This window comes from Rhipicephalus sanguineus, chromosome 11, assembly GCF_013339695.2.
Source record: "Rhipicephalus sanguineus isolate Rsan-2018 chromosome 11, BIME_Rsan_1.4, whole genome shotgun sequence".
NCBI classification, from domain to species: Eukaryota; Metazoa; Arthropoda; class Arachnida; order Ixodida; family Ixodidae; genus Rhipicephalus; species Rhipicephalus sanguineus.
In genome coordinates this window covers 153,365-216,366 of record NC_051186.1, presented here as the reverse complement: position 1 = coordinate 216,366, position 63,002 = coordinate 153,365, and the positions used below count along the sequence as shown (strand labels likewise).

At 44.6% G+C, this 63,002-nt stretch overlaps 1 protein-coding gene across 2 annotated transcripts; it reads left to right on the top strand.

The window, feature by feature from the left end:
* Window positions 1-5,309: 5,309 nt before the first annotated feature.
* LOC119373509 (bone sialoprotein 2-like) lies at window positions 5,310-31,011 on the top strand. 2 transcript variants are annotated; one of them, XM_037643555.2, is made up of 7 exons: window positions 5,310-5,436; window positions 8,484-8,573; window positions 14,855-14,968; window positions 16,574-16,634; window positions 18,810-18,995; window positions 30,626-30,680; window positions 30,838-31,011. In XM_037643555.2, the coding sequence occupies exons 2-6, from the start codon at window positions 8,493-8,495 to the stop codon at window positions 30,664-30,666; spliced, it is 483 nt and encodes a 160-aa protein (XP_037499483.1). In that variant the 5' UTR covers window positions 5,310-5,436; window positions 8,484-8,492; the 3' UTR covers window positions 30,667-30,680; window positions 30,838-31,011. The 2 variants fall into 2 exon arrangements, with proteins under 2 accessions (XP_037499483.1, XP_037499484.1); XM_037643556.2 differs by lacking the exon at window positions 30,838-31,011 and having other exon boundaries at window positions 30,626-30,685.
* Window positions 31,012-63,002: the final 31,991 nt, after the last annotated feature.

Genomic DNA, 63,002 nt, shown 5'->3' with positions numbered 1-63,002 from the left:
CAGTGATGGCATCGTATTCCAAAACGCATGTGATTGAGAATTTTGCTTAATTGACAGAAGTCATTGACTTATTTTTCAGATATGTGCAATTATGATGTAGGTTTACGTTAAAATGCGGCCACGGCGGCCACATTTCAATGGGGGCAAAAGGCAAAGAACACTATGGTCGGATGCACGTTAAAGAACCCCAGTTGATTGAAATTAATCCGTATCCCACACTACGGCGTTGCCTCATAATCATATGGTGGTTTCGACACGTCAAACTCCAGCAATTATAAGTTATCGTACTTTCACGCATGCGCTGTCCAGTGGTATCACGTTTGCTAAAATGTTGTAAAAATTAACTTTCATGCTTCTTTATATTGCTTGTAAGTGCTGTTAAAACTAAGAACGCGTGCTCTTGCCAATAGGTAACGCCGAAAAAAATTGAATTATTTGTACAGTCTAAGGTGTTCATTAAGCAAGACTGTTTTGTGAAGCGGGACTTACTGTATTTATGACAAGCATCGTGCGCAAACGTATACAAACAACACGAGACACCTAAGTATGCGGCGCATCGCGCACACGCCGAGCCTATAAAAAAGGGAAAAAACGCCACACACGTTACTCATCACATAGAACAAAAACAATGAACGTCACTCGTACGTGTGTGCTCGCATCAATCCTAGGTACAAGTAATTGCACGCGACTGGCCGAGATCGTAGCACTGGATAATCTGGTCTGAGACTGCCGAGCGAGCGCGAAAAAGCATCCGCTCTCCGCCGCACGGAATCACGATGTAACTCGGCGTGCGCATGCGCGCGCGCTCAAGTACCGTGGTTGAGGAGAAACGTTTCTCCCTTGGCGCTTGCCGCAAGAGGGCGCGACGAGTAAATCGTCCGCAAAGGAGAAAGTCGCTGCTCCGAAGGAGGAACGGAGCCCGTTGCTCCATTCTCGCTCCCTTTTTTTTTAGAGTGTACACTTGCAAAAACACGTGCATCCACCTCGAACACTTGACTCAAAGCCAAAATATGCAGCATGGAACTACTCGTCGGCTGTTTCTCATGAACCGTTTCCCCGAGCCATGGGATCTGCCATTTTATCTTTTTTTTTTGCTAAAGCCGCTAATATTACTTGGTGCCCGACGCGGCAAAACAAAATCAATTTTACTGGTGTACGCGGTTCATTGTGTCTATTTTAGTGTTGTAACACAAATATTTTTCCTAATATAGTCTGTGCCACATAGATGTGTATATTCCCATTTGACTGTAACAAGTATAACACTGGCGCCGCCTACAATTGGACGTATTATCCCATGCCCACGAGCCGTAGCATGAAATGCCATCTTCGAATTAAAGTCGTGACCACCTGGAGCCTAGTCTCTGCGATAATTGGATGATGAGGCCACCGGCACCGCGGTGCACAGGGTGTGCGATTTGATGATGTCAAAAATTGTGAGCTGAGGGACCAGCGGCACCTGATGACGGTTCAAAAAAGTACCAGGAGCGCCTAGCGATCACGCACGCAAGCGATCACGCCTTTCGAGGGACGCAGCCCCCGATCCCTATCTGTGGCATCCCTTCATGATCCTTATTAAAGTCAGGCTGTTCGTTTCATCTCTGCTTTAAGAGCAATGGCTGGCAGGCCTCGCCTCCGGGTGTCGTTATCGCATGTGCCCTTCGTGTGACGGAGAAGGCCGGCTCGTTTTATCTCCGCTTCAGCCGCGTTCGTCGCCAGCGCTGGGAGCTTTCTATGCGAGTAGATAGAATTATAGATAGATAGATAGATAGATAGATATATAGATAGATAGATAGATAGATAGATAGATAGAAGATAGATAGATAGTAGAGTAGATAGATAGATAGATAGATAGATAGATTCAATAAAACTTCTTGTCGGGCTAGTTGATGTTGTATCCCAGACGTCATATTTTTTAGCGCAAACAGGAAGAAAAAGAACGACCTGGCTGAGATGAGGAGTAGAAGAGAAGACAGTGCACAGGGATAGATAGATAGATAGATAGATAGATAGATAGATAGATAGATATAGATATATAGATAGATAGATAATAGATAGATAGATGATAGATAGATAGATAGATATACAGACGATAGATAGATAGATAGATAGATAGATAGATAGATAATAGATAGATAGATAGATAGTAGATAGATAGATAGATAGATAGATAGATGTAAGATAGATAGATAGATAGATAGATAGATAGATAGATAGATAGATAGATGTTTTTGTTTCATGAACAATACAGGTAGAACATAAAACGTGCGGAGGACATCATCAGTCCGGACTTTATGCGGAATTGACGTCGACGACGACGGCAACGTCGACGGAAATAGCCTTCGAGAGGTCCTTCTAATTGCTTTCGCAACAAGACATTGCCCTAGAATGCTACGACTAGCTCCTTACCCTAGTCTGCACCTTTATGCACTTCACCTCTCCGGTTGCGCTGAAACTCTCCTGGCTTAAGCTGTGGTGATACGCGCCATATAGAACACATGCTCTGTCGATGTCCCACGTTATAGGCGGACAAGTACGTCGCTCAATACACAGTGGAGCTCGTTGATGTTAAGACAGATTCACTACAACACTGGGTTGTCCAGAGAAACCCACGGCGATTTGGCTGGGCCTTTCCTTCCCCACGCGTGAGCGGCTGGCGACGCTGGCATAGATCAGCATTTCTTAGATACACTCCTCATGGGAAGTGTATCTAATACATACAATTATATTAACACGAAAGTGTTAATATACCTTCACTGACGTATTTCCGTCACGGATATGACGTCGTAAAGTATACACTAATAGATCACAAAGAAAAACTAGAAGAAAACGTTTGATCGCCGGGTATCGAGCCCACGACCACTCGCTCCGCAGCGCGTGGCACGAAACGACTCGGCCACACAGCCTACGTTGTTCAGGGTACTAACGGTGAACTGTTTATATACACCATTTAGCGCTGGCGGTACGCAGAGCTCGGATGAACTTGTTTTCGTTATAACCAGCGAGATGGTGCGAAGGGCGCGAAATGCGCAATTTAAAGTCCTCGCCCTGCTCGCTGCGATGGACGTGTGCCCCCACCTGCACTTTGCACTACTGGGCGTTGTCGCCCGTGCGCGCACGCTTATCTCGTGATGGGGACGTTTTGTACTTGTGCTTTCACCGCAAGTTTACGTTGAAGCCACAGAGTGCACGAAGGTCAATTCGCTCGCTGCAGCGGCCGCTTTTGCTGAAGGATCCCGCTGCTCAAACAGAAAGTTATAACTGTGACAGTTAGTTGACGCTCGTACTGTGTGTATTCTATTCGTGCGTCCTTTGTGCTTGAGCAGCGCGCTACAAGTCACCAGCTGCTTGCCGTCGTTGACGTGACATTCCAGTTTGTTGTTATCGCATTCGTTGCTTCGCCGTTGCGGCGAAACAATGTACAATAAACGCTCAACTACCTGTGTGAAGACACGTTTAAATTTCGTGTTATACCGATTCCTATGAGGAGGGATCAGCGATGCTTTTTTCAGTTTGTTTTGTTGTTTAAATGTTCTTCAGTTATCGCTCAGAAATTGATGAGTCGCGAATGGCACTTCAGCCAATGTCGCTTGCACTGTCAAGTGTAGTCGAGAAACTGGACTCAGCAACTTTCCCTGTTCAACAATTTCTGGTTATTTCAAAATTCATATTCGTATTGTCTTGTTCTTTGTTTTAATTGTTACTGAGTTGCTTTCTCAGAAATGATAATGACGCAAAGAAGTGCGTAAAGCAGAGCAAATCGCCAGCTTATCAAATAACATTCTGAGCAATGGAGTGTGTTTTGAGTCATCTATGATTGTGTCTTTTCTCGTGATCTATTTATCCAGAGGAGGTGCGTTAGTGCATGGCCTAAATTGTATCCTCTGATGGGAATTAAGTGAAGAAAAGCACGAAAGCGTGACAAACGAACATCATAATTGTGTGGCTGATATTAACAATATAAATGTAGTAAAATGCATGATACAAATACCTAAACGGTAGAGAACACAGTGACAGTGACACAATCAAGCCGTGATGAACGAAAACGACTCACATTTCATTTACCTCGCGTATTAGTTGTAAATTTGTGGTTTTATTTGGTGACCCAAATTTGCAAGTTCTGGCGGTGTTTTATTCATTCTCTTTCAGCCATCCCCATATGAGCATAAATAACGCTTTCATAAAACATTCACATGGTATTGTTCACGTGTCTCTGTGTTTTACCTCCAACTCTTTGTTAGCGTCTTCGCTGTGACCTCACGATGATATATAACTAATATTCCACCGAATCACCCTACTCATTCATCTTAGCGATCGAAAGCTGCAGTACTCCAGGGTATTGTTGGTAGGCTGAAAATCATCTAAAGGACAAATTTATAAGCTAAAATACATATTTAGAAATTATTCAGTAAAAGTGAGTACAGAACGAAAACGACACATCCACAAAAAATTTAAAGAAATTGTAGGCTGAAAAGCAGTGAGAACATTTTCGTAATTTTTACAACTGCATGCTGATTTCCATAATAAAGGAAGTTTTCCTAGACTATGTCCTGCATGAAAGGAACAACTCAGGGCCGGTGATAAAGCTGGACGCGATGTTTTGAAATACAAGTTTGTTCACTGCACCAAACAAGTATTTTACAAAAACGTAAAATTCTAAGAAGCTATGTTTCATATAACTATGAGTATTAGAATATTAATGAGAACTAACATACAATAATGCCAAGGAAAGTATGGGAGATGTTATGTGTATTAATTGGAATATAAATGTGAAGGAACTGAAGTGGACGAAAAGATAACTTTCCTTGGCATTATTGTATGTTAGTTCTCATTAATATTGTGTGTAACAAAGAAAAACGAGCCCTTGAAAGCCATCTTCTTTCCTTTATGAATATTAGAAGCGCCACGAAAATTTCACGAAGAAGGTTCTTAAACAATGCATTACGTGCTTCCATCATATTTTCGAAATTTAGTTTATGTGTGCAATTTCACGCCTACATTTTGTAAATTTTATTGGTTTATGTTCTACTTTAAAAAGAATGCGCAATTTCGTTTTTGCACTCGTTACAGGCGTCGTAGCCTGAAACAGTAAAACGGTTAAATGTAACGGTTTTCGTTGCTAACCCGTGCATAGACATTCTTATTATGCATACCTGGAGGAAACATCTGTCATGTGCAGCTGAATCTAGAACAGCTCCGATTTGCACCTGGCTTTAGCTTTCCAAAGCTAACAAGATGCCCATTTGCCATGAGAGAAAAAAGTTCTGACGTAACTAGCCAGTAAAAATGATTAAAAAAAAAAACAAGTCTACATAAAGGCTCGATCGAAAGAGAGACTGTTCACATTGAAAGGGGTTTTGCTAAAGGAAACTTCAGATATGAAGCTGTTACTTTATGCAGCCGTGTTCTGTTTTTTGATCTCCCTGGTTACGGCAGGAGGTAAGTGCTAATATTTTTCAAAACAAGCTCATTATTTGTAAAGTTACGTGCATGTCGTGCGATATCCGAGTACATAGGAGTTGACATATTTCAAACATATAGGGATTCTATTATGTTCATTATTATACTTGCGGGTGTGATTTCAAATGTACGACGTAACTTTTGGTCGGAAGAATATCAATACCTGGAGAAACATCACGGTTATAGAAAATTTTGTAACTTCCGAACGTTAGTATTTCCCGCAGTAGCACCAGCTGCGCCTCTGATACAATTATTGCTATATGCCACTGTTCCATTGTTGAAACTTCAGGTGGAACATTTACACGGAGCTCAGAGGTCGCAATACTTGTAGTGGCATGCTAAGGTTGAGATATTATACCGACATTATTGCCCCGGAGAAAAAAAACGGCTCGCTCTCCTGTAACAGAGATTAACCTAGATGTAAGCATGAACTATCTACTGGCAATGCAGATTGCTGGGAGGTTATACTAGGCGTAATCTTGTGCACGTTTGCAGGAGCACACCCAAGCACACTACACCACGCACTCATCTACATCCACGTCATTGTTTACTGCCACTGGCCAAGATGATATTGGGCTTTGCTTAGCGTCTGTGGTCGATGCAGCAACGACGCGGCATGCGGCTATTTCTCGCCACGCTGCGTGGCGCCATGTCTGACAGAATGCGGTAACTTGTGCCGCGTAACCACCGTCTACAAGACTACCTCTGGGAGCGTTCCGTTTGATCTCCCACTTCTGGCGTCCAAAAGAGCATAGGCCAGGCGGTGGCATTTAACACAGCAAGTGTATGATGCCCTATAAGCCTTTGGAGTGTCCCTATTTTAAATCATAACAAATGTTTCAGAGTAAAAAGAAGTAATATGTAACAACTATTGGAGTTTTATATCCTAAAACAACGATGTGATTATGAGGGACGCTAGAGTGGAGGCTTCGGAAATTTCGACCAACTCGGGCTCCTTAACGTGCAGCTAAATCTAACTTCGCTGGTCTGTAACATTTCACCGCTATCAAAATGCGGCCGAGCGCACAAATTAAACCCTAAGTGATAGCGTGAACAATCACTTGGAACTGTGACGCAATATATTTGTAACTGGTTTGGAACGCTGCGGGGGTTTGTAATTCGGTCCTGTACGAATTGTTGACTGCCATATACCGCACGTTTTTAACCTTTAGGCTGATTGTCCACATGCCTCGATTCCGTGTTGCAGTGATGCCTCGTGATCTCGTCTGAGTACACGTATGTTCTTGTTGAGATACCGCATGCCTCATTTGAAGTGCCCGGATAACGGCGTTAGCATTTTGCTCAAAACCACTTGAAGGCTTCCGACAACGAGAACTGAAAGAATTTCGTGCTTAGAACTGTCGCTCAAGAAAGATAGAAGCTAGTGTATTTTCTTCTGTAAATACCGAAGTATGTCCTCCGATTCGCCCTCCAGCCTACGCAAAAACTACTCCGGGAGCCTTTTGTTGTCACATCGTTAAGTAAGCTTTAAGAGAGTGCCTGGAAACGTAAACTTGTGATGTCGTTTCTAGAATAGTTTATCGATAAATTTACACAAATTTTTCTCCCTAAGTAGAAATTTATTGAGGCTTAACATGGCCCGCGCAAGAAGTATGCTTTCTGACGGGTCGTCATTAGTCCCAAAGCATGCCTTCATTATAAAAGTGACCACTACGCAGTTTAAGCTGACTAAACAGCGTGAGTTCCTGAATGAGAATGAGCCAGTACGATTTAACCGTGATGACAACCACCTAACTTAAGCAATAAATTACTAGGCGACGTCATTTTCTTCCTCCTACACAAGACAGCGCTATTAATAGAAGCTATTAATAGAAACGACAGCTATATGATAACGATTTCCTGGTTTAAAACACATGTGTATTACAGTTATCGCCTTTTATATCTTTTCTAACTGTGGCCACTTATTTTTCCACTCTGTGATTTCACGCGCACTAGACGAGGGCTCTTCGGAAAGAAGGAAAAAACAGATTCTGGAAAGACTGCACAAAACGCGCTATAAATTTCGCAATACAGGTATTGATGGAAGAATGTCTCAAGGAAAGCATTTTTGCAACCATTTTGATGTTGTAGAGACAATCGATTTGAAAGATGTGCTTGACAAAGATTAAAGAGCATTGTGCTCATATACTACGTATCACATATACTTTCGTGCTTGTCGACAATCTTTCAAGGCGTCAGCGCGCAGATTATGCGTGTAATACAAGTAGGAACAGCTGCAATGTAAGATTGACGGCTGCTAAGTATATTCTGAAAATGTGTGGTCTCGGTCTAGCTGGGTATTAGAGAGCTTTATGGTAGGGACCGCGAAACTTATGCTGTCCATACCAGAAACGACTTTGTATTCCCGGAATACATATATACGTAAAGACGTGGTGGTATGAATGAAGTCCCCGCTTTGTGCGCTTGTTTGCTGGTGTAAAAAAAGCATTGGCTGAAAAATAAAATACGCCAGGAATTTGTATTATTATGAACATACATACATACATACATATATATATATATATATATATATATATATATATATATATATATATATATATATATATATATATATATATATATATATATATATATATGTGAACGCGTGTAATATTTGAGTTGTGAGGCTGGACAACATAGAGGTGACAAGACTAATGCCATACCCGCTACCTTATCTATGGTAAGTAGTGTTTTAATTAGTAAGGAATATCACGAGTAAAAGTAAAGACAACACCACGCAATGAAAGCTGTCGAAACAGCGAAGTGCTCTCGTGCCAACTTCAGCTGGTACTCGCGACGAGCGGCCACTGCGCAAAGATATTACACCCAGTGTCTCATACATAATAATTCCCTCTATGAAACTGTACTAGCAGTTTTTCAAGAGATCTCTGTTTGGAATAAAAGGTTGCGCCAAAGCAACAGGACTGACAACCATGCTCCTGTTTCCTGTGAGCATATATTTTCTTTCAATACTTTTCGAAAACGTTCTTTATTGAAAGGACCTCCTCATTTTATGGTTCGCATAGAGGAAGAAGATGGGGGTGAAGAGGAAGCCGCCCCTAATGGGAATGAGACTGAGACGGCTCCCCGTGGGCCAAAGGTGGACGGACAGAAAGGTGAGGCCTTGGAATACTCACTTTCATTGCATCCGTTAGCGGGAGCGTTATGCCTGCTGTCGCCAAAACAGCAGACATTTTCTGGCTAACTTACATCAGAAAAATCAGTGTACGATATTTAACGGCAGTAAGTGTGGTAATGTGGGCGTATATGCGTAGTAGATGAGACATGCAGAGTCACTACCAAAACAGGCAGAATCACTGCCAATACTAAGGCAGAGTCACAACTCACTGCCAATATCGATAGGACTGTTAAAGTAGCTGAGGAGTTTTACAGATATCTGTACAGTAGCCGGGACAACGAGGACGAGAATATGAGTAGTAATAGGCCATCGGAAAGGACACCCCACCAGTAACGACATGAGGAATAAAGAAAGCCTTAGAGGGAATGCGAAGAGCGAAAGCCACTGGTGAGGCTCAGGTAACATCATGTTTGTTAAAGAACGGCGAGAAATTGTGTTAGAAAAACTGGCCATCCTGTATACGAAGTGACTTTTGAGGGTGAGTGTACCAGATTCTTGGAAGAATGCTAATATTATCTTAATCCAGAAGAAAGGAGACGTGAACAACTTGAGAAATTACAGGCCAATCTGCTTATTTTCCGTTGGCTACAAGCTATTTACGAAGTTAATAGCTAATAAAATTAAGACATTAGAATTCAATCAACCAAAGGACAAAGGAAGATTTTGTACAGGCTAATCGACAATACCACCATATTCACACTATCAGTAAGGTGATAGAGGAATGAAAGTAATACAACCAACCTCTACATATAGCCTTCATAGATTACGAGAAGCTATTTCATTCGGTCGAGATATAAGCAGTCATGCAGAAACTGCGAAATCAGGGTGTCGATGAAACATGTAGAAACATACTGGAAGAAATCTACAGCGGCTCCACAGCCACCATATTCATCCATAAAGAGAATGACAAAATCCCAATAAAGAAGGGTATAAGGCAGGGAGACATGATATCTCCAGTGCTATTCTCCGCATGCTGAAAGGAGGTTCTCAGGGCCGCAAATTGGGAAGAGTTAAGCATAAGAGGTGATGGAGGGTACCTTGGTAACCTGTGATTCACTGATGACGTTGCATTGATGAGTTACTCAGGCGAGGAATTCCAACTCATGACTACTGAATTGGACAAGAACAGCAGAAGGTTGCGATTGAAAATTAATATTCAGAAAACTAATGTAAGGCAGTTTCGGAAGAGAACATCGCGTTGATATAGGTAGTGAGGCACTGGAAATTGTAAAAGAATACGTCTACTTAGGACAGGTAGTAACGGCGGAGCCAAACCATGAGACTGAAGCGACTAGAACAATAAGGATGGGATGGAACACATTCGGCAAGAATTTTCAAATCATGAATGGTAGTTTACCTTTATCACTCAAGAGGACGGTATACAACAGCTGCATCTTACTGATACTTACCTACGAAGCGGAAACCTGGAGGCTTACAAAGAGGGTTCAACTTAAACTGAGGATGACGCAGCGATCAATGGAAAGTAAAATTACAGGTGTAATCTTAAGGCTCATGAAGAGGATGGAGTGGGTCAGGGAACAAACGAGTGTTAAGGACATCTTAATCGAAATCAAAAAGAAGAAATGGACATGGGCAGGACACGTAGCGCATAATGAAGATAACCGCTGGTCATTAAGACTAACTGACCGGTTTTGAAAAGAAAGCAAACGCGCGACGGGAAGACAGAAAGTTGAATGGGCAAATGACAGAAGTTTGCGGGTATAGCATGGCCTCAGCATGCACAGGACCTGGTTGATTGGCGGAACACTGGTGTGCCATTTGCCCTGCAGGGGACGCAGTCCGGTTGGTAATGATGATGATAATGTCCCATGAACAGTATGGTTTGCAATTATTCAATGCACATGTGTATAGTTTCAAGCAGAAATGAAATGCATGTAAAGAGGTACATGAACTTGCTTGCAGCTCACTGGCACACTGAGTGATAGAAATGGTCACTACGCAACAATGTGGCTTACTATATAGGATCGAGAACCGGTATGGAGCACTGCATTGTATTCACAGCGATCTGGTCGGGTTAAGGGCAAGTTTAAATCAGCACGTTAGATTATGAAAAAAGCGAGATCAAAATCCTTCATCCTTCACTTACTGGCGCAAAACACACAGGGACAAGAAGAGACTCTTCTTGTCCCTGTGTGTTTTGCGCGAGTAAATGAACGATGAATTTGTTCAAACTAGGCCGAATTGTAGTTTTGCAGCAATATCCTCTTTTCGTGAAGGTATCACGGGTATCCTGTAAAATTTTCATCTATTTAGCATGCCACCTTACAGTAATTACTTTGTCTTGATATTGCCAGATGGGTGTTTTCTGCCACCGTAGACGAAAGACGCTACAAGGCAAAAAAGAAGTTGAGGTGCCTCGGGCTGCGATCGATGGTGCTGCTCTGGTGACAGCGCACCCACCTGTTTTAATGTACTGCAAGTATACTCGTAACATGGTGGTGGAGCTGCGGGATAGTCTCTACGAAAACCGGACCTAGATCTCCGCAGTGGACGTCACATCGGTTGCGCTGCTGTGACTACCGACAGTGTCCTGGCTGCTCAGGCACCACCGCAATACATCATGGCAGTGCGTCGGCCATTGTAACAAGTGGGATCCTGTACTTATGCTGGTGAACGTAATATTTTTATTGGGGGAAACCGCAAAATAATGGTTTGAGACTACCGAATCCGAGCTCACAAGTTGGGACATCAGCAAAAAGAAGCTACACCATCTTTTTAGGGAGACCAATTAGACGCCCAATAGAAGCTCACAAAGAGCTCACGTCCGTGCCCAGACGTCCACCGAATCGTACATCTCCTACATTGAGCACGTCCTAGCGCTTTGTCGAAAGCGGACGACTACATTCCGGAGAGAGATAAGGTAGGACACATCGTGATGGGCATCGCCGATAACGCATTCAACTTCTCGCTTTGCACGAACAGCACAACGGTTCATTCTCTTATTGAAAAGTGCCGCCACATTGAGCAAGCCAAAAGCAAGCGCATCGTGCAACGTTTCGACCGTCTTTCTGCAACGAACCTGTGCCGTTGCATCAACCAGAATCACCAAGTGTGAAGCAGGTCATAGGCCGCAAACTTCAGGTGATGGCTCCCAGCTCTCTTAGTACCGATAAGCATGACAACTTGACCAACGCGTTCATTCTTGCTGGCCGCCAAGAAATTTTGGATATGGACATCGCATCCGCCGTTAGTCCTCTCCCAACCCTACCCCTCCAATAATTTCCTCTGCTGAACCTCGAGAGGATTTCGCAAATCGGTACCAGAACTCTTCTGAATGGGGGACACCGACGACAGAACAATTTGTTTCCTGTGCTACCGGATCGGCCATACCTCTCGCCGCTGCCTCAACCGCTAGAATTTCTCGCCTCGACCATATGCTGACCGCTATTACGAACGCGACTCTCGTTCTATATCACCTCACGCTAAACCGTCTAGTGCTGGCCCTGCCACTCATCAATCACCACTAGCCATTCGCCCTCACCGCAGCGCCGTCAGTACCGTTCGCCTACATCTCGGCGTCCCTCGCCACTTCCTACTCAGGCCGCTTCTCGGGAAACTAACCAATGGAACTCCCGGAGGTGAGGCCGCGTGGACAACTATGACTGTAAATCTCTGTTGACCCTTGCTGCTAAACGAAACCTAATGAAAGATTTGTTGATCATGTGCCCTGAAAGCCTTTATCGACACTCGAGCACATGTGTTGGGCATGCGCTCCTATCTTCGTAGCCGTCTTAGAAACGTCACCTTCATGTCACATGCCCTTCGAGTAGACAATGGCAGCACAACAGCCGCCATGGGAAAGCACACCGCCCGTGTTACCACTGCCAACCGCTCAACATTAGTTCTCTTCACTGTACTCCCAGAGTGTCCTCGCGAGGTGATTCTCGGATGGACTTGCTGGCTGTTCATTCAGCATAAGTTTAGCTGCCCCAGAGCTGTACCGACACCTCCGCAAACATCCAGCCTCGACTTCGCTGTGCTGAATATGGACGACTGCAACCAGTTGCTGTGACCTGTGTCCTCGTGTCACCTTTCCCAGCACTTCGTGATGGTCATTACGTCGGACCACCCATTACGACCTCCTGCTAGCGCGCCAAATGCATCAACGCAGCTTCATCACCACGCTCATTAACAATCGAGCGTGGCTTCCTCTCCTGAGCTTTGGTTCGTCTCTACAAGTGCTCCCTGAGGGTCTATTTCCCGATGTGTTGTCCCTTTTGGAAGAATCCGGAGTATCTGCTCTAAACTATGAACAATCGTCTGAGTTTGCTCAGCTTTCGGCTCCTACGATACTATCTAAGGACAAGTTTACCAAAATGATGACTCCCGACCTACGACCTTATGCCGACGCCCTCCGCTGCGGTTTGATATCTTACGAAGATGTACTTGATTTAGAAAATCGCCCGCTAGGTCGAACCGACATCGTCACCCATTCGATCCACGCAGGTGATGCTCCACCCCTCCATAGGCGGCCCTACCATGTGTTCGCGGCAGAACGTCGCAAACAGAGATGGAGAAAATACTCTCCAATGAAATTAAGAGCCCTCGTGCGGTCCGTGGGCATCACCTGTCGTTTTGGTAAAAAAGAAGAATACTTGGAAGTTCTGCATAAAATATCGTCACCTGAACAAGATTACGAAAAAGGACATGTACGCGCGTATTGATGACGTGCTGGACTGCTTACCCGGTGCGAGCTATTTCTTTTCGATCGATTTACTTTCTGGCTACTGGCAAATCGCAGTCGATGAAAAGATGGCCTCTACCGACTCAAAGGGATGCCTTTCGGACTATGCAATGCCCCGGCTTCCTTGAAAAACATGATGGACTCTGTTCCACGCGGTTGTAATTGGTCCGCATGCTCATGTTACGTTTGTGGCGTAATTGTCCTTTCACTGCTGTGTGAGAGCCATCTCCAACGGCACTCGGCCATCCTTGACTTCTTTTGGCGAGCAGGCGTACAGCTGAATTCTGCAAAGTGTCTTTTCGACTGTTGTTAAATACGAGTTCTCGGTCAGTTGGTAGACGCTACTGGCATAGAGCCTGATCCTGACAAAGTGTGCGCAGTCCGCGAGTTTCCGCATCATCGTACGTCTGCTGATGTCCGAAGTTTCCTGTGGCTGTATTCCTAGTTTAGATGCTTCATTGAGAACGTCTCCGAAATCACTCGTCCTCTCACTGATATTCTCTAAAAGGACATCCCCTTCAATAGGGGACAAGAGAAAGGTCAGACATTTTCAGCGCTTACGAGTCGCCTGGTAAATACAACCGTTTTGGGTCATTTTGGTGCTCCTGCTTACACGGAAGCTCTAACACATGCAAGTGGCCGTGGCATTGACGCTACTCGGTGCCAACGACAGCGGAACACGAATCATGTAATCGCCTATGCTAGCCGCCTGCTTTCGTCCTCAGAGCGCATTTACTCGATCACAGAACGTGAATACTTCGCCCTTGTTTGGGCCATTGCCAAGTTTCGCCCATATTTGTTCGGTCGACATTTCACCGTAGTAACAGATTATCATGCAGTATGTTGGCTCTCCTCACTCTAAGACCCTACGGGATGCTTCGGTAGCTGGGCTTTACGCCTGCAAGAATACAATTTTGTGTGTCATACAACTCTGAACGGCTACACAAGGACGTCGACTGCTTCTCCGGCTATTCTGTGGATCCACCTGACACCACAAAAACTGACCCGGAAACTTGTGTTTTGTCGCTCAGCGACGTGCCACTCGTCACAGATGAGCAGCGCCGCGACCCATATTGGCGATATCTTATACAACACCTCACCTCAGAACCATTAGACTCGTTTCTTTTCTTCATTGTTGTGCCTATATCAAACTGCGTGTTCAATAACGTTTCGAGCGTATTCACGCGTGACAATGCGGGAATTGAGACGGTGAACCTCTGGTTAACGACCTTCTGCGGTCCTTTATTATGTGATTAGGAAAACGGGCTGTCTGCCCTACGTGTAGAAATAGGTGAAGTTTTAAGGAACTTGGTGTGTCCCACCAGTACTGCAAGTTGTGAATTTGTTGGTGTGTATTACGAAACGAATATCTGTGCGCCTTCTTTTATATTAGCTGCTCATTTTGTTTCTGTACGACGGCGCATATATTACATGGCCTAATGGAAGCCGTAGCGCCACTGACAGCGTATTCTTTTTCCGCAATGCAGTGCATAGTTAGCTCTTATTCAGTTAAGGTTCAAAAGTTTAGTTTCTCGTTGTTTCATTGAATATAGGAGGAGAAGGAGAAGAAGAAGAGGAGGAACAAGCAGGTGGATCTGCGACCCCGACAACAGGAAAGACTACAACAGCTCCGGCACCGACCGCGCCACCGACAAAGCCACCAAGCGGTACATACCAATCACCATTGACATCTTTATATGCCGTGGGTAGTATAGAATGATTGTATATTTACTTGCTATTTTCTTGGTATTTACGTGATTGTATATTTTCTTGAGAACGCATTGGTTCGCACTCGATCGCTAAACCAGGGGAGTAGATAGTAGACGCTCTCAAGTGAAATGTATATTTCACTTGAGAGCCATGACGGAAGCTTCCATAGAGTCACTCATGTAGTTGGCAGAATTGTTTATTTTTACGCGAGGGGCAGGTGTGCATCGAGTCAATTGGGAGAGCGTAAGAGCGTCCCCCGAGATGCCAAACGAATTCCATATGCAGCAATTCACCATTTTCGGTAAGCGGATGGACGTTGAATGATGTATAACCACAAAAGTTTGCCACGGGTTTTTGTTTCTGTGAACCAAATAACAATCGATGAGTCGCACTATCGTCACTATTGAGATGCTTGGCGAAGGCTTTGAAGCTATTCTGAGTGCTCTAGTTCATCCATCCTCTGAATTTTCGTAAAACCGTCCCTTTGCACTTAAAATGCGCATTTTTCGCTAAAATATGGAATCGCAACGTAGGAGAGAAGCTGCCCCTTTATGCCGCATGCGTTACACATGTCCATAATTAACCGCATGCAGTATGCTCGTCATATGCATCAATACATTGTCTCCATTAATAAATTACCAGCTTATGGAATCTTGATTCAGATCATGTGTATGTCGTGCTGAAATGTTCTTAGGAAACTTACCAGCTCTGTTTCACGGACAGAAAATGTGAATTTACGCTTGCAATTTTTATTAATAAAATCGTTTTCATTACACATGTATTGTCATAAGCCACGACAAAGAATTAGGAAAATAATATTGAAGTCAGTGCCTCCCACCTTCATTGCCACCTTTCATTTGTGTTGTGACTGCCGTTATAATGAAGTTGACACTATTTTTCAGCACAAGAAGTCCTACAGCAAAAGGAAGTAAATGTGTGTGTGTTGGGGTATTGAAATAGAACGCCTGTGATGCAGTTCATGCAGAAGTACAAGACACGTATTGTGAGCCTGAGTATTTGTTTAAAAGAAAGAATCCCTTACAGTATCTGGTTCTATGAGCAACGAGTGAATGGTAGGCAACATCAGGGCTTAGGTATCTTCAGCAAAGCCAGCAGCAGCTATTCATTGATAATTAAAAAAAAACTGCTAGCGCGAGTGTGCCCTTCCCTCTGAATATGCTTCCCGCAGCATATTGTGCGACCAAATCTATGTTGCACTGAATGTCATCTTAGTGAAAAGAAATATTAGGCTACATATAAAGGAACCTGTAGCATCATAATGTGGTTCAACAAAACAGAAATGGAAGTGTCGCCGTCTACCAGAACTGTTCGTCGTGAAGGCGATCTTCAAGTACTTATTTAAGGAGATAAATATTGCTCTTGCCGTTATACTATTTTGCTTAATCCGGACCTATTCACATACACTATACATTCAGAAAGCGTTTTTATTTGGTTCAGGGGTTGTATTACTAGCACAAATGAAATGCATGAAGCTTGATGAATGAAGAGCTTCGGCTAAATAAAAAATTCGATAATTACCTATCGTTTCGCTTCGTTGTCAGGTGGCGGTAGCACGCCAGAGGAGCAAGGGACTGGGGTTGAAAGCAAAGGCCCGAAAAAAAGGTAAGCCTTTTGAGGAATTCTTTTTAAATTGTGTCATACTACGACATTATACATAAAATTTCTAAGGCAGCTGAAGTACGTGATAGTGAATTGCGTTCATGTGAATAAAACACAGTATTGAATGTGCGCCTGTGCATTTTAAAACAAAGCGTATATTTGAACGTTTCAGTGACCAAACCGAGCCTCAAAGATATTCATAAAAATATTGATATCAATAGAACACATGGAGTCTAAAACATGGCATACTTACTAAATGTCCTATGAAAACATATATACAAAAGACAAAGCAGGACATTCCGACTATGGCAAATTCCACTTGAATACCTTTTAGTTCGATATATCGCTGTGCCTGACGCAGTAACTTCTATATAGATTCAACAAAGGCAATTACTGCTAAAAGTGTTCCCAACTACTAAAGATGTGCTCAGATGTGCGTAGAACATCTTCATTATCTTTGTTTCAATTTCTTCGTGACACATTGCTGAATTTTCGCAGTGGAGAGCCTCTTAAAATTGTGAGCTACTGATCCAAGGTCCGAGTGTATTTCGGCAACAGTTGCATGGAAAGTTCAGGCGCACTACCACTATCACCGTCGCAGTGATATTCCGTATGAAACCTAAGGGCGACAACATCGTCCCGTCCGTCGCATGTTCTATGTGCGAGTGAAAGCATGACAGGGCATCCGACCAATACTGGTCAAGCCGAATGAAAACACGTAAGCCGTCTTGCATCGCACTAAAGGTCTGAGGGGCGTCCCGGAGCGGGGGCGAAAGAAGGGTGTGCGTGGATCTGCAGGAACCGCTATCTTTGATAGGCCAGGCGCCATAGTGCATCTCTTTTTGTGACAGCGATCAGCGGACGGCTCAAACTGTTGTAACAGGCTGTGTTGTCATAGCTGAATTTGCAGTGATCGATTTAGCAGAAGAGATCGACAGCACCAAAGCCTGACTACCGTGACATAATGCGATATACGCCGCATATTGCGAGGACTAATACTTGAAATGCGTTTGTCCACCTGCTCGTCAGACAGCACAAAGGTGTCAGCCATATACGCTCTTGACACCCATGTGGAGTTCCCATTAGAGCCTCAGGTCCCACGACGTATCGACACACTCATTCGTCGCCTAAGATTCGGACCGTGAGCGTATTCGTGCGGCCACGAAAAGAGCTTGTACACGGTTGTCCACATCTAAGGCGAACAGCTCATTAGTATTCAGGACATCATAATAGCCAATGTTTGACACATAATTCTGAAAATTATTAGTGTTTCTCGACACCATGATTACACGTCATATAACGCACAATCACCCTAAAAGTAGAATAAGCGCTCTAGTTTAACCTGCTTGAATACTTATGAGGTGTTAAGCTTGGATGTGGTCGACCTTGTGCACCATCTGTCCATCGACTGTCGCAAACCCATCACACATAAGCAGCGACTCGAACAGGAACTCCACTTGCTGGGCTTAGAGCGAACGTTCTCATTGGCGAAAATACTAGGCGGATGTACTACATCACGGATAAGTAAGCAAGCAATAAAACTGCTTCAACATTTTTTGACGGCGCTATTATACGTGATGTGCATTCAGCGAACTAAATAGAAAGTGTGCACCGTACTTGTATGTGCTAAAACGTGAACCTGTGAACTGAGGAAATCCGGCACTGTATGTACGTATAATTTTTTGTTCATTTCTTTATTTTTGATCCGAACAGCCAAGTGGCAAGGGCTAACCGTCGCCAACAAACGGTGATAACACCTGCTCCCTTCATTTTTTTTTACTTCGATGAAAAAAGGTCGATTTACTCGCTACAGCGTGTACGTTTCCGTACGCCAGAATGTACTTTACTTACGCTATGTGGGATGTTAAGAGCCGCTAGCCTCACTTCGGGTAACATTTCAACCTTTTTGTTATAGCGCTCACTGCACCGCCCTTACGACTATACTGTGCACGTTATTTGTATATAAGACATGGTACTGTAGCCGCGATGCCATGGTCTCAAAAATCCAATACGAAGTCTTTCGGGCATATAGTCTCTACGTATGATTTCTCTTTCTCTGTGTGTGTGTGTGTGTGTGTTTGCGCGTGTGTGTGCGTATATGAGTTCGTTGGAATATAAAATGGAATATTTGCAATTTTGTCTCTAGTAAATAGAGTTCCAGAAATGCATGATTTGCAGGTGGAAAACGAGGGCCCAGGAGATGCCGTTTGTCCCCAACAAAGTCTAATTGCATTGGCAAAGGCAACTTCAAACTATGGTATTACAACGCATCATCACAGCTTTGTGAACGTCACAAAGTGGGAGGATGTCCCAAACTAATTGGAGGATTCGTGTTTTGCCCCGAATGCATGAATTGGTGTAACAGTAAGTAAACTTTTTCGTAATGAGCATGCTTTTCCTGAAGTACATAGCCTATTGACCAATTTAATATTGTAGGCCTGTTGAGGCATGCACAAGGGAGGGCATACGAGAAAAAGGAGACTTCAAAATGGGAAGAAAAACAAAAGAAAGACTGAAGTAGAAAGCAACCACAGCAACGCACAACAAAAAACAGCAATAAATGAACTCTGCAATTGGATATTTCAATAGGCATATATAAAACTAGCGTACGTGTTGACGACAAATGATGATGTAGGAAAAAAAAGTTCGGTACCGCGCCGATGTTATGCGCAGTGCAGCGGGGTGGGCGTAAGGTGATTGTTGTTGTCGCGCCGACTGAAGGTGGTAGTATGGTCTAAGAAAGTGTCTAGAGTCCTGTTTGCTAGCCCAGTCATTTCGTCGACAAATTGTCTGCCGATTGAGCTGGCGACATGTGGGAACCTTAAGTGAGCCTTAGCGTTGTTGACATATGGTCGTCGAGGTGGGTAACCCTGGATAGTGCTAAGGTGACCAACTTCAGTGGATGGTTATCATATTCCTAGACTACATGGGCGTATGCGGTCCAGGTATTCTACGCCTACAAAACAGTCCTCAGTCAATATAACGTCATCCTCGGCCTGCATGAGGCCATCGCCGAGCCTTGTAACAAATGAAGAGAACATCGCCTCGTTTAGGCTGACCGTTTGCATGGCATCAAGAGTTGGAATGTCGAGAGACCACATGCCAGGTGTTCGTGTTCACGAACTCCGACTGACGGGTCATCGCACGTGGTGAATGCTATTTATGTATTATTCTTTATTCAAGTATGTATCTGGACATTCTTTTTATTGATCAAGATAGCTAACTCCGAGATATTGTAAGAACGTATAGCCAACGCTACAAGTACAGCTGACGTTACACTACAACTGTTATGCTCGGCGAATGATCATGATATCTATTCTCACAATGCGTGGGATCTGCCGGAATTTCAATGTGTATGTAAGCTGTTACTGTCTTTATCTAGACTGTGAATCACCTGGGGCGCATACCCGTATGACGAACTGTGGTATGCGGGTATGGGCTACACGTGACTGAGGGAAAAGGTTTCATGACGTACGCGAAAGGCATTTTGCTTTATTTATGTCATGACCAGTGAATCGTGTTTGTCGTAGTTTGATCCCATGCCATGCCAATTTTGTTTCTTACAAGTTATGTGGGACGACAAGGACATCGCCCAGACGCAGGCGGTTAGATAGATAGATAGATAGATAGATAGATAGATAGATAGATAGATAGATAGATAGATAGATAGATAGATAGATAGATAGATAGATAGATAGATAGATAGATAGATAGATAGATAGATAGATAGATAGATAGATAGATAGATAGATAGATAGATAGATAGATAGATAGAAACAGCCAAAGTACCTTAGCCTCGCTAAGAACTGTTTCGCATTTAAAATGTTATCCACCTTGTGAATACAAAAACATGAAGAACAAATAAAGCGAAAGCAGATGAAGACGTTTAAGAACTTGCAAGTACACGCGCAACACATTGTTTTCGCATTTCATAGCGCACAAATACGAGTAATGCTATTGCAGTGTGTGTTAATTGATTTCTACCAGTGGCAAAAATCAATCAGCTGATTCAGCACTGGCGATATCATTGAGCAGGTCTTTCCACAACTCTATATCTGAAGAGAAAAAAAAAGAAAATAAAACGGCTATGTGGACTATGCATATAACATTATTATTTCTACGAGAGAATCGTCTCGGAGCTTTTAGGTCTTCGTCCATATTTATATTTACTAAGAGTTGTCAAAAAAGGATAGGAAACTTCAGACAAGCTAGTTATCATCGGCTAGCGAGAGCTGCGACACTTGCTTGCATACGTAGCGCGAAAACGCTCCCCTGCCAGGCGTACATTAAAGAAACAAATCTAAGAGCCCTATCTCGAGTTTTTTTCTTCTTTGGAATACATCAGTGATGTTATTTTTGTGCGGGATCCAAAGCATTGATGTGTATTCTAGGATAAGTCGAAATATTATTTTATACACTGAAAAGTTTACCTGAGGATAAGTGCCAGCAAACTTTTGCTTTGGAAAGGTAGTTGCCTGAAAAATGTTGTAGAAATCTATTAAATACGGAATCCCACATAAAGATTGCGTTAACATCGCCTCCCAATATTGCTCAGTATTCACGCGGTATATGTCTGCTCCAGTGAGTGTATCCAAGCTGAAGTGGTGCCTTTCTATGTGTAATCGTAATGTACACCCGGCAGCAAAATAAGTCGGGACACGCGACCGGCTACTGCAATCAGGTAAACCTGTATCGCCGCGGCGTCTGACGTTGAGCGTCTGGCGTCGAGACATCGCAGTGCGCCTGCGCGTCCTTTTCCGCTCGCAGCCATGTATTTTTACTCGTTTGCAGCGGACTGTCTGATTACGTGTAGCATTATGCGGTAGGGGTTGCTTTCTTTGTTGAATTCATCACGCGCTTAGTTTGACGGGGGTTCGGTGGGCGTGAAGCGTACGCTGCTCGCTTTGCCTTATCAGAGCTATATAACGCATAGCACCCGTAACTTCTCGTCTTTAATTAGTAAACTGCAGCATTTTTCTTCTCAACGCCTCTTCGTTCACGGTGTCCTCGTTCGTCTTTCAGCACCACATTCTACGTTTTAACTAAAGAGAACACAAACAGAAGGAATGCTGTATGTGGCACCGGTTTTCACTGAGATAGGACATAGTATCTCTTCAAGCAGGGCAAAGCGAGCGGCGTATGTTTCACGCCCACCGTGCCTCCGTCGAATTGAGCGCGGGGCAGATCGAACAAGGAAAGCGACCCGCACCGCAAAACGCTACATGTAAATCAGCAAGTCCACTTCAAGCGAGTAAAAAGAGATGGCTGCGAGCGTAAAAAGACGCACACACGACTTCTATGCCTCGACACCAGATGCTCAACTTGAGACAGCGCGGCGATGCTATTTTGTCTGATTGCGCACGCCGGTCACGCGTCCCGACTAATTTTGCCGCTAACTGTACATGCTTTTGTCGTTAATCTGCTTACCAAGTTTACCACATTATTTCTGTATATTTTCCTACAATTGGCCTGTGGCCAATCTTTGGAGAACATTCAAAAATAGTGTATATCCCGATACCATGGCATATTCAGTCGAATTGCCTGTGGCCATTCGACTGAGTATGTCATGGTATCGGGAGAATTCACATTTTTTGGAGCGCTTCTCCGAACCACTTGCCGTGGAATCATCACCGGGCTGCTTAGGAGCCATCCGACTAACTCGACTGCTGCAAAAAGACGTCTGCAACAAGAGGGGGCACGGATGGTCGGACGCCGCCGCTGTGCCACCATGTGACTGCTGAGAGAGTGTGAGGGGGCGAGGCCGCAGCTGGCACCTTCCAGGGCACGGGCGGACGGACGCCGCGAGTATGACATTAAAGGCTTTCGCCTGAAAATACGTGCGGGAGAGCACGTCTATGCCTGGACGATGTTTACAGTTTGCGGGAGCAGAAAGGGAAGCGCCTAAGCCTGGCACATGGCGAAATAATGTGATAGTTTACAGAAGATTTTGTAAGCTAGTACGAGCTCTAATAACGACCGCAATCAAATACTTTGGACCACTCGTGTCTTTCGGCGACATGAAACAGAGAGTCAAACGCCGTATCAGGAAAGCCCCTTATGCAAAGCCTCAAGAACGTGTAAGATACATTTAACTAACTAACTAACTAACTAACTAACTAACTAACTAACTAACTAACTAACTAACTAACTAACTAACTAACTAACTAACTAACTAACTAACTAACTAACTAACTAACTAACTAACTAACGAACGAACGAACTAACTAATTAACTAACTAACTAACTAAACTACCTACCTAACTAACTAACTAACTAACTAACTGACTGACTGAGTGACTGACTGAATAAATAAATAAATATATAAATAAAAAATTCGGCAGATCCCACCTACCGTGCAAATCGATATTATGCGAAGCATGCGGCTGGTAGATGACTGTGGCGTTTTTTTTTTACTGAGCGAAACGTTACAAAATGCCGCTAAAGATCTGTATAAATTTTATACGCACACATATATGTTGAAGAGCCGCATATGTGTTATATAACCAGTTGTTTACGGTTCAGTAATGCTGCCAACGGCAACGTGGGTATTACCAATACCAGAAGCGGTAAGCTTATATGTAGTGCTTATACTTGCCCCTAATGATGGAGAACGCATGCACGTTTCACGAACTCGGTTGCATGTGTGGAAGAGGTTCTTGACAGTTCTTGAACGAGGTCAGCATCACCGCAGCCAGTGAGCACCAGCAGCTGGTCATGATTTGTGATTGGATCCCTTCGTGATCGCGGTGACGAGGGGTCTATGTGTAGTGAAGTATGAGGTATAGTACAGCTTCACATAAAAAACAGCGCTAAAAACGGCGTACAAGAGAAAGAAGGACACAGCGCCGCCGTCTGTGTCCTTCTTTCTCTTGTCCGCCGTTTTTAGCGCTGTTTTTTATGTGAAGTATGTCGTACCAACTCGCCCAAGCAACCACTTTAGATAGTACAGCTGTTATAAATCGTGGATGCCTCGGTCATTTCGTCGACAAATTGTATGTCTATAGAGCCGGTGAGACGTTGGAACTTGAAGTCACTCTTCGCCTTGGTCAAGTATAGGTCGTCGAGGCTGGTAGGCCTGGATATTTCTACGTAGACCAACATCAGTGGATGGCGCTTGTCCTATTCGTAGACTACTTGGGCGTATGTCGCCTACGTAGCCTAGTCTACACAGCGGCTGTCAATCAATATGGCATCATCCTCGGTCAGCATGAGGCCATCGTCCAGCCTCATGAGAAATGAAGAAAATGCTGCGTCGTTCTGGCGGACTAAGTGCACTTTACGGTGCGATGATGTGAATATGATACGTAACTTTCGTTAATATATTCCTCCGGAGCCGAACAATGCTTCAATACAGCTTGCTGAATCATATGAATGCAAATGCAATGTTTATTAGACTACTATAAAAGCGGAGCCAACACTAGAACCACAGCCATTAATCTGACATGACGCCTGTATCGCAGGAGTATCGCGTAGTGTTTATTGCTTTCTTGCAAAATTAGATAGCTAGCACCATAACCACAACTGACGTTGCACCGACATTACGCCTGCATAGGCTGTTTTTCCAAACCGGTTTATAGACCTGGCATGGCTCTGTGGTAGAATACCTGATTGCCACGCAGAATGCTTGGGTTCGATTCCTGCTGGGATCCTAATTTTCATTCTTTCCATTCGTCGGGTCAACGCTGCCGATGTCGGCTTTTCTTAACGTTATCGCATTCAAGTTACCGATGTCTGTTCTCGCCGTCCCTGGGTAGATATAAACTGTCAATCTCCTGTGGTGCATACCCGTACACCGCGGCCCGAGGTAAACGGGTGTGTGCCACACGTGTCTGGAGGAACGGGTTTGACGACGTACGCGACAGGATTTTCACGTTATGCATGCCGTGACCCGACAGTCATATTCGTCAAATCTCCTTACCCTCCCATGCCAATTTTGGTCTACACCAAGTCGAGGAGGCAATCATGAGAGCACCCAGACGTAGGCGGCTAGATAGATAGATAGATAGATAGAAACGCTCAAAGTGCCAAAGGTTCGCTAAGAAATGTTTCGCATTTATTAAATGTAAACACTGGGCGGAAAGCGGTGGTTGCGTCGGAACAGTAGCACGGCGAACTGGACGGGTGCGGCCAGCTTTGTAGCAAACACAGGCAAGGCAGTTTTAGCTCGTGCCTTCGGGCAAGGCTGGCGATGTCTCTTCGAAGCTGGGCATTCCTCTTCACCACAATGCATCCACCGTCGGAAAAGGAGCCATCCTGGCGGCTCATGGAGAACATAGTATGAGCGGATCGTAATAGTGCTTAAGACACTGTGTGTGGACGGTTTCACGACCCCGAAACCGTTGGTCTGTAGATGGTGTAACTGGTCCGACCAGTTCACAGATGTCTGCGCAACAACTACATAGGGTCCCCGATATGTGGAAATAAGCTTGGAATAGAGGCCACTAGGGACAGCTGGAACCCAAAGCCATACAAGGGAGTCCGGAAGAAAGTGAGGATACGAGTGGTCATCGTCACGCCGAGATTTTCGTTTCCATTGGTCGACGGCTGTGAACCACTGGGAGAGCTGACGCCATTCCTCGGCGCGGCGAGCAGCTTCAGCGATAGGCGTAGATTCGCATGAATCGGGTCGGTATGGCAGAATGGTATCGACTGTGGCCGAAGGTTCTCGGTCATGTAAGAGGAAAAATGGCAAAAAACCTATAGTTACCTGTGAACGAGCTTTGTAGGCGTACGTCACGAAGTGCAACATTAGATTCCAATCAGTCACCTGAGGCAACAACTTTAGAGATCAGGTCGCCGAGAGTGCTGTTGAATCTTTCCATCAAGCCATTAGCTTGGGGATGGTAGGCGGTAGTAGTACGAGGAAGGATATGACATTCGGCAAGGGGTTCGTTTACGACTTCGGATAGGGGACACACGTCTCCTATCGCTCGGAAGTTCATGTGGTGTGCCTTGACGGAGAATGAAGTTCCGCAGTAGGAAAGATAATATGTCACGCTCTGTGGCAGGAGGCAGAGCGGCTGTTTCTGTGTATCGTGTCAAGTGGTTCACAGCGACGACTACGGAGGGGTTTCCGGAAACCATGCTAGGAAGGGGACCATACAGGTCAAGGCGGTCAAAGGGCATTGCTGTGCAGGGGATTGGCTGGAGCGAACCAGACGTGTGCTGAGGAAGAGCTTTGCGTTGGTGGCACTCTGGGCATGCCCGAATATACTTGCGCACAAGGGTGTACATACATCGCAAATAAAACCAAAGCAATGTCGGGTGTATGTTTTGAAGACGCACGCATGTTGGCACTGTGACTCAGTGTATAAAGCTGAACGCACGAAGATGGTGAGGTATGACCAGTAACCAGATGTGGCCCAGAGTTGCTAGGTCGAAAAGGCAAAAAATAGCCAAGATATCGGAAAAAATAGCCAAAATGCAGCCAACTTGATCGAACGGCAGCAAAAGTAGCCAAAAGTAGCCATGCCTGTGCAAAAAACGTGAGACGTTCTTATACCCGTGCCACACGGGCACAAGAAATGACATTCAGTAAAGTTGGCATTTTTCTCGGCCGAGCTGTCACCCGTATAAATTTAGTGGCATTTGACCAGATGATGTACGTAACAGCCACTTTTGAAATGGGCAATTTTGGGCAAATCATAAAATATGCACACCCGCTTTAACAACTCTACTCTGCGTTCACGAATAGTGAATTGTAGAAGTAAGCATACTATGGTACCATGAGGTTGAGTTTTTCCTGTCTTTTACAACATTGCAATTGACCACAGCAACTTCGGCCATTTCATGTTGAATCCTAGTCCTTGAATTCGACAAAGCGTATGTCATGTGGAAGCCGTTGTAATTCTGAAGTGAAGTTCGCTTAGTGCAATAGGAACTAACATGCTATGTGTTAAAAGTCATGTATAAAATATTTTTGACACGATACATGCTTTTTCAAGTGTTTTAGGTGTAGTGTACTTTGGTGTCGAGAGTACGTACGCATTTCTCAGTCAGATGGGTTCTAGCGAAGGCATTAAGTGGCTAATGGCATTTAGGCGAATGCCATTAGATCTTCCCGTATGGTACCGCGAAAATGTCATTAAACGTTCCTAAATTAAGAAGTTAATGTCATTGCTTTGCCCGTGCGGCACGGGTATTATTTAACTGACTAAATTCAAGAAAGGAAATGTAAAGAAGTGCAGCAAAAACCCTTAATATCATAATTTTTAAGATATGAGCATACAGTGTTGACTTTAGCAATCATTTCGTGCCCGACGACGAAGTTTCTTGCACTGTTACAGAAATGACATTCTCTTCACGCGCCTTGTGTGACTTTTGTTAAAAGGGCTAGAAGTACCAGTCACAATAAAAATGATTACTGCATGAGTGTGCTCCAAATCACAGTTGCTGGGATTGTACCATAAATTTTATTCACTTCCACAATCGTTTACTCGCGTGATCACAAATCCCAGCAATTAATAGTATCGTGTAGCAGCCTGTATCTAATTCTAAGAAACGACGCGAGCCGTTCGTCAGATATCTGATTTCTAATGGAGATGAGTGCAGAGTATCCTGGATACGGAGCGCTTTTTGTTGTCCTATATTGATTTACAATCACAGTTTGATGTCACTTTTAGCAATAGGTGCTCTGCGAAATGAGGTACCATGCCAGTTTTTCCACCTGTGTCACAGCCACTCATCCAAAAGTATTTTATTTTGTGCAATGGCGGCGCCATATTCAGTGCTGGGAGCTAGAAGCACGCCTTCGTCGCCATGTTTCGACACCGCCTACTCCAAGGCCAGCGGCTGTGACGTCCCAAGATATTGATAATTAGGTTGAAATTGAGGCAACACAAAATTCGCCACAATTATCCAAGTAGACAAGGCATTCTTTCTCCCGCCATCGGCCTAAAAAAGCAGCCAAATATGCGCAATGTCGCCAAACCTGACGAGTCTATCAATGCGGCCGTCAGAGATGTAGTTAAGGTGATAGAGGAGGCTATCGCACATTTTAAAGTGAGAAGCTTGACGGGGAAATGCTCTAGAAGCTGAAGGAAAAGTCGACGGGCTGAAAATGCATTCCAGAAAAGCGCTGATCCAGGCACTCTTGCGTTACTCAGACGCCATCTTGCAGCCTGCTGGGAACGAAAGTATTTTGTCAACGGCAGATAGGCAGCCAACGCTTTCGGTTGACACAGGCGAGCGTGATAAGGCAAAGGCACCAGTGTGGCGTCGGCCTGACCTACAGGCAACACGCTTGTGGAAACCTTGCAACCGCAAAGTCCAGCGAGTTAAACAGCCGGATGGGTCCTTCAACGTGAATAGCCAACAAAGGGCATGGTGGTCTGAACCGCAGCGGTGGCTACATGGTTGAGCGTCCGCTTCTAATGCGGGATGTACCGGGTTCGATTCCCAGTGCCGACCGGGAACCCACCGGTTTTTCCCAAGGGGTAGAGGAGTACACCTACCTGGCGCTCGGTTGTTAATGGGTACTCGTCTCGAAAGGTGGCCCCATAAGCTTCTGTGAAGGCCCCTCGGCGCACCTTAACCCACCACAGCCTTGGTGAAATAGTTGAGCATTCGCCGCTGCTGTGGGAGGCAGAGAATTGCTGCCGCCGGGTACCTACCGGTAAAATAGAGAAAAGCGCACTTGCGCCCTGGTGCTCGGCGGAACGAAGTTCATATTCGCTTGGGAGAGCGCTCACCCGGTGTGAAATTGGCGGCATGGGACCGCCAGACCTAAAAATAGGGTAATCCTCCTTTTTTTCAAAAGATTGCGTGGTGGCAACACCACTCGAACGTTGCGGGCGCGTTGCAAAGAACAAAAGGCATGATGCCGAATTCGTAAAGGTCATCACGTGTGATGAAGGCCGTTTTAGGTTGGTCGTCAGTTACAATGGGGCTTGCCAATAGCCGCTCCGTAATTTGATAGAAGAGAAGAACTCCGCGCCTTGGAGGCAGTCAGGGGTATATTCATTACTCGGTATGGGGTAAGTGCCTTTTCAAGTTATCTTGTTAAGACGACGGTAGTCAACACAGAAATAAATCGAGTCATACTTCTTAACGAGAACAACTGGAGATGCACAAGGGTTATTCGAAGGCTGGACACCACCGCGCTTGAGCATGTCAGCTACTTTGTCGTCGATAATTTGGCGCTTTGTCGCGGACACACGATAAGCTCTTTGTTGTATTGGTGAATTGGTAGCCTGTTGATGCGGTGACTTACAGCTGACGTGCGACCGCGGGAATCACGCTGGAAGTCAAATAAAGCACGGAGCTTGTCGAAGAGAGGCTGGGCGTGTTAAGGAACGGTTAACGTGTCGGCGACGGAGCTGCTCAGTACATCAGGCGTAGTCGTCTGCTGCGAGGAGGCAGGTGACACCGGCGACTTCGTTTTCGGTGGTAGAACCAGTTAGAATATCAATGATGGTAGAAGGGTCGACACTGGACACGCCCGACGTGCTCGCCACGAAACAGTGTAAGAGGAAATGACCACAGGTTCGCAACGAGCAGTCTCCTGGCGCCTTCGCGAATTTACAAAAGGGCCAAAGGCAACAAGGAACATTTGCAGGAGACGAAGATGGCAGATGGCGTAAAAAGGGTGCTTGATTCGGCGAAAGTTCTGAAGTACACTGTTGCAACGGCAAAACAGTGCGGCGCTATTGAAACGTCGTCCGCAACAAATCGTTTATCCTAGGTTTCACGAGCGGCGAATAAGGGGCGTCGCAAAGCACTTCAACTGCCACCTCCACGCGAGATCATTCGATGACGGCCTTATTAACGGAGAGAAAGTCCCAGTCCAAAGTGAGGTCGTGAAAGCAAGAATTCTGCATTAAAAAATCACCAACGATTATGATACTGTCTAGTGCGAATTCTGAGCGCAGCTGTTTAGCTGTCTTGATTTTGCGATAAATTGAGCAAATGCGCATTCGTCAAGGCGACGCGACGCAGCGCGCATGGGAACAGAGGATGCTCGGTTTTTCGCATCAGCATCATGTGGCGGTCCTGCCGTCACTAACTTCCACCGCCACTGGCTGACGCGAACGTGCGCTGTACCATAAAGTGCCCTTAAAAGTCTGCGAGAGCGTTCCACACACAAATTGTCCCTTGGACTAACGCACGTGTTCTTTTCCCAAGCCTAGAAGGTACACCTTCATCCTCGGGCCCGTGCACGAGAGGCATACGTTGCGCCGTCCCAAGAAGCGCGAGCAGGGACGGGGCATTGCAGATGCTAACACAGCGGCTCACTGACTCTCATTGTGCAAAACTGATTGGTGCAGTCTCTCTTTCGCTCTCTCTCGTCCTCGTTCGCTCTATCGGTCACGCCGGCAATCGCAACACCACTTAACGCAGGAACGGGCGCCTCAAAGCTGCGCTCTACGTGCCGCGAGCAGTACATGCCGCGGCCGGCGTGATGCGGTCGGCGCTGGCGGAACGAATCGATATGTTTGATAGCGGCGTCGTAATTTTTTGATCAAGCGGGAGAGTTTGGCATTATAACTGAAACTGCGCCACATGTGCCGACAAGGGCGAGTGCAGCTACATCGTCCCCATATGCGTCACCAGATACGTTTAGCTTAGCGTTGCTTACGCTCCTCTCCGCACAGATACACAGGATACAGATATACAGGAGGGGAACAAAAATATCTTCTCATGAAGATAGTTTTTTCACATTTCTGCAATTTGTATAATAGTATTTGTTGGGGTTCCAAGCCGCAAAACCAAGATACCACAATTAGGGATGCCGTTCTGGAGGGCTCCGCAAAATTCGACCGTCGGTGTTCTTTGACGTGCTCTTAAATCTAAGTAACATGGCCTCTAGCATTTTGCCTCCATCAAAATTCGGCCGGTGCGGCGGAGATTTTATCCAGCGGCCCGACACTTTATATCGCGTAACTTCTCTAGAACATCTATAAACTCCTTTCCTCTCTTGTGCACCCGATTAATGCAATGCGTAATGTCTTTATGTCACTTGATTACATGTACATTTCTTTACCTTATCTTTACAGAGCGTATAAATGCGAAGAAAGCCTGCTTGGGTGTTAAATAAAGAAGGATTTTTCGGTGAGACATATACTTGACCTGAACTGCCATGGCTCTTGTTGATGTTATTTTCTTACATATATCTTTTACAATTTCAAGTAGGAAATATTATTGATCACTTTAATTCCTGCAACGAGAGTACTATTACAAGGTTTCCCTATTTTTTTCAGTACAGGTATGACATCCATCAAGATGCCATTAAGTGAACGGCATGTGTGCGTCATAAAAAAGTGTCCTATTGTGCTCTCCCTAAAATCATAATAAGAAAGTAACCTACAGTACCCATGCCAATGGAAAATAGATAAGAAATGTGAATTAAACTGAATTCAAAGTGCACGTTTAAATAAAGCTCGTTATAAACCAAATGAAGATCGCGTCTACCTTGAAAATTTATTGTTACGGTTTTTTATTACTCAAAGTCTTGGTTATTGGACTAAACAGCGCTGTGATCACAGACTTGCCGCCAGCTCTGGTAATCTATCAAAGCACTTGGCAATTCTTCCAACTTTTTTTTCCGCAATCCGAAGTAGCATCTCGGTGCTCAGTGATAGAGAAAGGGTCACGTATTAAATGGCTGGTCGTCTTCGCTTGAGCTGAAGAGTTCTCCCTCAGCAATGTTTTATTTGTTTCGAACCTTTGCAAACTGCACTGATTGCAGACTTCAGCCGCTCAGATTAACTTAGATTAAAAACGCAAACGCAGCTTCTGCCTACTATTGAGGCTATGGAATGTCCACGTACCGTTATGATCTCTGTGTATATGGCGCGTAGTTTTTTTTGTTAGAAATTCGTGTCTAAGCAGAGTTTATCAATAGCGTTTTCATTATGCACATAAGCCACCGTCCATCGCCATCACAACGCGCACCTGGTGCGCACAATATATCTGCGAGCCATTCATTGGATATCCTTTGCTTTGGGACACCCAGGTAGACATTCAGTAAGTCCAGTAAGTCCATTGTCTATATAAATGCACACTGAGCGCGTGTAGAGCACTTGAGTATCAGCGCTGTCGCTTGAGAAAATGCATCTGGCTGTTGAGCTCTCTCGAATCAACACGCTGACGCAGAAACCCACTCTAATGAACTTGCGCACAATAAGACTCGTCACCGTCACAGTCTGAACTTTATCGCCAATAATGTCTTCCAAAATGTATATGAGGATGGCAATGTACTAAATTGGTTAGCGTCGCATGTTTTCTGTCGGAGCCCACTAAAACATCAGTTGTTCAATTTGATATATTAGTTTAAAAAGTTGGAGGATGCTTGACCTTCGCTTCAAATCTAGAACGCGGTGGTGTAAGTGGGTGCCATTCGCATGGCCTTCTCAAACGGTAGCCTCCCTTCGTCTCTCGGTGGACACCTCAACCATGCCACAAAGAGAGAAACGCCTGTATGAGGAACAATTGCCATTTAAAACTCCTGTATTGCCTACTGCAAGCACAATTGTGAAGTGGCCGCTACGCCATAATCCTACCGTTTGCCAATCAGCGAAGCACCCACTACGCGCAATACGAGCATCTGTGCATGCGCTCACTGTGTTGATGCTGTTGCTGATGATGAATAAATATGTCTTACCGCTGTGTAATGCGTATGCCGCTGATCCCCTTTGTCGTTGTGCAATTCACATACATTGCATGCGTTTAGAACACTCCTTGGATTACATGACATTCGTATGGAGGTCTTTTTCGGAAGCATTTCCAAGTAAGGGCATGGCTGTGTGGTGGAACACATGCTTGCCACGCAGAAGGCCCGGGTTTATTACCACTCGAACCGAAGCTTTTTACAGTTTATTTAATTGCATCTTTCACAAATTTTCACTATATTGACGGCAAAACCAGAATTTTCGCAAAACGCGCTCTTTAACGCAATCGTGGTAATAATTGCTTAACAAAGAAATTTCTCTCTTACGTATATCTTGTGTGGTTGAAAGTGTTCAGGTAGATCTTGTCATTTTACCGCTCAGTTTTATAAAAAAAGGAACAGAGAGCACACCGTTGGAGGTAGATGGCATACATGCTGCCGCCAAACGCTTCGCTCTAATATGAATGATGTGATTCTTCGGCAGTCTATAGTTCGCTGGAGAGAGAGATAGGGAGAAGAATTTTATTGAAAGTAAACGAACCTCAGTCCGGGTTCATTAATAAAGCAATGCCTAGCCATCTGACAGGCCCAGAAGTTCAATATATTAGAGTAGTGCATTCATAGTGTCCGGGGAGGGGCCCGCCATCCAATCTTTCAGGGCCGCAAGTCTTAGGTTGGTAGGTATGTGCCTGAGGCTCTTGCCCATGGCTGCACGAATTCCCGGACAGACCCACAGAACGTGGGCGTTACACAGAAAGCAACCGCACGCCACGCAGGCAGGAGATCCGGCCATGCTTTGTATGCAGTGCTGAATGTGGGGAGTCAGTAAAGAGCGAGTTTGTGCACGCATCACCAGGGCTGCCTCGCTGAACCTGAATGTTCGTAACCTAAATATAATTTTAGTAATGTGAACCGCATACTACTTGGCGTGGCTTAGCGAGATATTAGGTTGCGATTGTCATAAAATGTTTCACGTGACAACTCTGCCAGTTCTCTGCCAACTCTGCCTATAGTGTACAATGACGCGAAGTATTTTGATGGACGAGATTAAAAGCTTTTCCTAATTGTGTTCCTTTCCCAATGCGAAATGGCAACCGCCGTTCAAACCTTGTGCAAAATGATCGTTCCGGCAGTGAGATTGCCAAAGTGTTCTAACCCAAGGTGAAATGCTTCAATACATTTGAAATATTGAGTGTGCGGTCAAGCATGTGCACGCATTCGTCCACTTGTTTTCAAATAAAACAGTGGGGAATTCAGGCTTCTGGACCGCATAATCACAAATAATATTGCGTTCGGTGCGCCTAAACTATTGCCCTAGGACTCGCTGAAGTTTTCACGGTCTACCTATGAATAGAGGGTACAGCGCAAGTAGCTAACCATGAATAGGTTTACCTCGATGACCACGAACGCTGGCTATTAAACGGTGGCGAGATGTGCGGTGCCGAGAGAAGTCATTCTAGCATTGCCCCTGATTTCTCTACGTCTTCGAAACTTGAATAATTTACACTCCCAAGAGTATGCGCACGTGATTATTGCATACTCGAAGCGAGCAGCCATGTCCGCAAACCGGGCCTTTTCTCCCATCGCAGATTATTTATAAAGTAAAGCGCTGGGGACGCTTATGATCTCGGCTGCGTGGAGCGTACCTGACTTGGCTGATTATTAGAGGGCACGCTCGCCAACATGTTGGGTACGACGACCCGATGAACAATAATCGTAAATTCCGGCGTAAATGCAACCGCCAATACATGCCGTTATCGTATTTTCCCAAAAATGTCGCACTTACGCCACAAGGCCGAAGCATTGAATGCCATAGCAAGAAATTGGAATGCCACAGGAAGAACGGCAAGCAGCTAGAAACTTGCTACGCGTTGCTCAAGCACAAAGGAGGCAGAAAAAGAAAACACGCAAGACGAGTGGGAACTAACAACTGTCACAGCTCGACACTTGCATCGCGCTGTTGAAACACAAAGGACGCACGAAGAGAACGCGCAGGTATGCACACGATGAGCGCGAACCAGCCCCTCCTTCGGCTCTTCTGGCTAGCAGCTCACTCTTTTCGTAAACGCAGCCGCTGCAGCGAGAAAACTGACCTTCGTGCGGTCTATAGCGTCAACGCAAACTTTGCGCTGAAAGCACAAGACGTAAAAAACTCCCCCTCAAGAAATAATCGCGCGAGCACGGTCAGCAACACCCGATATATCAAGGTACAAGTCGGAGGCACACATCCCAACTCCAGTGAAACACTAGAGAGTTTTGGAATTGGGGACATAAGAAATTAGCGAGCCGCCAGGGCGCATGCACAGAGCGCAAGTAACTCTCGGACTCTTGCGCTCGCGTTTTCCGAAGACCCTGCAGCGCCTTCCTTTGGGCGGCGAACAAAACAGGAGAGTGCGAGACCTCAATAGAAAAAAATGAAGACGGCGCTTGGGAGTGGCACGTGAAGCCACGGCGCGCGTTCCATGCGGGCGTCGATTCTGGTCACTAAAATAAAAGTTCATTTGGGTCTAGTTGGTACATATTCCTCAATCTAATATTACGGCGCAAATGCACTTCTTTGTCCTTCTTACTTCTTCTTTTTTTATTTGTCCCTGCACTCATCTGAACATGATTTCATGCCATCGCGTATTTATTTATTCATTTATTTATTTATTTATTTATTTATTTATTTATTTATTTATTTATTTATTTATTTATTTACAAGTACCTTACAGACTTCGTAGTGGCATTGTGTAAGGGGGATCAATACAAAGTAAGAACAAATTCGGTTAACATAAAATCCATTAAGAGCAATACATAACAACATAAAAAAATTCACAGCATATCCACGTGGTGAATGATGATGAGTGGACCGAAGCTCCGGAGGGAATCATCGGTAAACCGTGAATCTTCTGTGTAATGCCCCATAAATCATCATATAAGGAGTGAGAAACACTGTGTGTATATTACAAACATCAAACGTTTATTTTTCTTAATTAGATGATGCTTGGCTTGCGTTGTCGCTTCATTATCACGGCTCTATGGTCCGTTAAATGAAGGGATAGCGGTTCCTGTACGGGTTGCAATTGGAAATTTGAAAATACCAGGTCTATAGACGTCTCTCGGATGGTCGTTGGTTTCATATAATCAAAGGACGGGCACGTGGGAGCATATGTGGCCGCCATATGTTGTATGAACCACTCATTGTTCTTTTCGGTAATATCGACATTCAGGTCACCACTAACACAAATGGTCTATTCTTGTACTTGTCATAAATACACAATGCCGTGTCCACGAATGTCTTGATATTCCCACTCGACAAAGTGGGTGCAATGTATACATGGTCATGATCATCATCAAAATCGATGGCAGCATATTCACCGCTGTGGCTCTGTGTCGTTGGCAGTAGCAGAGTCCTTCAATATTCTCCTGGTCATGAAGCTGCGCCGTAACTCTATGAGGGAGCTTTGTGCCATGCAAGCGGAGGCCGCGGGGCGGCGCTGCGTCCATTCTGTTGGCATCGCGCTGACGGCAGCAGAGGTGGCTGCCGGTGTTACTGCGAAATATTGTGGCGTGTTAGCGCGTCCTTTTCGGCGGAAGGTTTTTAATGTGGCTGGTGTGTTGTGCCTGAAGGTCGGGAAGGATGCCGCGTACCTGCTGCGTACTCGGATGTCGATCCGGATACAAGGGAAACGACGAAAAGTGCCGGTGTTCTCGCTTCCTCGAGACACCGAACGGCGGGAAAAGTGGAAGCGCGCCATACCACGACAAGGATCTGGTGGTTTCACATTCGATTCCCCACATGTACGCGTTTGTGAAAAGCACTTTGACGAGAGAGACATCGTTCGCGTGGACCAGTGGATAATCGGAGGTGCTTCGTGACGTCGCAGCGCGACCTTCCGAAACTGCCGAGGATTTTCGTGGCCTCCCGGCGTATTTGTCAAGCGCAAAAACGTCCAGAGCTCGCCTGCCTAGACAGCAAACGCGTCCTAAGCGTCGTCGGGAACCATCATCAGATGTGGATACCGTTGAGGCTGCACCGGCACTGTGCACGAGCCCCTCTGACACAGCTACTGTGGAGAAAAACACAGCTAATGAAGGTGAGCATATTGACCGCCTTGACGTACACTTACACCTTGCATTCCCGTAAAACATGAGTTCGAGGAGTGCAACGTTCGCCGTCTTCTTTTATACAGGCACTGAGGTCACCAAAGACGTAGAGGTGGCATACCAAACAGACGGAGCTATATGCAGTTCCTCGCAGCTTCAAAAATTTGAAGCACACGTTCGTTGCTTGGAACAGCGACTTCAGCGCTACCAGCTGAAGCTTGCTAGGGTGACAGCGCAAGAGAGGCGCACCTTCGTCATGCGAGCGAATGATTTCTTTAAAACGTTTAATATACACACAAGATATGTGTTGTGCATGTGCATTAGGGCAAACGCCTGTACTAAATAAAAACATTTGGTTTTGAGTGCTGGTGATCTAATAGGGTTTGAATCTGATGGATCAATAAACAGTTCCTAACCGTCGTGCGTAATAAGCCTGGTTCTGACGTGTTAATTGTATATGCATGAACACCTTATGAAGACCGAGACGCTTACGGATGCCGGAAATGAAGAAAAATAATTTAGCGGAAGTCACAACTGAAGAGCGCAATAAATACGTACTCACGAGAGATGATCATTTTTTGCGTTACGTGTTCACGCCACCGACGCGGGACACCGACGATCAATTTTCGCGTTTGATGAGGCATGTAAGGCTTTCGCCTTGACAGTAAAAACAGTAAAGAAGGATTGCGAAAACTACACATTACTGCATGTGCACAGCAAACGGGTTTGAGCCTTTTAGGGAGTTTCGGGCTCGACGCATAACGTGCATCCAAAAGGTACTACGCAAAACCCCCTTCAAAAAGAGGTTCAAAAGGAGGTTTTATTTACATCCTTTAAGGAAGTGATTAGACGGAACTAAGGAGGTAAATTTGTGTTTTTATTGAACTCATTTTGAGGGCTTGAACGGAGCGCATTGGAAGTTTTTCTGGTTCTTTTGAGAGCTTTTAAAGCCTCCTTTTGGAGGTAAAGTTGGTGTGTTTATGTAACCCATTTTGGGGGCTTGAACAGAGCGCATTGAGAGTTTTTCTGCTTCTTTGAGAGCTGTTAAAGCCTCCTTTTATACGAGGCCCTAGAGCGGTCGCGAAATGAAAAAAAAAAGTGTATCTTAGGCAGTATATTACGTTTACCGGCCAATTACCGCTACTATTCATCACTAGGACATAATAGAAAATGGACATCAAAGTATTTATGCACAACCATGACATTTGCATACAAGTACGCACGACACAGGAATCGAACTCGCGACCACACGCACTCAAAGCAAGCACTATAACCATTACACCACTGCGCCACCACTTGCAAGCTTGCTTTTTTTCGTGGGCTTATATATGTACCAATGTATGTACAAAGCGGCTGGTAACCCGTCGGCACAACTTCCAACTTCTGTTCTTGTACCATCGGCGTGTGTTTGCTCTTGCGGAAGGTCAATACATAATTTGTGGGGCGTCATGCAGGCCGAGCCGATCGACGTAAACACCCCCGGCTCCGAATTCTCCGGTTCACCGTGTCGTGCCGCTAGAAAAATGATAAATGTGTGCCCTCTTCGCTCGCTCTAAATTCGTGAATACCAGCGTGACAAAGGTATCTTCAGATGAGCGAACGTATGTGCATTCCATGAGCGTATGCTGTGGAGCAATTTTCGTTATTTCTGCAGCCGCGAACTGCGCGCGTCCAGATGCGGCAGCGTGTTATGAGCGGTTCGAAGACCGCCTGCGTTCTCATATGAAAGTTACACACGCAGAGGCCCGACTTAGAAGAACATTGTAACGCGCCTACATTAAGTGCATTTAATGCGCGCGTACTGCGGCGAGCTGCACGCAGGGGCAGCAGCGCGCTCTGAGCAGCTGAACAAAAAACTGTTTCCGCAATTGGCGCTTATTCGCAATGCACCCTTTAGCGCGGACCGCCTGCGTTCGCATAGGAAAATTACAAACGCAGAAAATTCCAGAGTTACAAGGACATTGTAACGCGCCTACATAAAGTGCGTTGAATGCACGCGTACAGCCGCGAGCAGCGCCTTATGAGCAGCTGAACGCTTATCTATTTCCGCAATTAGCGCTTATTCGCAATGCACGCTTTAGCACGGCATTCAGTGATTCTCTATAACACATATTCAGTATTTGTTTGCTTTCATACTCAGATACTACCTACATTTCTTACTAATTAGCTTTTATTGGTGAGCATCACGCCACCGCGTTAAAGCGAATGCCTAACGCGTGCCCCAAGGTCAAGGTCAATCTCCCCAGTTTACCAGTGACAGGTCTCCCACAAAACAAGAAAGTTAATGTACTTGCACTTCTCTCTTGTGAACGTCCATGTGTACTTGGCCCTCCCCTCAGACAGATGATGCAGTACCCATTAAAAAAAAGCATTACCCTCTTCCTCAATGGAACAGCTGTTCTTGAGAAAATCTGGTTCTGTTGAATGACTTCACCACAGCAGCAGAGAGGTTGGCTTGTTTGCAATTCCGAATTTCACAATCGTAACACAGAAACACGAGGACTGTAGCAAATATGCAGAAAACTGGAAAAACTGCCATATGTGCACTCCCTCGTCCACCTGCACACTACGTTAAACTTTATTTATACAACAGCAACCTTCAATTATGCTACTATTGATAAAAGATCAACCAATCTACGTTAGAACACAGTGATGACTTTCTGTCTTTCTGTTGCCTATCTTCTACAACATGTCATAATCTGTGAATCATCTGTTCAATGTGTTTGGTAATAAAACACAGGCAGTTACATTGAGCAGGCAGTGTTTCAGCAATTTGTTTTGCAAGCACAAATTCATTTCTTCAATTTGCATGCACGACAAGTAGTCATACTTCAATTGATACAAGAACCAGTGGTTGGAACATTTTATTGGAATCAAAACAGCAGCAGTTCTCGTGTCAATGTAAGGATATAGGTATATATTTCCATCGTCGTGCACAGAACCTACTCCCAAAACTGAACACGTGGAACAACATATACAGTACAGCCTAAGCACTATACATAATTCACAGCAGTAAAGCAATACGAAAGTAGGGTGTAAAATCTCATCATGATGCACACTAACGTGTGCACTTCACCGTGCCAGTATGTAAGTATAATCCAAAAAAATAAGCTACCCAAGGAACTTGGTGTCAGCCTACACACGAAGGAAACTAATTAGTACAATAAGGCTAGCATCACTCTTGGGAAATATGAAACCGTGTAGACAGGCAGTTGTACAGTTTTTTATTGCATTAGTTTGCCCTATGGCATCAAAACATGTCGCAGATGATTTTGGAGTTGAGTTTCCTACAAAAAAGCCCAAAATAGACCTGTGGTGTTGACTGTAGCTCCACTTACCAAGGTGCATAAAAGCATTCAGCAATGCCCACAAAATTACAAGGTTGCCTTCATATGTTGCTGTACATATTTACTCACAGATACCTGGAAGCCATCGTAAATTTCTGGAAGTGTGCTTGGGAACTTGTCGGCATAATCACATGACTGCAATGTACCAATACTTCTAATATGCATAACAAGTACAGCCATGCTTCTATGTTTTTATGCCAGCTAGTGCCATCTGTAACTCAAAAGTTCATCCTTAATTCCTCACTTGATGGCTTACGCATAATTACCACATTGAAAATAATCCAAGCACCATGGCTGCAACGTCAACTTGCAATTAGGCAATCACAGGCACTAAATACAAAAATTCCTGTAAATAGTGACTGGTCGCTTTGCACACTGGATCCTAGGACTTGATATGCCATGAGGATGAATAAAAATTGACCACACATATATAGAGACTGTGAAACAGTCAGGAGTTCAGTTCATAGGTAAGGAAAACGTGAAAACGAAATCAGAACACATAGCAACAAAGGGGACGGAACGACACACTACTAACAACTGAAGTTGAACATGTGCTTCGCTTTTTTAGTCATGCGTGTTTATATCTTTCTGTGGTTTTGATTACACTTCAGTTACTAGTAGCGTACTGTCCTGTCTGCCCCCTTCATTCCTCTATGGATGTGTGATTGTTTAGTTTTGTAATTTTTTCGTACTGTGTGTTTACATCTTTCTGTGGTTTCGATTAAACTTCAGTTGCTAGTAGCGCGTCATCCTGTCCCCTTCATTTCTCTGTGCTGTGATTTTTTTTGCACCCCCCTCTTAACTATGAATATACACCAACTCGCCCAACTGCCCCTGTTAAGACTTATGTTTGCTGAATAACACTGGGTCCACTCAGCGTCTTTTTAAACAATGCGGAATTTCTCAATGCAGACGATATCAGAAAGGTTGCACGCAGTATTGCGCATAACACTCTGCATCAATACCAGTGTTGGCCTAAATGTGGTAAGATGTACGAGCTGTTCGACATAGTGTAAAGTGAGGCACATCAGGGTGTTCCCACAATCATGGGTGTCGGCAGGGGTTTGCACAAAGGGCACCTGCCGCCATCAAGACACACCAGCACTTGACCCCACCCAAGCTACACCAATGCTCTCCTGCTCACCAGGCCGACACGTTACGCCGCCTTGCACCCCAAGACAAAATCCTGCCGACACTCATGGCCACAATACACTTGACTTGAACACGGACTGGTGGGCAAGCAACACTTGCTGCTTTGCCAGAAGTGTATTCCTGAAAATTACACAAAAAAGAAGTCCACTAAGATTTCTGTATACATAAAAATGAATGTCTTACCGAAGATTCGCACTTGACTATCCTTATTGCAGACATTTTGTCAAAACACGAAATGAATACAAAATTGAGATGCTGCTAAGTACTTCCTTGTGAGCGTTTCACTTCGTGTGCACAGGGCGAAAAACAAACGGATGTAAAAAAAATGCGAAACACCACCAGAAGTGTACCCTTGCCATGTTTACCATTATGTGGGTAGTTTTTGATGTCAGTAAAGTTATCACTATAAGTACACTTTAAAAGGGTTGTGAATGTTAGCAAGGTCTTGATTAACCGCACCTACTCTGTTTAGGAGTGAAGATTGGGCAACTTGGCACTGAACCATGGCAAAAATAAACAGCGCACTTCTAGTGAGGATAAACTAAGTCCTGGGCACAATAACAGCGCTTTCACCTTGTCAAATTGTGTCAACAGTCATGATACTATGTATTGACCTTGAAAACTATGGCAACATAATGCAAAACAGCAAATTAACGAGATGGAATAGACAAGATGATTCAACAATCTGGTTCAACAGACTCAACAGCTGACTTATATCAATGCGATTAAATTAGCCTTGCACATCTCATAATGGCTAAGAATATGCACATGTAACCTTGGCAAATTCCACTGTTGATACGTGACCAATGAAGTTGCATTCCTTCCATGCTGTTGAATGGCCGTTCCTTCTTTTCTGTTTTCACTGTTTTCTGATTTTGATTGTTTTCACTAGCATAAATGTTCACCCTTTTTGATTTTGTCACTTTGCAGATGGCGTACGTGTTTTGCCTTTGAATGTGCACGTTTCTTCTGCTTTGTCTTTCCTGTTTCTTTTTGTATGCGTATATGTTTTGCCTTTGAACGTGCACACGTTTCTGCTGCTCTGTCTCTCTTTTTGCTCTACTGGGCCTTGTGCACTTCTCAAGCTACCATTGTCGCTTTTCACTTGAGGCCCATTTCCTGTATTTTGCTGGAATAAACATTTATCCATTCATTCAATACCATAAAACGCATGTGCTTCACAATACACACTGCACTTAGCAGATGTCTGTCACATGATATGGCTGTCATTGTATAGCTTTAACATGATTTATTCGTTCTAGCTAAATGAATCCAAGCTAGTGATGTTAATGTACCTTGATATGCTATTTCACTGTTCCTTGATGCATATGTATGAAGGTACAGTGCTTATGTACCTTAATATGCTATTTCAGGAGACGGGCAGAGTGCAAAATTGTTGCCGAAAAGTCTTTTCACTTCCTGACAATCTGTGCTTCGGTGGGTTCTCACAGTTGCATGGCGGGAGAAAGATGTCCAGGGTAGTTGACTGCATCCAAGGTAGATGCTGCAAAATGAGAGCGCACGGTCTTGTCACATGTCAATGTACACAAATTGAGACGATGATGAAGGATTAAAACAAACAAATGAAGTTGGAGAAAAGAATAAATCGAAAACAAAGTTGTCCTTTATGCACATTCCATCATGTGACAATGTGATAACCGTGGCCTTTTGCTCTAATGTATATTCCCCGAAAGCATCATGCCTCATTCATGCTTTATCGCAGGCAAGAAAATTATATCGTGCAAACAACTTTATCAGGGCGCACTCCTGGGTCGATTGACTGGTCGTATGAAGCATGAGTGATATTCACAGAAGTTCCAAAACATGCATCACACATCATTGCTATCTGAGTTTAACGACTTAAATGCGAAGCATTTGTTAAACCCTTCTACGACTTTGAACGGATCTATCTACCTATCTATCTAGCCGCCCACGACTCATAGCTCGTGTGGGTGTTTCATTAATGGGATGTATGCCAAAATTTGTGTGGCATGACACGACTGCATGAAGAACATGAATGATGGGTCTTAACTTGAAAATCATGATATGCATTTCATTAACGACATGATTTACACGTCACTCTCTTGGTTCTCTTGCGACTGTTTCGTTAACTTGATATTTACCAAAATAGGTATGGCGTCACAAGAGTGTATGACGCACATAAACGACAGTTTCTAACTTGCAAATCATGACACGCTTGTCATGTATGGCGTTATTTTGACAACATGGTCTCGGGGGCGCTAGTGGCCGTTTCGCATGCTCCATATACACCAAAATTGGTATTGTGCTGTGTGACTGCACGTCCAACATAAATGACAGCTGGCAACATGAAAATAATGACATGCATGTCATGTACACACGCCACGCTCATGGTGCGCTCGCGGCCGGTTCGCTAGCTTGACATACACCTAAATTGATATAGCGTGACGTGATTGTGCGACGAACATAAATGACATATAGTAACATGAAAATAACGACATGTATGTCATTTACGGCATGGAGCCTGGTGCACTCGCGTCCGGTTCTCTAACTTGATATCATACCAAGATTGGCATAGCGTGACGTGACTGTATGACCTACATAAATGACAGCTGGTAACATGGAAACAATGAATGACATGCGTGTAATGTACGGCATGGGTTACATGCCACGCTCATGGTGCGGGCATTTCGCAAGCTTGACATGCCGATTTTCTTTTTTCTTTTTTTTTGCTTTTCATTGCACTTTTCAAGCGACGCAATGTGCAGAAGGTCATCTACAGGTGCATAAGCGACGATAAGGGCTCGCAAAGAGAGAGAACATCAGTATTACTTACCATTTTTGTTCCTGAATGTGCCGAGCACGCAGGGTGCCCATCATCTGCTTGGTAATGCACAGCGGCACGCTCGCTTGAGTCGACAGGCCGTCGCGATTATCCCACTCGCAGCACAGCATGTCGCACTGTCGTCAAACCACGCATATCACATCCAGCGGCGAGAACACAGTGAGGCTGCAGGCACAAAACGCGCACACACGACCGACACAGCTGATCACTTGAGAAGTGGTGTTGACAAGGCCTAGCCGGCCTTGCCTAGCTACGACGATCGCGCCGCCGCGGGAACGACTCCCTCCTCACGTTTCTTTCTTTTTTCTGTTTTTTTTTTCGCGCGCGCATGCGGCGCGAAGCTTTGTCCCATTTCACATCGGTAGCGCCTCGTCTGGCTTGCTTTTGACTTGGCGGGGGCGGGCCGAGTAGGCTGCAGCCGCCAAGGCCAAAGGGCTTGCTCGCTTCCTCTCCAGCCGTTCGGAGGGTCTCGTATATCTCTTTCTCTGGGCTATCTGTGCAAGGGATTTTTAGTGCGCTGAAGCATGCCGCCTCTTTCTTTTACTTCTTTCCCCCGCACAGCTGCATGCATGCCCGCCAGCACTGAAGGCATTACGGAAAGCTTCGGAAAAAAAAAAAAACATGCCAGAGGAAATGAGATGGGAGTTTTTTATTCCTCTAACTCCATTCGACGAATGGCGTCAGATAGTGAATTTACCTCCTTTCTTCCACATATTTTCTTAACGAAGTAAAATTGAGGACGCAGAACTTCATTGCACCCACCTCATTACACCCTAAGGTAGTACTGTCCAGATGGAGGTAGTATTAAGGGGGATTGTAGCCCTTGAAACGCCCAATTCGGCTAGTTTGCGTTTGCAGTGTGCAAGCGAAGTTTAAACGCGGCATGGCACCCTAGTGATAAATGAACGCGAAATAACACACGAAAACCTGGGGAAAGCCCTGTGAACTATCCCTCGGTCATCGTTAATTTTCGAAGAACTAATTCATTCAAACTGGCTCTTGGTTCTTTAAATAGGAGGCTATATTGCGATATATTCGTATACAACCACGTATAGCCTGAAAGATTTGATATGCACGATAAAAAGTTGCAACCAGTGCGCTTCCGCGACGCGCGAAGATCTGCCAGAGTCCTTGAAGGACTCCGTATCATCCACAAGGTTCGCCTATATTCTTCAGAAAAAAAAATGCCGGCAGATCCCACGCATTGTGGGAATCGATGTAATGCGAAGCAGCCAGCAAAGAGCTGCATACATCGTCTTGTATGCCACTGAGGAAAATGCGTGTCATGGTTTTCATGTTAACTCCTATTATTTATGTTCGTCACACAGTAACGTCGCGCAATACCAACTTCGGGGTCGATCAAGCTAGAGAAACGGCCACCAGCGCCCCATGAGCGTGGCACGCAAGTCATGCTGTACATGACATACGTGTCATGACTTTCAAGTTAACTCGTGTTATTTATGTTCCTCACACGGTCACCTCGCAAGATACCAATTTTGGTGTATATCAAGCTAGCGAAACGGCCGCCAGCGCCCCATGAGCGTGGAACGTAAGTCATGCTGTGCATGGCATGCGAGTCATGATTGTCATGTTAACTCGTGTTTTTATGTTCGTCACACAGTCACGTCACAAGATACCAATTTTGGTGTATATAAATCTAGCGAAACCGCCGCCAGCGCCCATGAGCGTGGCACGTAAGTCATGCTGTACATGACATGTGTGTCATGATTTTCATGTTAACTCGTGTTATTTGTGTTCTTTACACAGTCACGTCACGCAGTACCAATTTAGGGGTAGGTCAAGCTAGCGAAACTGCCGCCAGCGCCCCATGAGCGTGGCACGTAAGTCATGCTGTACATGACATGCGTGTCATGATTGTCATGTTAACTCGGGTTTTTATGTTCGTCACACAGTCACGTCGCGCAATACAAATTTCGGGGTAGATCAAGCTAGCGAAACTGCCGCCAGCGCTCCATGAGCGTGGCACGTAAGTCATGCTGTACATGACATGCGTGTCATGATTTTCATGTTAACTCGTGTTATTTATGTTCATTACACAGTCACGTCACAAGATACCAATTTTGGTGTATATCAAGCTAGCGAAACTGCCGCCAGCGCTCCATGAGTGTGGCACGTAAGTCATGCTGTACATGACATGCGTGTCATGATTTTCATGTTAACTCGAGTTTTTCTATGTTCTTCATACAGTCACGTCGCGCAATACCAATTTCGGGGCAGATCAAGCTAGCGAAACTGCCGCCAGCGCTCCATGAGCATGCCACGTAAGTCATGCTATACATGACATGTGTGTCATGATTTTCATGTTATCTCGTGTTATTTATGTTGGTTACACGGTCACGTCACAAGATACCAATTTTGGTGTATACAAAGCTAGCGGAACGGCCGCCAGCGCACCATGAGCGTGGCACGTAAGTCATGCTGTGCATGACATGCGTGTCATGATTGTCATGTTAACTCGTGTTATTTATGTTCGTCACACATTCACGTTGCAAGATACCAATTTTGGTGTATGTCAAACTAGCGAAACGGCCGCCAGCGCACCATGAGCGTAGCATGTAAATCATGCTGTACATGACATGCGTGTCATGATTTTCATGTTATGACTTGTCATTTATGTTCGTCATACAGTCATGTTACGGCATACCAATTTTGGTGCACATTCGATGAACCCAGCGACCAGGAGAGCACAAAGTCGTAGGCGGCTAGATAGATAGATAGATAGATAGATAGATAGATAGATAGATAGATAGATAGATAGATAGATAGATAGATAGATAGATAGATAGATAGATGGATAGATAGATAGATAGATAGATAGATAGATAGATAGATACGCTCAAAGTCGCAGAAGTTCGCTAAGAAATGCTTCGCATTTAAAAAAACCTGCGTTTAGAGCAATAGTATATCGCGCACAGCTGAAGCAGCATGCGTTTGTTGCCATCGAATTTCTAGCTTTAAGGCCTCATTCGGCGCTAAATTGCACTGTATTAGACAGTCCTCGAATTTCCGTGAGGTTAACATCACTCTGAAGATGTACTAAACGTCCGCGGTTACTTTCAATCACGTTTTGCAGTTCCGACGGGCGCCGTACAACTTCAGCGCCGGTGCCGCTCCGATGCCCACGCACGGGCGAGGGCGCCCCTAGCGGCTGCTCCTGTCCCTATATCAAACTTTCGCGGGAGCTTCATGACCAGGAGAAGTATTGAACAACTCTGGTAGTAGTTTCAGATCTTGTGCCTTTTGTGTTTGACGTATACGGCCACACCACCTGCAGGACGCTCTGCATCATCGATGCACACGACTGGGACGCATCCTTTGATATACGGTCTTTTCCCCTTCCACGTCTCGGTAAGACTGAGAACGTCCACCGCAGTAAGTATGGGGTCTCGTTCCACATCGTCTACGTGGGCATGCAAAGATCGAACGTTGAGGAGGGCAACGGTAAACTCGTTAATAGAGTCAACGTCTTCTTGCAGGGCTCGGAGGTACTGCTGCGTCAACGTGGTTAGTCCATGTTGGTCTAGACGTTGAAATTCGTTCAGCATTGCGCGTTACTTCTGAAATGTTGTCTTCGGGCGTCGTTGAAAACACGAGACGTAGTAAAGAAGAAAGAACGCCACACAGGCGAACACGCAAACGAGATTCTCACTCGTCAACGTCGTCTTATTCTACTGCGTACCAGAACGCGCAGTAAAGAAGAAAGAACGCCACACAGGCGAACACGCACGAGAGTCTCACTCGTCAACGTCGTCGTCTTCTTCTACTGCATACCAGAACGCGCGCTTCTCACGAACTAGAGGTGTCTACTACGAACAAACAAACGGAGGATGGACAGACCCACGGCATAAGGAGCGTCGCCCCTAAAAACAACAGCAAAAATATGTCCAAGTACAAAACTAGATGATTTTTCAAGGGCTCGTTTATCTTTGTTAGACACAATATTAATGAGAACTAACAGACAATAACGCTAAGGAAAGTACAGGGGGTGTTATTTGTAGTATTTAGAATATAAATGTGAAGAAAGTAAAGTGGACGTAAAGATGACTTGCCACCGGCAGGGACCGAACCTGCGACCTTCGAATAACGCGTCCGATGCTCTACCACTGAGCTACGGCGGCGGTCATCCTCCCGTCCACTTTCTGGGGTATATATGTTGATTTAAACCTAGGAGTGTTAGTCAGCGCCAATCGCAGCCATGGCGGCGAGTGTGGAACACTCTTTTTTTTTTTGCCTGTTGGCGTCACGTAGCACGTGATCTTTTTACGAGCTGGCAGCTGACCAATAATCCCTCGCATACTACCTGAAGGCATTAAGTCTGCCAGGACGAGACCCTCGCTATGAATGAAGGAAAGCAGATGATTTTTCAAGGGCTCGTTTATCTTTGTTAGACACTATATTAATGAGAACTAACAGACAATAACGCTAAGGAAAGTACAGGGGGTGTTATTTGTAGTATTTAGAATATAAATGTGAAGAAAGTAAAGTGGACGAAAAGATGACTTGCCGCCGGCAGGGACCGAACCTGCGACCTTCGAATAACGCGTCCGATGCTCTACCACTGAGCTACGGCGGTGGTCATCCTCCCGTCCACTTTCTGGGGTATATATGTTATTTAAACCTAGGAGTGTTAGTCAGCGCCAATCGCAGCCATGGCGGCGAGTGTGGAACACTTTTTTTTTTGCCTGTTGGCGTCACGTAGCACGTGATCTTTTTACGAGCTGGCAGCTGACCAATAATCCCTCGCATACTACCTGAAGGCATTAAGTCTGCCAGGACGAGACCCTCGCTATGAATGAAGGAAAGCAGATGATTTTTCAAGGGCTCGTTTATCTTTGTTAGACAATATTAATGAGAACTAACAGACAATAACGGTAAGGAAAGTACAGGGGGTGTTATTTGTAGTATTTAGAATATAAATGTGAAGAAAGTAAAGTGGACGAAAAGATGACTTGCCGCCGGCAGGGACCTTTCTTCACATTTATATTCTAAATATTACAAATAAAACCCCCTGTAGTTTCCTTAGCGTTATTGTCTGTTAGTTCTCATTAATATTTTGTCTAACAAAGATAAACGAGCCCTTGAAAAATCATCTGCTTTCCTTCATTCATAGCGAGGGTCTCGTCCTGGCAGACTTAATGCCTTCAGGTAGTATGCGAGGGATTATTGGTCAGCTGCCAGCTCTTAAAAAGATCACGTGCTACGTGACGCCAACAGGCAAAAAAAAAAAAAGAGTGTTCCACACTTGCCGCCATGGCTGCGATTGGCGCTGACTAACACTCCTAGGTTTAAATCAACATATATACCCCAGAAAGTGGACGGGAGGATGACCGCCGCCGTAGCTCAGTGGTAGAGCATCGGACGCGTTATTCGAAGGTCGCAGGTTCGGTCCCTGCCGGCGGCAAGTCATCTTTTCGTCCACTTTACTTTCTTCACATTTATATTCTAAATACTACAAATAACACCCCCTGTACTTTCCTTGGCATTTTTGACTGTTAGTTGTCATTAATATCAAGTACAAAACTAGTTATATGTACGTCACATTAATAGGCACGTTAGAAACATATACAAGAAGTGCAACAGCGTTTTGGTCAGATCGAATGAAGCATAGTGAAAAAGACTACGCAGTTTACCGGTACTAGTTGGGATAATAAACAAAACTGGAACATAATGAACAAAATGAACAAAATAGAGAATGAACTAAACAGCATCACATTGCTGATGAAAGAAAAGAAAAAGGGGATGCATGAATCATAGGAGGAAATGGACCAGCTAAGCATTATCAGTGAAATGGTTGATAAGATGCTCGCGAAATTTATCGTGATTGCGCTGAAGGGCGATGCTGTTTGGAAGATCATTCCACATTCGTATGGCGCGCGGGAGTGACGAGTAGTTAAAAGCATTAGTGGTGCCATAGAAACGGATACAGTTGAAGTCATTGTGTAATTTATGCGATAAGCGAAAGGAACATTGTAATTGTGCTAGCGGCGATTCAGTGGCAGTGCAATATATATGAAAGAGAGACAAACGCGCAATATCACCACGTAATGTTAATGGATGGAGTGAAAGTTCGAGCTTCAGCTGGGTTAAACTGGACAAGTTGTTATAATTCGGCGTGATAAAACGACAAGCCCTGTTTTGAACACCTTCTAACTTCTGTAATAAATATTTTTGATGAGGTGACCAAATGGATGATGCGTACTCTAACTGGTGTCGGACAAATGTTTGGTAGGCCTCTTTACGTACGTGAGGAGTAGTGGATTGTAGGTTGCGACGAAAATACCCTAAGGATCTAGAAGCATTAGCAGAAATCGTAGTTATATTGTCGACCAAGGCAAGGTTTTGTGTGAGGGGAAGCCCCGCCTAGATACTTATACCATGTGGTTCTAGCCAATGTGTTGTTATTGATGTTGTAAAGCAAGAGCGAACGAACTGATCTACGGGTAAATGAGATAATTTTACATTTCGAAATTTTATTAGCCGTGTTTCACACCAGTTCTTAAGGCGATCCAGGTCGCCTTGGAGGGATTGGTGATCATGAGCACTTTTTATGGAACGATAAACAATGCAGCCGTCAGCAAGTATACGTATATAAGATATGATATTTGGCAGGTCATTAATGTAAATTAAGAATAGTAAAGGACCAAGGGCGCTACCTTGCGGAACTCCTGATGTGACATTAGAAAGAGGAGAGAAGTAATAATTAACAACGGTGAACTGCTGGCGGTTAGGAAGAAAGTTACGTACCGATGGCAAGGTTAGCGAATCTGATTTAAGCGTAAAAAATTTTGATATTAGTCGGCAATGTGCTACGCGAGGAAAGGCTTTAGAAAAGTCTAGGAAGGTGGAATCTATTTGTAAGTTAGCGTTCATGTTGTAATGAAGGTCAGTAGTTAGTTAAAATACCTGTGACTCACAGGAGAAGCCTTTTCGAAATCCATGCTGATTTGGGAAGAAGAAATGATTTGATTCTAGGTTATCGTAGATATGCGATGCGATAATGTGTTCGAGCATCTTAGAGCAAATGCACGTTAGTGAGATGGGGCGATAATTATCGTGCGAATGTTTATTACCACTTTTGAAAACGGGTACTACCTTTCCTATTTTCCAATCAGTGGGCAGTTCGCTTGTTGATAATGACTGTTTATAGATGTGAAGTGTGAAGTCAGATGACGCGGGAAACTTAAATGGTATGTTTTTAGTGTTTCTGAATTTATTTCGTCGACACCGGAGGACGAGGACACTTTAAGGTTATTGATCAGATGTACAATGTCATTAAGTGTAATGTCAACAGGTGCCATGTAGTGGTAATCAAAATCATGGACCTAGGGGATGCTAGAAATATCTTCTCTTTGGTAAAAACAGATGTAAAAACGTGTTTAATGCAATGACGATGTCAGCTTCCGAATATGGGGTGTTGTAAGCGTTATGTATCGAAATATCGCTACTCAAGCTACGTTGACCAATAGTTTTGCAGAAGCTACTAGGATTACTTTTAGTAGCGCGGGAAGTTCTTGTGAAAAATACTTATCGTTGGCTTCAAAAAGGGCAGAACAGTATGATGTCAGGTAGTTTTTAGAATAAACCGATGCATCTGGCGTAGACTAACGCTTCGTCGCATCGTACAGTCGCCTTTTCTTTTTTTCTTATAGGTTGATGTTTTCTCGTAAACAAAGGTTAGTTTTATCATTAGATATTGTGATAAGTGGAACGTGCTTGGATACTAATTTTGTGAGCTTGTCTCTAAAAGGAACCTAATTACTTTCTACAGAGTTGTTGTGAAAATGGGGCATCAAGATGTTATCATAAAGGACTTGCAGTTCAGCAATAATGCAATCGTAATTAGCTCGGTTATAGTCGCGAGTATGTTTTCTCGTGATACCAGTGAAAGGAAGCGCAATGTTAATGGTGCTTTGAAGTAATTGCTGGTCGCTCAGTCCATCTAAGTAAGTTATCCTACTGACTGTATTAGGGCCTGTTCTAAAGATAAAGTCTAATATATTGGGACCGTCGGTAGGTTGGGTAACTACTTGAAATAGTTTAAAATGTAAAGTGAGGTCAATGAGGCTCGATGAGACAGTACGTGGGGATGATAGCAGTGTCCAGTCAATCTGCGGAAAATTGAAGTCACCGAACAGATAAGTGACGTCTGCGTGGAAGAGCTCAAGTGTTCTCGCAATACTTTCACGCAGCTTGTCCGAGAAGGAGTGATCAGAGTCCGGTGCTCGGTAACAATTGCTTATCAATGATTTGGTGGAAGATGTAATGCAGGCTGTCCATAAAATTTCCAGATCAGAATCTGTATTAATAGCAAGTGATGGTAGCGACTTTTTATTACCAAGCAGAACGCCGCCTCCTCGCCTATGAGTGCTATCGCGCCTGTGTATGTTAAATGAGTTGGAGCATGCAAGAACTTCGCAATCACGGATGTGATTGCGAAGCCACGAAACCACGTTTAAGTGAAAGGATGATATCGGAATCACTGTCTTCAAGAAAATATGCGGCTTCAGCACACTTAGATAATTCGAATATTAGTGAATGATATTGACAAGGGGGAAGACATGATGACTGGTTCCGGCTGTTTCAAGATGTGCGCACGTTCACTGCACATGAGCTATTGATTAAACTGCATGACAATATCAGTCGTCACACTGTAAATATAAATTTTTGAGTCCCATGCGCACTTTGTCAACTGAAAACTTTTGCTTCTTTTTCTGTGATTTTGCGAAATTTATCAGTTTTGCCCTGGCTTTGCGAGTTCCAGGCTAGAAATTTTCGCGTATCGCAAAATTTGTTCGATTAAGTTTAGGCCCCGATGACAATATGAGTGCTTAGTCCTTGAAATAGGTCAGCTTGGCAATTATTGGCCTTCGCTTTTCTTGACTATAATTTCCTAAATGGTGAACGCGCTCAAAGTCAACGCTATGAGTGGTCATCTGCAATTCTTCCGAGCAGAATTTAACTTTGTTCGAACATTGCCCAGTCTTCACCTGACCCATCTTCTATGCCAAAGAATAGAAGGTTCGAGCCTCGTATCCTAGTTTCTACATTCTCACATCTTGACGCGATAGCCATCAGTTGATCCGAGACGCACATAGTTTCGTCATTTCTGTCTTCCTCTGCTGTGTTACGCAAAACAACGGCTGCTTCCAAGGTCGCCACTGCAGCATTAAATATTTGAACAGTGTTATCATAGGCTTCCCGCTTTTCTTTGATGCGTTTTAGCTCTTCTAGAAGAACCCTCTGCTTCCTCAAGCTTTCAGATAGTTTCTAGCGCCGCGGCAAAAACGTCAGCCTCGCTTTTTGACATGGAACCTGTGTTTGACACGACATCGCCAGCTGCCAAGAGCAAAAGGGGTACACAAGCAAGAACAAGAGCCAGCTGACAAAACATGCGTTCACTTCAATATGCCTTCAAGAGCACGTGGGCGCGACACCGTCAGAAGACAGCAGTTGCTACTCTTAACACAAGCCACGTTGTTTATGTATCTAACATGAAAGATCAAGCCGCATGAAGGCATCTTGTCTGGTCCGATGTCGTGCCGAAGTGTAGGCTTGTTCGGTGCTTTTGATACTGCGCGCCGGCCGCCTCGAACGCACCTGTCGTAGATGCGGGTTGCCAGACGGACGGGCAGGCTCCATCCAGAACTGGCTCATGATGTGTCGAATTCGGCGTAGTCAGCGGCAAGCACGTTGAAGGAACATGGTCTGGATCGATGAGCCATGACCAGATAGTCCAGGTGATAGCGGCCTGAAACGTCTAGCAGCATGAAGGGATCTTTTCTGGTGCGATGTCGTACCCCTACTACAGTATCATCCTTGTTACACGTTTTGGTTTAGAGCTATTGTTGTGTGCGCATGTGCGTTCAGTTTGTCTTGGACTTATATATGCATTGTCGTAAAAAAGAATAAAGCAGTTGTAAGTCAGCACTTGTGTCGTACGTTTCTTTTCTTCGTGGGTATCTTGTGCGGTTGTTTTGTAATTTTAGCATCAGGATGCTGGTCACGATGTAAGATATATACTGTGATTCGGGTTCAGATGTCTCGTTTCTTGCCTCCTGTAGCATCACCTTACAGGTACCAAAGCGTTCCCGCTAGCTCGCGCTGCCACGAATCTCGGGACGCTCTAAGAATGGAAAACTAGCGTGGGTCACCAGCGATACGACGCAAACGCAGCACAGCCAATCATGTAGCATGGCCAGCGTCTCGCATAATTTTAATTGCGCCACGTGGCGTCGCGTGCCTTTAACCCAACGCCGTGTGCCTTTGTGTTCTGCCGTTAATACGCTGTGTAACGAGTGACGCATGGCGTGACTGTCTAAAGCAGCTCGCTGCGTAGCGAGGAGTCACAGGTTCAAATGCCAGGGCGCGTGCTTCTTAATTTTCCTTCTGTATTATTTTTATTTGTGTCTTTTATTTACATATGCATACTTATAGATATACGGGACATGACGGCGACGGCAACTGCAAAAATCCGCCGAGAGTATCCATATAATTGCTGTCGCAATAAAAGTGAGATAACGCGACTTACCATACAAGCTTAATATTGAGCAACAGCACAAGAACACCAGCGCGTGCAACAAAGAGAACAAAGCGCTGCCTTCTAGTAGATCACTCTCCGAAAAACTTGGGTACATGTACAGGCTCGACCACATCTAAGGCGAACATCTCATTAGTATTCAGGCCGCAAAAACTACAACGTTTATTCTACTTCACGAGGGAAATTTTTGTTATACGACGTGTAATCGTGGTGTCGAGAAAAAAACAATAATTTTTTGCATTATATATAAACATCACCATTTATGAGGGCTAGAATACTAATTTAGTGTTCACCTTAGGTGTGGCCGACTCTGTACAGCCACACGGAACATCCCCTTGTTTGGTCACAACCTCATCCATTTCCTCGAAGTTGAGCGGAACAAATTCCTGACGTCCAGGCTGTGCATCCAACGACGAAGACGCCACAGGAAACGCAGTAGGAACGCTAGCTTCCCCGCCAAGGAGATCGAAGGAGCCATCGTTTATGGTGGGAAGGCGGTCGGCACGTTCTCCATTTGCAAGCTTCCTCAGTTGGCCACTGACAGAATCCTGTTCACCTTCGTCCTTGACCTTCACGGCACTGCTTCCACCATTTGTTTGGTTTACCACTGGGCCGCCTTCGACATCAGTCCTCGGTTGCTCCACTTTTCTTCTTGGTTCTACAATTGACTTCAAAATGCTGCCAAAATAGACAATTTCTTCGGACACGTCTGTCAAATAGTCTAACAGCTGTCCGGGATCAACAGAGCCAAGTGATTGTTCAAGAAGTTCATCTTGCACGCACGTCATCGCCGCTTCACCACCGCCAAAAGAGCCCTCAGTCGTTGAATCCTGGCTAGGTGGCTCCATGTCTCTGCAGGTCATGACCATCGATTCGGTGTTAGTCCCTTCCACTTCGATCGAAATGCTTTCACCCATGAACTCGCAGAAAATACACATTCGTGGTTGGAATCTGAGTCATCAAAACTTGTCATGTCTCTTTGCATGCCTTCGAAGATGCTGTCCCAGTCATCGGCGATTTTACACAAACCAGCTCGGTTGTAGTTTCCGCTGTCACGTCTGGCGTAAGCAAAAGGAGGAGAGCACGTGTCACGCAGGAGAACAGACTGTTCGCGATCAGACAGGAAATACTGCCCATCAGCGATTGCATACGAGACCTTCTCATGGTGTTCTGCAGACTCGTCGAGTTCCTTGTCAAGTTCGTCGTCTTCAATAACGTCGAGGATCTTAGTGTCCAACTGGCGGAGCTCAGCTTCTTTGCTCTTCAAAACGTTGACGTGCTTCATGACACGGCGTGCTTCGGCATCGGGATTCTGCAGTAGTTCTGTCAGGAGCGTAATAATGTGACAGACGCTGACCCTGAGAGTTCCACGCACCTTCCGAAGACGCTCGACCAAAGTCATTGTAGTCCACGAATGACAACTCCCGGGTTTCACGGCACCAAATATAAATAACGAGGACCCGTGGTCACAGACGTCTTTATAGTGGAAAGGCTAGCTCCGAATCCCACTTCGTTCTCTTCCCTCCTTTCCGTCCCTCGCGCCTCTCCCCGAGCGCATGCCCCACTTCTTTATTTTTAACACGCGGCATTGTCTCGCTTCTTTTTCATTTGTGGTAATAATCATTGCAAGTTCAATAAAATGTTGACACACTGTACTAAAAACATCGTTGGGCCCCTTCTATGGTATAACAGCAAACAAAACGAAGAACTTCCAGGGCGCTTAATCTTCGCCTTCAAGAGTGGAACGCGATAGCGTTACTGCCATGCATCGCTTCTATGCGGACACTTCAACTGTGCCGCGCGGCAAGATTCGTCTGTGCGATAGATACAACGATTGTTTTAAATTTCTGAGTGCTCCTACTGCAAGTACTGCCGGCGTCAAATGAAACGCCACATCGTGGTGCGATATATATATATATATATATATACATATATATATATATATATATATATATATATATATATATGTGTGTGTGTGTGTGTGTGTGTGTGTGTGTGTCTATAATTGCAGCAAATAACTTCATGAACGCCGGTAATAATAGGAACAAAAATGAAGACAAACGTCGAAAAAGAGGCTGGTTTCTTGACGTTTCGGGCGTGAGCCCAGCCATCGTGGCCCCTTCACCATACACACACACACACACACACACACACACACACACACACACACACACACACACACACACACACACACACACACACACACATAATATATATATATATATATATATATATATGCGCGCGCGTGGGTGTAACTGCACCATGAATGAAAACAGGGCTGCTTAAAACACCGAGTAATACGCCCTTTATCGTGTATCCTCATCTCGTTGAGGTTTTCAAGCGAATCTTCAATTTCCTGACAAGTGTCGTTGCCGTTGAAGGTGTGACCGCAGAAAGCCCAGTGCCCGCGAGCGCAAAGAAATGCGGCCTTCGAAGGTGCGATGTTCACATGCGTACTTGTTTGCGCCGTTTCCCAACGTAGATGTTATCTCGATCGTGGGCGTGTCGGCTATTAGCCGTTTCCGATATAGTTATCTGATCTTTTATCGAGGGTGTAGAGGTCACTTGTCGCTTCACAGTGCCACATTTCATTGTTACCTGGATATGAACGCATGAACGTCGTTATTGCCATTAGCAACTGAAGTGTTGGGCTGCTAGGCATGTAAATGACGGTTCAATTTCCGGAATGGAGGCAGGAAGCAGTTAGGAGGGAGAATTGCGCAATGTTATAGAAAGGAAGACTTGTAGCACTTCAGGCGCGCAAGCGCCAAGCTTTGCCTGTCCCCATTCTGCCGATAGTACAAGGGCTCCCGTGTAATCAGCGCATTTTTGCGTCAATACGCGCACCTACGTAGATGCACACATTTTTTAGGGGCGAAGCTCCTTAAAGCGGCACCCGTTCGTCCCCGTCGTAGTGCGTAACCAGTTTTAACGCTAGTACCAGATCTTGACCTCCAAGGTGGTGCCGGTGGAAGATTTCTCCTGTGCGTTGTCGAACAATAAAAAATTCGCAGCGTGCGCGTTAACTAAAAGCCGAATTCTTCTGTCTCTCATTTCCCATTAGCAGCCATTGGTATGTTCCAGTAGGAAACGTTAGTAGAAGTAGAAGTGTAAGTGTTAGCTAAAAGCCGACTTCTCCTGTCTCTCATTCCCATTAGCAGCCATTGTTTACCTCCAAGGTAATGCCTGGTGATATTTCTCCTGTGCATGATTAAACAATAAAAATTTTGTTCAAAACGCCGTTGATTGATGAAATAAACCAACGAAAGACGCCAGATGTTTTCTAAAAGCAAAACGAAAAGACGCCAGATGTTTCTAAAGCAAAACGAAAAGACGCCATCTGCTTAACGAAAGACGCCAGATGTTTCTCCTCTGGCGTCTACGTTATAAAAACGTGATATCTACACGTGTTAGAACAACATTCATGACTGCGTACTTTCATGACGGAAATGGTCTATGGAAATCGCACGATCTCTCACGACAAGGGAAAGGAAGTTCACGGCATGTTTTAAATGCATGAATAGTAGCCGTGAACAACTAATGCACAAATAAAAGCGCTATAAAGGAGAACTCTAACCTGAAAACGGCTTTTGCACAGCAAACGGTACAGATGAAATTGTTACTGTATACTGCCACGACATGCTTTCTTATCTGCCACATTTCAGCAAAAGGTAAGCGCTTATTCATGGGCTCCGTTCAGCTTTTTGTTATTCATGGCTGGTTCTTGTTCAAGGACAATGATTCGCGTTGGCCTCCTGGCAGAACGGTTTCCGATTTATCCGTTTTCTTTAAATAGTGACAGACGCTTTTGTGCATTTTTAGTCCTGCCAGAATTGACGGTGCTGGCAGCGATTTGAAGTTAACCCTATTTTGGTTAAAATAATTTAGCCCTAGCTATCTTTATTTCATCGTACGACAGATTCATATCTGATCCATTACCAGCACGTTCTTCGTAATTGCGACCAAGATGCCATTAAAACGCGTTTATTCCGAAAAACACTGCTCTTTTCTTGTCTCTTTACGTTACCACTATCATGTCCCTTTCATGGCTCGCTGCGTCGTCTTTGATTCAAGTTAAACTATTTTCGTGAGAAATTGGCCTGGGAAGGGCACGTACTGACAAGTAGGGGTGTGCGAATATTCGAGTTTCGAATTCGAATCGAATAGTTACTAATCGAATAATTCGATTCGACTTTCGAATAGCTAGTATTCGAAGTTTCGAATAATTCGACAGGACGAATATCTAAAACGCGACGAAGGCCAAAGGTGCAACTTGGTTAGGGTGCGGTGGCTAAAACTAATGTCAACGTCGTTACAGCAGGCCTTTCGTTAAAGCTTTCACCGACACCCTGGTTCAAAAGCGAGGGCATGCTGATCTTAAAGGAGATTATGTCATTTTCGCACGTAGAAAAATACATGAGAAAACTGTCAAGCCCTTCACAACTTGGTTCCCGAAACGAAGGCACGGACTACTGGCGTAGTTCGGTCGCGTATTTCGCAAGTGCCTAAAACGTCCTGACTTTGGCCTGCGAAACCCTCGTTCATTGGCTTTGCATGTAAAAATTTGTTCAATCTGGGCAGTCACCACTGCCACACCGAATCACTGGTTCAGGAACTTCGATCGTTCCGGCACTCAGGTAAAACTCTGCTGTGAACGGGCGTCCGAAGATTTTTTGGCCTGGAGCACCCATGGCGATGAAGCACAACATTACTGTTGTCAGATCAGCCGTATTGCGTTAACATTGGGAAAAAAAAACTGGCTACCGTACCCCCCTCTGGTAGTCGTTAGGTTAGGAGTGGCGCCTCTTCTATCAACATCCTTGTGTGCCCATAAAAACTGAAACAAAAGCCGCTCTCGAACACGTGCGTAAAAAAACTGTCGGCACGCCGTAGCGTCTCTGATTTTTCCTTTGTCTTGCCGTAACGGGCGGCGCACATTTCGTGTAAATATACTATACGATATTCGATTCGATATTCGATATTTTTCGCCCCTATTCGGCACTATTCCATTCGAATTCGATTCGAAGTTAAATTTCACTATTCGCACACCCCTACTGACAAGCCAAGAAAACCGCTCGTCTTTAATAGTAGCAGACTGGATTCCAAGGCAAGGCATGAATGCGAGGGAGGGTGGCTAAGTGGCAATTGTTAAGTGGGCAGTTGAGATCAAGATGTTTGCGTGGATAACGAGGGCTCAGCAACAAAGGACGGGATTAATTGAGGAAACGTGGGAGAGGACCTTTGCCCTGCACTGCGTGTACTGAGCCTGATGGCGATGACGATAACCAGCGCCTTTGTTTCACTTCGCTCTAAACCTCTTTCGCTACGGCAATGTTTATACACTTGTTTTTCTTTTTTTTTACAAATGCACCAAGCAGCAGAACGTATCCTATATTAAGAGATAAGTGAAATGGCGTAACGGCAAATTGTAAAACAGCCAGATTCACAGCTTTGAAAGCAAGTTCTCGGGTAATCAAGAAGAGAACCGGATAAGTTTTGCTCGAATTCCATATATCTCTCAAGAACAACATTGCTATTTAAATGAAGCAACGTATTGTCGCTGCCAGCCATTTATGAAAATAATTAAGTGCTCTCGACAACCATGGTGGCAAAAAGGTTTCATAGTTGCAGTGGCAAAAGATGGACATATTTATACGTGGTTATGACACCATTAAACATACGCCTTTGTTCTCTATCTCTTCTTTTGTTGGGGATATATGGGTCACCATCTTTTTTTTGCGTCCAAGAAAGATTTTAGCTATTGTGTCCGATTTCGATACCTCTTTACGGACATATGTACCAGAACGCCCATACAAATATAGAAGAGCAGGTTATGCACGTCAATACCGATGTTCATAGGCCAATTGTACCTCTGTTGCTTTTCTTTAGTCCTGCTTTTTACGGAGTCCTGTTATTCCTAATAAAAAAATTATAGCTAGAAAGACATATGCTTGTTAGCGCACAACCCTTTTATACCGATTGTAATTCTTAAACCAACGTTCGAAACCCAACTCGATTCTTTCATTAGTATAGAAAAAGGAGGAGTGCTTGGCGAAGATCCTGACGGGCACACAAAGAAGATTGCTGGGCTTGATAAAATGCCAAAACTATTAAAAATTACTGGTAGGTGCTTACACCATATGTCATCGCAAAGATTCCGTCTACAACAAAACGGAATGTCTCGGGAACACATATTATCGTAGCCACAGTACACAAATGACAACTCTCTGTGTGCTCGATATTTTGCAGCATGTTAACGAAACTTCGCTTTATCTTCAAACTACTGTCAAACTGCCTATCCAAAAAGGAAGGACTCAGAGATCTGAGAGATGGTGCCGGGTGCGCCCAATTTGGAAAAAAGAGAGGTGGAAGAGTGCAGGCAATCTTATGCACTCCACCCCTGCTTCTCCCCACCACCTCCCCCCGGCCCACCATTGTCCACGGTTTGTCAAGCGTGAGTTCATGACACGCAATTTCATTGCATAACTGAATCTCGGCTCCAATCACTTGACTTGCACTACTATGCCTTTTTTTTTTATTTGCCAACTATCTTGTGTGGGGCAGAGGTTAAATTGAACTCACGGAAATTCAACATAAATTGGCGCTGCATATGATGAGCCTATCAAAAGAGCAATTCATTGGGTTATTCACTTAGTTTAATAATAGGTAGACTCAGAAAATGCAGAGCTGGAATTTATGTGAGCTTAATTGAGTCCCAAGTAGGTATCACCACTCGATAATTTCATATACTAATCCACCGCCGATCGAAGTTGTAGAGTTGATCCTGCGCTGGAGCACTCACGAGTCAGTATCTGTGCAAATAAAGCTGCCTCTTAAGCGTCATCTGTACGTGGTGTTCTCTGTTTAGCAATAAAGGTGTAATATCTAAATATGAAAGTATAAACTCTTTCGGGGCGTCCACGTAAGGTTTACGCGCATATGCGCAATAAAACCATTTATTCTATATTCCACTGGACATTAATGTTACATTGGAAATAATGAGCCTTATAGACACTCAGACAGCGGTTTATTTTGTGGCAATATCTTTATTTTGTTACAATACGGTGCGCTGGAAATCTGGATTCTAGTAATAAATGACTATTCCTGCAAAACCATTTCTCCTTCTGATATTCCAAGGAAAGGGCATATAAAGCTAGATCTGTTGCAGACAGATCTTTCTTGACTATAAATTATTTAAATTTGGTGGTTTAACACCGCCTGGGGTAGGTTACGCTGCGGAGGCTTCGTGGCTCGGTTGCGCTTATCTTATCTGTGTCTACTCTCTGGGCAAAACATTACCGCGACCTATATGGTGCATCATGCCAATTCTATGACACCCCAATCCGCGACGTTACGCGACACACTTGCTGTGGACTTGTACACGCCTACATTTAAGCCGCCTTCGTCACCTCCGTGCAACAGGCCTCAGATCTGGCCGACCACCCGAACTGGACCACTGGAATCACTGACCCTTCCACCGTTTCCTCTTAGATTTTACACACGACGCGAACTTACAAGTGAGTTATTGACACCGCGAATGATTATGCAGAAGGGCAGGCTTTCGTAAAAGAAGATAATTATATCAATTAGCAGCTGAAAGGTGCGCAATTTGGTTCCCTCACAGGGGCACTAGGGGCGGAAAGTGCTTCCACCTTGTCGCCAGGAAACTCAGTCAAATCCCACGTCTGGTAAGTGCTGACACTTGTTGCTGAATAACTGTGGCCATTTAAATAAAATAAATGCGTTTCTCAACGAATTATTTGTTAGAAAGAATGAAGACACGGCTTTGCCTGCGCAGAAATTAATTATTTCAACTAGCGCAGCCGCAGCCGATGGCGATCGCTGTTTCACTTTACACAGAGCGAGAGCAACGATAGAAAACCTGTTCTATATAAAAAAAAATATTGTCTGTTATCTGTCTTCGCCATCGCGGTGCTAGCGCCTATGCAGCACTATTTGCTTCTCTTATGAAATGCAAAGGATAAAACATCAGATTACTTTCTCGTATACTCTCATGCACGTTGCTCTATGCGATATCACTGTAAACGTTCGTAGCGGTCGAATGACAGGCAGCCGGAGTAGGTGAGCAAGTACGTGTGCCTATATTACTCTCTGAAACGGCATTGCCTAGACGGGTTTCGAAACTGGCAAGTAGAAGAAACAGGTCACCTGTGTTCTGTTTCAAACACAGAGGTACCGCAGGCTCTGACAGACCACCATACATGAAGGCTGGCATTATGCTAGCACCATGCATTATAGGCTGGCATCAAAGAACGTAAGATGCAGGAATCACGTGAGCAGTTCTATGTACAACTCTGAGCTAGGAAATAAAAGCACCTCAGGGAGCTGTGAGCTGGACACGATTCTGCAGACGAACAAGCCGAATGCATTCCAGAGTTCGAGTTTGACCAGCCCATAGTGATGCACGTCACCAGAGTGCTCCAGAGCGCTGGAAAACGACCACCCGAATTTACCAATAGTGTGTGGGCTATTATGCAGTTGTCTGATAAGATCCTTATGGAAAATAAAGTAGCGTTCAATAAGATCCTTCTGCCGGCGCAGTAGATAACATCTATGGTAAGGTTACTCAAAAACTCTGATGTTTTCTCTGTCGCCTTGTCAGTATGTGAGGTGTTGACACATAATGAAATTTCAAATTTTTATTTGGGAGCTTTCGAAAACGCCGCGTATCAGCGTCATCAAAACGAGACTTCGACGCATATAATTATCTGCTAAAGTTATAAACTTCTTCTATTCCTATTTGGTGTTCATTTCACAGTTTTTTTTAGAAATA

What these genes read in the sequence shown, in the direction of transcription:
- LOC119373509 (XM_037643555.2), top strand. Translation starts at nt 8,493, where the DNA reads ATGGGGGTGAAGAGGAAGCCGCCCCTAATGGGAATGAGACTGAGACGG. An exon ending in AGCAAAGGCCCGAAAAAAAG is followed by an intron (nt 16,635 to 18,809) that starts GTAAGCCTTTTG and finishes CATGATTTGCAG; the next exon opens with GTGGAAAACGAGGGCCCAGG. An exon ending in ATGCATGAATTGGTGTAACA is followed by an intron (nt 18,996 to 30,625) that starts GTAAGTAAACTT and finishes TTATCTTTACAG; the next exon opens with AGCGTATAAATGCGAAGAAA.